General features: G+C 33.5%; 2 pseudogenes; both read left to right on the top strand.

The window, feature by feature from the left end:
* The first annotated feature begins 29,913 nt into the window (after nt 1-29,913).
* LOC150012312 (cell division cycle 7-related protein kinase-like) lies at nt 29,914-31,876 on the top strand (annotated as a pseudogene).
* Nucleotides 31,877-45,264: 13,388 nt separating this feature from the next.
* On the top strand, nt 45,265-47,310 carry LOC150012311 (hyaluronan mediated motility receptor pseudogene; annotated as a pseudogene).
* Nucleotides 47,311-72,089: the final 24,779 nt, after the last annotated feature.

Genomic DNA, 72,089 nt, shown 5'->3' with positions numbered 1-72,089 from the left:
AGTTACAAGACTTCTTTTTTTTCAAAGACAAGTGGAAGCAAAGAGGCTATTGCCCTGTATTACTCTCAATCCTTGCTCATTCTGAGTTAGCTCTCTGTTCTCTATGTCCTAATAGAACTATAACAAATTGTGTTGATACACTAATCACTTTGTGGCATAATTGTTGGCTTCCTTCTGCAATCAGATTAGGCGAAAACTGAAAGTAATATGAAGTCTGTTATTTCTTTATCCCTAGTGCCTAGTACAAGATCTGAAATGTATTAATTGTTTTTCAACTATCTGTCAAATGAGTCAGGTTTCAACAGTATACTACCCGGAGAGAGACAAAGTAATCAAGTAAACATCCAAAACCAAAATGAATATTACTCTGGAGGAAAATCTGAGGTAAAATGGAAATGTACGATGCTTGGCCTACAGGTAAATTATGCTTTAAAGATAAATGATAGTTGTGAATTAGGTATTCTGAAATGTTGAAAGTAGTTTATTAATGTTTCTAGGTAAATTTAGTGATGCCTAGTGGGAAGCTAGTAGGGTAGAACTCCAGAAATTTATGAAGATCTTGTCTGGAGTGTTTCTGAACTAGGAATAATGCTGAGCTTATTGGTGAATGTCAGATGATGCCAGCCTAGGATAGGAAAGCTGTCAACAAGGGAAATAAGACAAGCTGGCATCTCACATCACAATTCTTTATAGTCAACTGATTTATTTCTCACACTTCTGTTTACTACAGTTCTGCACTTTGTTGTCAGAGATTTGCTAAACAATGGAAGTCAGTCTTTGCCCTAAAGTAAATCCAGACATTTAAAAGCGATTTATATTGAAGGCAAAGATTAACATAACAACTTGATTAGGATATATTTATTGAAGAAAAATTGAGACACCTAAGTTACACTAATTGTCTACTAAACTTATCTGTGACTAAAATCCTTGATTCCAATAGAATATTCTGAAATTGATAGAACATGATGATTAATGGGCTAAGCAGATAATATGGGGAGCAAAACGGTTTCAAGAAAAAGAAAAGTGAAAATTGAGCCTAAATTTTCAGGCTTCAAATTTGAGAGGATAACAGTCATGATCTGTATAATTATTGAGGCAAAATCAAAGGCAGATGAATGAAAGTATTTTTACTTCCTAACTGAAGTGCAAAAGTTATATTCTAAAACTCCTAAGATGATTTGTTTGTTGTTTGTAGAATAATAAAGCTCTTTCTCACCTTCATATTTGGTGGTTATAGAATAGAAAACTGAGAACTTGTAGGAATTATTGAACTGTGAAGTAAAAAATTCACATTCTCATTTATGCCAGGTTAGATTCCTTATTCTCATGCCTCTCTTTTTTGCTAATGCCTAGTCTTGTTTTTGAACCTCTGTCCAGAGTAAGATGGAAAATATTAGTCATTTTCATTATAAGCAAGTTGAAAAATAAAGATTGATTTGCTTAAGATCTATTAAATTAATTAAGCATGAGGTTTGGGAGAATTTCATGTGTCTTAAAACATGATGCTAATGTTAAGCATATTAGGAATGTTGAAAGTTGCTAAAATTATTGCAATTTGGAACTAAATATAAGAATCATATGAAAAATAACTGTGTCAAAAGTTGTAATATCCTTCTGTTCATATTTTCCTTGGAATAAATCCAAAAGGATAAAGAATACTGATAAAACTGTGGCTTTGAAGGTTTTACTAATGATAAATCATAAATCACAATACAGAATTAAATGCACTATATTTACTTAAAAATAAACTCACTATACTTACAGATGTTTTTTTACACAAGGATATCTGACTTTAATGCTATGTAAATTTTAATAATATATCTCATAACTTCCATTAAGTTAAATCTATTTTTAGAGAAAAAATAATGTAAATTATATTAATATTGCATCATATTGGTGAATATGAAATATAAGCTTCTTTAAGAATTATGTGGATGGAATGTTATCAGCTTTTGTTAAGTCATATTTTCTTTAATTAATAGAAAGGTCTAATGAAGACCTATTCATGCAAGGTTCTTATGCATACCAATAATAATATTTTCATCAGGAAAATGTAATGTCATGTTTTAATGCAAGATTTAGACAAAAATATCCATATAATTTAAAAATTGAAAGTCATTTTGAAACTAGTATATAAAGTTGTTAAAAATAATAATAAACTTTCATTTTGGATTCTTATTAGCTACTTGAATATATCTAGTTTTGGGAGATAATCAATGTACTACTTAAGAGCATTAAGTACATAGTTGAAATTTGAAATTTTAGGATTAAATTGAATCCAGAGGTTTCCTCTCCAAAATGTCACTATCTTTAGAGTTTGAGAGAGTATAACTATGTCAGAGTAAAAATTGTACTGAACAAAATTAAGAAGGTAAGACAGACTTTGTCTTTGGCAATTGCAGTAGGGGATGCAGTCTGAATGCTTGCAGGGCCTTTGGTCCCATCCAAGACATTTACAGAGACATTTAATCCTTAGCAGCAGTGCCTGAATTTTCATCCCATTCAAAATGTCCATGCAGATATTTGGTTCATAATTACTGGTAATATAAATCCTACTCTTTTTAAAAACATTTACATCTCAAAAGGGAAGAGAAATGACTTAGAATGATAAATTTTCTAAACTTAATTCTCTAAGAAAAGAGAGGTTCTCTATAGTTAGACCAACTGGATTCTGTAAGGGGGAGAAAAGAGTTCAGGGGCCCAGAGGCAGAAAGCAGAGGGAGAGGTTAAGGTCATCTTGGTCCATTATAAGATATGTAGGAAAAGTCTAGAACGATGGCCTTCAACACTGAGTTAATTTCATTTTTTTTGCTTAGTATCACCTGAAAATATATACTATTAACAATGTGATTCCTTTTGTACCCATTTTTTCTTGTATTCCAAATAAATGTTATTAAAAAATTTGCTAGTGAATTAGAAAAGTTATAAATGCTTATTAATTCTTCATTCCATGGAGAACATAGGTTGAAGTTCTTATCATTACTTTTTTCCAAAAATGGACATGTTCTAATTTATTCTCCTTTCATCCTACAGGCTACATAAGATTATTGCACAATTGTGAGGTTTACTGTATGTATTTAAAACTGGCATTTTGTATGTATTATATAAGTGTTAAGCAAATCATCTTGCTTTGTTCTCCTTATACATGCTGCAGTTCTTGCCCCCTCCTTTCTTTGTTAGTAGTAGTATTTTTTCTATACCTGTGAAGATTTTTGTAGAGTTCACATTACTATTTAGTCCTCCAAGTAAATACTCAAAATTTAACTCTTAATTCTCTTTTTATATCTTTGCCTTCCTACTTGATTGGATTATGAAAGCCAATTGGTAAATGTCTGTTGAAAAGAAGAAAATAAAACTAACTGAAATAAAGGGAAAATGGTGAGTGTGTGTGTGTGTGTGTGTGTGTATTTATGCTTTGAACATTTTTTAGGAGTACTTTGCCAGATTCTTGAAATTAATATATTAAATATACCAATATGACACTTCAAACACAGCATATGTCTTTGAATTTTTTATGCCTTTCACTTAATATACAGTTAATAACAGTTCATTTAGCGGGTGGGATAAGGTAAAGGGAGGACACCCCAAGGGGGGAAGGAGTGAAGAGTGAGAGGAAGGGAGATAGATCGGGGGAGGGGGGGAAGCAAGGGATAAAAAGAAAAGGAGAAGAAAGTCCAACGACGTGATGAGGGAAGTAAAATTTAAGGAAGAAGAAAGGAAAGAAAATAAATAAAAATCAGGAGGTTTCCATTTAAATATCACCTTCCTCTGTGATAAAAACTTAGTGCATCCTGCCAACACTTCTGCCCCCAAAGCCTGCTGCCTGCTATCACCTTCTTGGACCAGTCAGCACTTCAGCTTCCTTATAACTATTGGATAGTGCACAATGTAGCCTAACATAGAGAGATAAAGCACCCATTTGTTATCTATCATTTTCTTACTTACCTAACAGTTTTTATTTTTTTGAATTTAGAGTATCCAATTTTCTTATATCTATTTTTAAAGCCATGGTTGTATGACTGATCCTTGTTCAAAAATGCCTCTGTAAATTGTAAAGTTTTTTGATAATCAACGTACAGTTGGACTAGAACTGTTTTGTGCATATGTCTCATCAGGCAAGAACAATCAAAACAAAAATAAACAAATGGGAGTAAATAAAACTAAAAAAGCTTTTACACAGCCAAGAAAACCATCAATAAGAAGAAAAAGCAATGTACTGAATAGGAGAAGATATTTGCAAATAATGTATATGATAAGGGATTAATATCCAAAATATATAAAGAACTCATAAAACTCATGTCAAAAATGATCTGATTTAAAAATGATAGAAGACATAGATAGATTTTTTTCAAGACATACGGATAGTTAATAGACACATAAAGAATGTTCAACATCACTAATCCTCAGGGAAATGAAATCAAAACCACAATGAGATATCCCCCTCACACACCTGTCAGCATGGCTATCATCAAAAAGACAACAACTAACAGGTTGCTGAAGGTGTGGAGAAAGGGGAACCCTAGTGCACTGTTGGTGAGAATGTACATTGGTGCAGCCACTATAAAAAAAATTACGGAGGGTCTTTAAAAAAATAAAATAATACTACTATATTATCCAGAAATTTCATTTTTGGATATTTATCTGAAGAAATTCAAAACAATAATTTGAAAAGGTAAATATACCTCATGTTCATTGAACCATTATTTACAATAGCTTTGTAAAATGGAAGCAACCTAAACTTTTATCAATAAAATTCATAAAGAAGATATGATGTATGGGTGTGTATGTGGAAAAAAATCAAATATTGCCATTTGCAACAACATGGGTAGACCTAGAGGGTATTATGCTAAGTAAAATAAAACAAACACAAAAAGACAAATACCATATGATTTCACAAACACGCGGAATCTGAAAAACAAATGAACAAACAAAACAAAACAGAAACACTCTTAGATACAGAGAACAATATTATGGTTGACAGTGGAAGAGGGGTAGGTGATGGGTGAAAAAGATTAAACCAATTAAGAGATACTAACTCCCAGTGCTAAAATAAGCTAATGAGAATGCCATGTACAGTATAGGAAATATAGTAATATTGTAGTAACTTTGTACATGACAGATGGTTACTAGACATGTTGACCACATCACAAGCTGTATAAATGTAGAATTACTATGCTATACACCTAACACTAATATAATATTGTATGTCAAGTATACTTCAATAAGAATATAATAAAAATTAAGCATGATCCCTTGAATAATAACTCTATTAGCATTATGAGCATTTAATTTTTTAGTTAAAAATGGAAATATTGTTGTTAGATTATTAAAATACATGGAGATACTAAGGGAATATTTAATGTCATCTGTACTGTAACACATATTAAAAGATAAATTATTTATTACTTCTCAAATTTCATATTTGAATATTGCATTTTAAGAAAGCAATTTTTTATGGACCAATTTTTGATATGATAAAATCACTTTGAAAAAAATTAACTGGCATGAGTTATAATCCTCAATAATCAAACTGAGAGAAATGATTTTTCAGTGCCTACATGATATTAAATTTTGGCTATATTTTAACCACATTTAATTTCTACAACTCATTATTTCATTAATGAATTATTTCTGTTTAATTGCAATTTCACCATGGATTATACAAACTGTTGATTTTTAAACTTATCTCCCTGAGAATTAACATTTATTGATTTCATAAAAATTGCTGAATTCAAATTTTTACTTTTGATTTTTATACACTTCTAGAATAGAGTTAGTACTCTATGATATATGCAAAGATCAACATTTTTGTGTCTGTTCAATTATATAACTTTTTTCAATCATTTTGCATTATATGTAATTCATAACATATAAGTAAGTTTATCTTAATTCTGTTTTATTTATTTTTGTTTTTGTAAAGTATATTTTATTGATTTATGTTGTTACAGAAGTTCCAATATTTTTCCCTTTGCTCTCCTCTTCCCAGTACCCCCCTTCCCTCCAGCAGACCCACCCCCCTTAGTTCATGTCCATGGATTGTGCATATAAGTTCTTTGGCTTCACCCTTTCTTATATTATTCTTAACTTCCCCCTGTCTACTTCGTACCAACTGACTATGCTTCTTAATCCCTGCACCATTTCCCCATTTCTCCCCTTCCCTGCTCCCAACTGATAACCCTCCAAATGATCCCCATACCTATGATTCTGTTCCTATTCTGGTTTGCTTAGTTGGATTTTGTTTTTATTTTTTAGATTTAGTTGTTGATAGTCATGAGTCTGTTGTCATTTTAATGTTCATGGTTTTGCTCTTCTTTTTCTTAAGTAAGTCCCTTTGACATTTCATATAATAATGGCTTGGTGATGGTGAACTCTTTTAGCTTTACCTTGTCTGGGAAGCACTTCATCTGCCTTTTCATTCTAAATGATAGCTTTGCTGGATAGAGTAATCTTGGTTGTAGGTTGCTTTTCATCACATTGAATACTGCTTGCCAGTCCCTTCTCACCTGCAAAGTATCTTTTGAGAAATCAGCTGATCGTCTGATAGGCACCCCTTTGTAGGCAACTCTCCACTTACCTCCTGCTGCTTTTAGGATTCTCTCTTTACCTTTCACCTTTGACATTTTAATCATGATGTGTCTTGGTGTGGTCCCCTCTGGGTCCAGGTCACCGGGACACTCCGTGCTTCACGGACTTGTATGTCTATTTCCTTTGCAAAATTTGGGAAGCTTTCCTCCATTATTTTTTTACATAAATTTTTAATTTCTTTCTCTTCCTCTTCTCCCTCTGGCACCCCCATGATTCGGATGTTGGCACATTTAAAGTTGTCCCAGAGGTTTCCAAACCTCTCCTCACATTTTTTTTCAATTCTTGTTTCCTCATTTTGTACAGGTTGACTGTTTTATTCTTCCTTATGTTCCAAATCATTGATTTGAACCCAGGTTTCCTTCCCTTCACCATTGGTTTTGTGTGGATTTTCATTTGTTTCGTTTAGCATAGCCTTCACTTCTTCTCTTATGCGTTTGCTATACTCTAGCATTTCTGTCAAGCCTATGAGCATCTTTATCACCAGTGTTTTGAATTATGCATCTGTTAGGTTGGCTTTCTCCTCGTCTGGTAGGTTGGCTATCTCCTCGTCACTCAGTTCTCCCAATGGAACCTTGATTTGTTCCATCTTTTGGGCCATACCTCTCTGTCTCTTCATTTTGACAGGCTCCTGTTTGTTTACCTCTGTGTCTTGGGTAGAACTGTAGCTCCTGTTATGTTGTAAGGGGCGGAGCCTTAGGGATTCATCAGTACAGAACAATCTGTTTCACCACATTGTGGCACTGGGAGGGAATAATGCCACTTTCCCAGCACTAAACCCTTTTCCAAGCACTTCTTCCACTTCCAGAATGGACGGGTGCCCCTCTAGCTGTTACCCTGGCCGTCGTTCCCAGAGTGAGTGGGCCTGTGGGTATTCTAGGACCATGGGGGCCCTTTAAACAAGTGGACTGTGCTGAGAGACTGACAGTTTCTGCCCCAACCCCAACCCCCATTGGTTTGCACAGTCAGAGGCAATGAGGTTTGATTTTTCCCCGGTGCTGGGACAGAGAGCTGTTCAGCCTGGTGAGGAGCTGGGAATGCTCCCCAGGTGTCCCTCCTGACTTTTTAAAACATGTGACTATGCTTTCTGCCAACCTGCCACCGCTGCTACTGCTGCCACCACCACACCATGTCCTCTCCTCCCCAGCTCTGCCCCTCCTACCTGTCTGGATGAGTATTTCTATTTTATATCTTTGTTTGCTGGATTTCCATGCAGTTTGATTTTCTGGAACTTCTGGTTGTTTCTAGTTTTGATGTAGTTTTATTCCTTTTTAGTTGTAAAGGGAGACACCGCGTATTTGTCTATGCCTCCATTTGGGCCAGAAGTCTCAGCTTAGTTTTCTCTGAGTGAGGAAGAAACACCTAATTTTCTTTTCTTAAACCCCAAAAGACATGAGTATTGTTTTATATCATTATTTTCCATTTAAATAGATTCACAAATTACTCCCTCTTGTGGTTCTTTTATTATTTTTTAAATCTTAGCAATTCTAGCAAAATTTTATTTTTAAATAACTATGCCCTTGTCATCAAAATTTTTTGAAGTGAAAGTGTATTGGTGGAAAACTCTGTTTTTGATTGTTTGAACATTTTCTATTTTGATCTATTTTTTAAAATATATTTTTGTTGAGGTGTGCTATCATGTCTTGATTTTTTTAATTAAATTTATTTTCTTTGTCTTTATGATTCTAAGGTCTTTGTTGTCTAAAGGTTAGTTATAGTGCATTAAGAAATTGATGTATATGTATTCCTTTTGTGGCGAATAATATTCTTGGAAAAAATTAAAATATGGAGGCAATTCCTCTATTTAACATGGCAGTTGCCTGAGGACATTTTATTAATTTCTACAGAGAGCTATAGAAACAAAAATCAGGGCTTGGAGCTACTAGAGCAACTAGAATTTGATCAGAGTAAAAGAGGGAACATAATCTGTCCAAGAAATACTCTAGAATTCTGTTTTAGAAGTGTTTGAGGATCTTCAACTGAGGCAGGCTTCATGTGTTCATAGTGACTCTCTGCTAGACCTACACGAGAGTAGCTACTGTGCAGCTCAGATATGAATGGAAGTACCAGCTATCATACTGGTACCGATATCACTGGAGTTCCAGAATAGCCTTGGAAATTCATTTGAGACTCCATACTCTTGTTGGAATGAGAATGTCACTTTTTAATCAGCATACAACCCTTGAATGAAGGAGACGACAGAAATAAACTCACCCCAACTAAAGCATAAAATAAAGCCTAACATCATGCATATATTTCTGGCTTAGACTGTGGTGGTGGTTTTATGGATGTATATTTATCTCCAAACTCATCATGTTTAAATATGTACAGCACTTTGTGTGTCAGTATACTGTCAGGATAGTCTCTCAGGAATTTTACAAGCTATCAGAACAAAACTCAGTGCCACTGAAAGAAAGAAAATATAATCTTTCCTCTCAGAGCAACATTGACAATATACAACATTAAAAAAAAAAAAAAAAAGCCCTAGCTATTTAAGAAAACAGGAACATGTGTTGCATAATTAGCAAGAAAATGAGTCAGTAAAAACATATTGCTAAATGAGAGGTTTTGAATTTGCAAAAATTATTGTAATATAGCTATTAAAATGTTTAAGGAGTTAAAATATGGACATATTAGGGAACAGTTAGTAAAAAGGCAAAGAAATGGAAGTTATAAAAATAAAATGAAAATACAATCATACCTCTGTACGTCTAGGCTTCAGAACTCATCAAACCTGGTCCTCATCACATTTTGATGAGAAAACAAAACATTTCAACACTTGGCACTTGCTCATCACTCATCGGAAAAAATTAACAAGGTACCACTGTACTAGAAAGAAGTGCAATATGTAAAGAAAATTTATTAGAAGGGCTAAAAAGGCATTTTAGACACAGAAAAAAGAATTAGGGAAATTAATTACAGATAAATAGAAATTATGTAAATTAAAGATTCAGAAAAACAATTTAAATATTAAAAGTAGAGTTGATGATATGTGGGAAAATGTCAAGTAACATAACTGAATAATGGTGGTTCCACTTCTGGAGAGAAATAATAAGACAGAAAATATTTTTTTTAAATGGCTCAAAGTTCACTGAGTTTTGTGAAATACATCAACTTATATATCTAGAAATTCACTAATACATAAGCAAAGATGAAAAACTCTTTAAGAAATTGTTAATATATTGAATCCAGGAATAAATAAAAACTGTAATTCATCATGATTGATTACATCTTATCCATGGAATGCATGTTTGGTTTAAGATTTAAAGAGCCATTAACCTAAAGTACAACATTAATAAAGGAGAAATTTATGACTGCTTCATTCAATAATCTTTAACATATAGTCATGTTAATAATTCACAATAAAATTAGAATAGATTAAAATTTCATAACTGATGAAGTATATTTCTGAAAATTCAACAGTTTTCATACTACTTACTGACAAAATATTGATGTATTCCTCTAAGATTTGAAACATTGTACTGAAGATCAGGACAGTGTGATTAGGCAGAAAATGAGGGGGAAATTTAGTATAATGACTGAAAGAGAAGGAGTAAGTAAACATTCTTTATTCACAAATAACATGATTGGGTATGTAAAAAATCCTAAGAACTATTTGAAAAATATAATAAATATTAAATCATTAAAACTCACAGGATACATAATAATATAAAAAATTGTGTGATAGCAAAAGCAATTGAAAAATTAAATTGAAACATAATACAATTTTAATAGCATTAATATCATAAAATCATATGAATAAACTTACTGAAAAACATGCAATATCTTTGAAGTGAAAACCAAAAAATTTCTAAGAGAAATTAAAAATCAATGGCAAGATAAATCATGTTTGTGTCTTGGAAGGTTCAATATTATTAAAGTGTTTAAGTTATTCAACATTTTCAAAGCAACCTTTATAAAAAGCATGAGCCAATTTGTTACAAATTGACTAAACAATTTTAAAATTACTTCAGAATTGGAAAGGACCTAGAATATTCATAAAAATAGTAAGATCAAACATAAATTTGAAGAACATTGCTGTCTAATTTCAAGACTCATTTTATAGTTTCATTAATCAATAGAGTGAGTTATTGACATAAGAATGGACAAATAGAACATTAGAACAGAGTAGAACTTTTACAGAGTAGATTAGAGTAGATACACACATATAGACAACTAATAATAAAGATGTCAAGATAGGTCAACGGGAAACATAATATATACAAAAATTATTTTGAGATGAATTATAGGTAAATGTAAAGGTTTTATCATCATAAAGTTTCTGGGATAAAACATATAAAAAGTTATATTCTTGAAAACACAAATTACAATCTGGGAGAAAATATTTGTTATTCATCTCTTTGACAAAGGAATTGTACCTAAAAAGCATAAAGAAACATAAATCTTGGGGAGAAAATGGGTAAAGTGTACATGAATGTCTAATAAAAACATGAAAGGTGTTCAACTTTGTCAGTCACCAGTGAATTACACATTAAAACTACAATGAATTATAACTTTCTGTCTACCAGAAAGTCTACATTTAAGTGAAAAAAGTTAAAATTATGGACATAAACTCTAAAAATACATTGATAGTGCATAAAATTTTCAGCCATTTTGGAAAAGTATCTGGTAGTTTGCTTATTTTTTAATAAAGTAAACCATATACCTACACCACATTAATTAGCTTTTTACCAAGGAGAAATGAAAAATGTCCATAAAATAGGATTTTTAGAGAATGTTATGATTAATAACCAAAGTCTGGAAACTAACAAATGTCTATTAAGAAGAAAATTGATAAATTGTAATATATTCATAAAATTTAATACTGCAATGCATTCAGTGATGAATTACAGACACATCAATGTAGATGGTTCTCAATAATATAGTGAGCATAGGAAGCCAGACATAATAGTGTACATATGAGGTTAAGCAAAAGGCCAGATTTATCTGTGAGATAAAAATAAACATAGACTATCTATGCAGAGTAGAGTTTGATAGAAAGGGGCCATAAGTAAATTCCCTAATGATTGAACTTTTCTATATCTTCACTTGGAGATTAGTTGCATGGTTCATACCAATGATTTCCAACCTTTTTATATCATGGCTCACATAAACCAATAACTAAAATTCTGCAGCACACACACACAAAAATACATTTTTTTGCTAATCTAATAAAAATAGGTATGATTTTGATTGATTCACAAAAAATAATAATAACAGTAGTTGCCTATCCTTTTTGTTCCAAAACGACTTTAAAAAATTAGGTGCCTATACTTATATATAAGAATTTCTCATACCTTATTATGCAACATGCCCTATAAGGTGCAACTCTATTACATGACCTATATATTTATGGTTCAAGACAGGGCATTCATACGTGATGGCTGTTGTTGGCTATTGTCATTTTTTTTTATTTGACAATCTAAGGGAACATAGGTCAGTGCTCTTGACTAAATAGTCAGATATTGCATATTTTAAAAAAATTTTGGAGCACATCAACTGAAAACCAATCACTGGTGTATACAACATCTGTTCAGAAGGTATCCAGCTGTGTAATATGAAAGATAGAGACATTTATTGAAGAAGATACAAGATACAAGAAACATTATACATAGGGCAATGATGCCTCAGTCTCTCTCAGAGTAGGCATTATGGGAACCTCACACAGTTCTCCCAGCATCATTAGCAACTGATGGCAGAAGCTGTAAAATGAATTTTGGAACTCCATGTTTTATACCAAGATCCTGTGTCAAAATCTCAGACACAGTAGATTTTGGAATCCTCAGATCAGTTTCTAGTTCTCATACTGTCAGTTGCCAATCTTTGTCAACTGCAACCCATACATGATCAGCATTCTCAGGTGTTCTGTTTGTTGCAGGGTTTCCAGAATGTGGATCACTTTCAACAGATTCTTGACCATATTTGAAGCATTTGTGCCACACTTCTTTTGTGCTGCACTCATTGCATCATCCCTGAATCATCCAAATAGTTTCCATGGAGGAATGTTCGAGCTTATAACAAAATTTGATGGAGATTAATTGCACTACTCAGTCATTTTGAATGCAATGGTTCACTTAATAGAATCTACCACTCCCACTGACTAGTACAGTGAAGTTGTCATTGTTCACATATCTGTGTTCCAGTCCATTCTCCTTGGCTGCCAGGTTATATTGATGTCACACAAACTATTCTCATCATTTTAGCAATGGCTGGACTATTTCTGAACAGATCTCATTCATGTGTCAAAACTCATCTTAATTGACACTTGAGAGCTATGCTTTTTAATGTATGTTAATTTAACATCAATTTACAAACATTTTTAAAAATATTAAATGGTAAACTTTAGCAGGTGGTTTTCTGTTTGAGTGCCACTTTCTAATATTGCAATAATCTTCAAAAGTAATGTTACATTTATTTAGAGATTGATATTTACATATCTCAGACATTATGAAGTATTTTGCCTCTATTATATTATCACTTATGACAACTGTCTTATCAATTACTAATTATGCAGACTATAATTCAAACTTGATAAAAGAATATATATATTTTTAATATTTTATTTATTTTTTAGAGAGGGGAAGGGAAAGAGAAAGAGAAAAAGACAAACATCAATGTTTGTTTGCCTCTCATGCACCCCCAACTGGGGACCTGGCCCACAACCCAGGCATGTACCCTGAGTAGGAATTGAACTGGCATGCTTTTGGTTCACAGACCAGTGCTCAATCCATTGAACCACACCAGCCAGGGAAGAAGAGATTTTTAAGAATATTTTGCTTTTACCAATATATCTCTAATGTCTACAATAGACACAGGTGATATAATAAATACATTATATAGATGCCAAGTGACAGGATGGATGATGAAATTAAATATGACTTGGAAAATTTAAGAAACTTTACAAAATTATGTAACATTCTTGGTGAACTCAGAACGCACTGCTTGTTGAGAAAAAAATCCTACTTTCCTCTCCTAAATAATTTTAAAAACTTATTGTCTCTATCATCAATTCAGCAATCTCCTGGCTCCTTTCTTTTCCTCTCTGCTTCAGCTCCTTGGTGACTCAGTCATAAGCCTTGATGTTCCAACTGCTACTCATTCATCTTCTATTGTTAAGGTCTTACAAGTGTTCTCACTCTCCTGTTAATGTGTTTCCTGTTGGCATATCAAAAGTAATAGCCACATGAAGAAAGATCTGGAGACACAGCAGCAGCAGTCTATCAGGATATTTGAACCCTGAATAAATTTTAGAACACATCAATTTGGAATAATTGTTAAGATATAAGCATCATAAAACTAAGGCTATTAAATTGTTAAATAGTGTTTTATTTCACACAGATGGAATTTGTTCTTGGGAAGTTCCAGTGAAGGAAAATGAGCAGATTCTGGCACAGAACTGAACCTTTGCTGTATGTCTTTGCCTGTTTTTGAGCCATATGTGATACCTAAGCTTTTAAAAGTCCAATATTCTTTGTGGGATACTCTGTGGTACATCTTTGGTGCCTTAGAAACAGGAAATTTAACTTGAGATTGAAGATGTGCTGGTATGTTGAGCAGGGGAACAAATGGGTGGAATTAAAGCTAATACTCAGAGAAATGCTCTCAAATCTTCAGTGTGTCATAAAATTAGTCCATTCTGAACCAAGAGTCCTAATCAAAGTATAAATTCTATCCACAAGACAGTCACAACTGATAAAAGTTTATAAACTCCTACTCAAACTGACTCAAACTGTACCAGTAAAATAAGAAGAATTTATGGAATAGGAATAAATGTCTGTCATGAACAATGAAAACATGAGAAAGGTACATCACACAAATCCATCAAAATACTCTTCCCAATAAACTTATCTAAAAAGATTTAATACTTTATAACTGTTGAGAGAGTTATTTTTAAAAAAGAAAAAAACAAATTAGAAAGTCAAATAATATGCTCATGGTAAACAGAAACTAAGATTAGAATAATATTTATTTGATGTTTTGAAATAGAGTTGATATTACAAAAATGTTGTGACTCAAAGACCTTTAGACCTTACTGATAAATGGAAACATATTTTTGAAAGATTTTTGATGTATCATATATTTATAAATTCACTTAGACTGTATAATCCAGTATAATTTACTGGATTTTTTTCTAATGTATTACAGTGACAATATATTTGAGACTTTATGTTTAAAGATATTTTATTAAACCTAAATGCATCAGCCAGTGTTTTGAATATCTCTCAAAATGAAGTTTCTCATAAAATTCTGATCCTATTACGTCGTGGACCTCTGACCAGCAGAGTCCACGGCGTTGTGGATGAGGGGAATAAATGCACAGTGACTGCAAGAATTCTGTGGAGAAGAGGGGACAGAACTGGCCACTTTCTAGAAGAGAAAGTGCAGTTTGCCCCTGCCTGAACAGGTTTTTATTAATTCTTTAGGGGATTACATCCAAGAAAATTATAAATTATCATGCCAATCATTGCCTTATATGATTACTTTTACATATTAGAGAAAAGAATGTTACACATGCATGGATGATAAGGAAAACTTGTCTAGCCACATCCTGTTCTTAGAAATTGGTCCAGAATAGGTCCTGAGAAACTGCTTCAAGGTTACACGCTGAACATCTGTTGTTCTCAGCCCAGGATGAGGAGGTCTTTTAGCAGAAAGCAAGCTTTTTAACTATTATATAAATTCAGGCCTGGTTCCCCATGGGAAAACCGGTGTGTGTAGTGGGTCCTGCATGCCACCATGCTTCCAGTGGTTTTCCACCTGGGGCGAGCTACATTTGCCGCCACAAGAACCCTGGCTTCCCATACTATTATATAAAACACATGAGCTTCACAATTTCCATTTGCTGAGTTGTTTGTTCTAGTAATATTCTAATTTACCGATTTTTGGCCTTTTCTGTTTGTCAATCAACAAAGAAGATATATCTCTCAAATGATATATTATTTTAGTGTTTACAAGATTTCACTCTTATCTTTATACATCACAATTGATATTGCAAGGTATCCTGCCTAGGCTTAACAGTAATCCTATTAAAAAATCCATTTTTTTTCAGTTAAAACATTATAGTATTCCCATTTAAAAATATTATTATCTATCTATCTGCCTATCTATCTACCATCTATGCATTTGTCATCTCTACTTTTTAAAAAAAGGATAACCAAGTGCTCCATCTAAAATATATTTCATAATTATATAGGTCTTGTGAATATATACAACTTACCTATACTTGGTAAAGAAAACTACTTTTACCCTTTCCAAAGTTAAGAACTGTAAATAAATTATACATACTGTACGACTTTTCCTATGTAATATACACATATGTGTGTAGAAAATAAAAATACATGTTGCTATTTAATGTGTATGTGTATTTGTGTCTGATACATGGAAAGGATGTATTTTAGAGTCATTTGACTGATATCCTATAAAACTTTTAGTTAACAATAAAATATTATTTTCTTAATATTGGTGAAAAACAGAAATCACAACTTTAAAATATTGAAAAAACTCACTTAAACATAAGTCTTCTCCTGGCCTGGTTGGTGCATTGTCCTGTACGTCAGAGGGTTGTAGTCAGGGCACATACCTATGTTGTGAGTTAGATCCCTGGTTAGGGTATGTATGGGAGACAACAGGTGTCTCTCCCTCCCCTTTTCTCTCTCTGTTCCTTTCTCTATCTCTAAAGTCAATAAACATATCCTTGGGTAAGGATTTAAAAAAAACATAAATCTCAGTATCTTTGGTTTTAGATCATATCAGTAATGGAATTAAGCACACTGATTTTCTCCATAATAGATTTTTATTATTAGTTTGCAATTGTTTGAATGATTACAGCTTTCATAATTGACAATTTCTTTAATTCAAATAAAATTTGTATTTACAAAATTCTTTAAAGCTGTTTTATTGAATGTTTCGATTGGACAGTTTAATCAAATAATTTTACTATTTGCTTTATGCTAAACATATGGACTGAGTGCTAAAGTTAGAACATTGAGTCATTCTTAAAAATCAACTGAAATGTTTAATGAATTCAACTAATTAGAAACAATTACACAGAGAGAACAAATAATTTGTCAGAAAGTTCATCATCTGTTAGACAATTTATTTAAAAAATAATTAATAACTTTTCACAGTATTTTTTATTAAACTGTTTGTGACTTAGTCAATATGTCATCTCCAGATTTCTTCTAATTCATGTGTCAAACTCATGTTCAATAAATATATATGATCAGATTTGCATGACAAAATTATTTATTTAAACACCTGAACTACTTTGGGATTTCTCTTTCCTAAAGCCTTTATATCACAAATGTTATATACTTCCAAATGTTTTCTCAGTATTTTATTTTTATCTTTTGGCAGCCTTATGTTTATGGAATGTTTTAGGTCGTAGTACAGTTAACAATGAAGTCATTTATGTAGTAGAAAATGGGGTGCTTGATGATATATGTAAAAGCAACTTACAGTATCAAACAAGAAGTACAAGAACCTGGCATCAGGCACTGAAAAAACATTCTACACATTATACAGGTACTTAAGGCTCAAGAGACTGAAAATGAACAGGCAATATTGATTTTAGGAGCCATTGCAAAAAGTGTTCTTTATTCACATGAAAAAGAATGTTGCAAGCAACTGCTTCTTCTTTATTCTTTCTATGCTTCTTTTTGATGTTTGTGTGTGCGTAGTTGGCATACACACATGTATATGCTATATTTATATGTGTGTATTTTGGCATATATGTATATATGTGTGTGTGTACACTCACACACAGATATGAGAGGCAGGTAGAGAGCAAAATATTTGTATCTGCCTATTGTAACACATGGTTCAATGTAATGCACAGTTTCAGATATTTGTTTTCTGTTATAATTGTCAATTCTCTCATAATCATCAATTCTCTCATATATGGATAAGTATAATTATCTATATGTGAGTATGGTAGAATAGATGATGTTTTTTCAGAAGATATAACAAGTAACTGAAATATTTTAGTCTTTTTACTTTCAAAAATATCTATTGTCATAATCAAAGATCAGTATTGTGTTAAGAACTTAAAGATATTAACTCATAAAATTAATCAAAAAGTTTTAAAATATTTTAAAATGTCCAAAATCTCCTGCATTAAATATTTTATTTTATTAATATCCTAATGCAATCATTATAATCTAATAAGGAAAAAACTAGCTTATAGGGAAACAAACAGATTGTGAAAGCAACTACAAAACCTATTTTTATTTAAATCTATTTCAATATTTTGGAGAGCTACTTTGACACCCAGCACTTAAGCAATCAAAATCCTGAAGAGAAAGGAACTGTGCTGAGCAGAGGCTACTTCCTGTGCTACTTTTTCCTTACTGAATTGTGCAAAGAATAGAGTACTGAGAAACTGATGAGAGCTTTGGGCAGTCTCTTGAGATTAGCAAAGTGAAAATCAGGATTGATTTCTACCAGGGCAGCAAGAACTTGAGGTGCCAGGAGCACAGAAAGAAAGAGAAATGCAGAAAGGGGAGTCTAATAGCATTTGGCACCTGCCTACGCATTTTCTGATGTTTAAACTTTAGCCAAAATGCTAAGATGCTGAAGGGAGCTTTTGCCAATTGTATGGGCAGGGGAGACAAACATTTAGTTCAGAACCTGTCAAAAAAGATGTACTCTGGTAAGAACTTTAGGCTTCAACTGGGGTAAGAGTGAACACAAATAAATTCTCTTACCAAGGCCGAAAACCAGCTTTGAATCAGTTCTAACCCAGACTGCTTAAATTAATCTTTCACTAATCTACTGCTTGCTAGACATGTAAACAATCCTCTCTGGTTGAAAATAATGACATTCAGAACCTCAAATTATTTTTAAAATATTGCATACACAGGGTTCAGCATTCTATCAAAAAATAGCAGATTTACAGGGAGTGGGACTAAATGGTGAAAATAAAGGGATTAAAACAACCATTAATGGAATTATCATATGTGGATTTTTAAATAACAATAATGTGCACGAGTATATGTGAGATAGAAAATGACAGCATAAAATTAAGATATATAAAATATATCATATGATAATATTTAGAACACAATTTAAGATATAGCTAGAGTAAAAGATAGTAAATAAAAAGAAGACCATTAACAAATAGAATGAGCCACAGAGAGAAGGATACACTGAAAGTACAGTAAACAGCATGCAATATTCATATGTGATGAAAATTATAGTATGTCTTCTACATAGCAGAATGAGAGGAGAGAGAGGGAGACAAAGATAGGAGGTAAGAAAGGTAACTTCAGGTGAGATGAGGCAATCTGAGAGAAGAAAAGAAGCAAAACAAAAGCAGTAAGTTGAAGCCATGGCTGAGAATGTTCTCAAATGGTAGAACAAGAAATCCCAGAATTAAAAAGAGCTATGTACCTCCAGGACAATGTATACAAATGAAACCTCAACTTTCTCAAAGGTAAAGAGAACAAATATCTCAATTTTTAAGATATGCTCTTCTTCAAAGAACCAATAATATCACTTACAGTAGACATTATAGCAAACAGTAGAAACTAGAAAAATATAGTATGTTATTAAAAATCTGAAAAAAATTACTGCCAACATAGAATTCTATACCCACAGAAAATATCCTTCAAAGGAAGTGTGTCCTATTTTCTAGGATAGACGTGAACTCCCTTAAACCACAACAAAATAATACAGACATGTAAAATAGAGAAAAGATGTGCCTTTCTTCTCAATAATCCCTGCTGTAACATGTAAGTGAATATCAATCTTATAAGACGTTCAGGACTTTTTATTTCTTCCATTCTGTTCCTATTTCTGCATTTTTCCTCAAATATAATGAGACCCAAATAGAATTAACCAACTGAGAAACTGCAATTTGGGTATGAAAAGGAAAGGTGCCATCATATGTTCTTCAGAATCAGAATCACAACCAAATGATATCCTATGAGAATCAAATACTTAGTCTTCCGTTTGAAATATATTAAGCACTTAAAGGACCAGGTATTGCATAAATGTAAGTATGAAAAAGAGGAAGCTGAAATTCTTGTGAGAATTACTCTGTGGCACTGTCAGATGAAACGCTTCTGAAAGTGCGCATTCATTGGCTTCCCAAATGCACAATCATTCATTCCATGAATACAAAGAATGGCTTTGGAGACAATACATAAAGACTTAGAAGTGCACTATAAGAGTTTCCCCGCTACCTGGCTACTCTTCTTTTTTGTGTGTGTGGTTTTTGGGTTTCTTTTTTTGCTTTCAGAGAAAAATAGGATTTATTATTTCAAATGTGAGAATTTCATGCTTGTATATGAAAGTGTTTTCAATCGTAATGAGTTTTTAAGAAATAAAAAAAAATTCACTTGACAGGAACTCTTAGAAAAGACTATTTTTCTTAATTTAAAGTTTCTACTTATGTTAGGAAGACTAAGAAAGAAAAAATCCTTAAATTAAAAAAAATAGTGCAAAAAATATCAATGTCTTTTGATTATCTACTTTTCCTAATATTTCTTATTATCACTGTCACAATACTAACTTCCTTTTGTGATATTATATATTATTGTGATATTTTTTCAGGTGGGTGGCTACTATAATACATTATTACTGCAAAGGAAGACTGCAGATTGTAAATAAATATATCGTGCATTTAGGAATTTCAGTTACCTAAATAAAGTACTTATATTAAATTTTTTTGGTATTTTAACAGTGACAAAAATAAAATATAATTTTATAAGGAACTAAAGCAATTTTGCCATACCAATTCTCTCCATGGTAGGTGAGAAATTGAATGATGATGTATGAGGTCTGGTGTTCTCTTTTTTTTTTTTTTTTTTTACCAAAAAAGAAAATGTAAATTTTCTTTTTTGGTTTTTCAATTACATTGTCCTATTTTTTTCCCCATTGCCCCCCCCCACCCAGCCCACCCCCTCTCCCACAATCATATTCCTCCCCACTGTTCATTTCCATGAGTCATTTATACACATTCCTTGACTAAACCCTTCCCTTACCTATCCCCCTTCTCTCCTTCCCTCCTCACCCCTATTGACTGCTATTCTGCTCCTTGTCCTATTTAGTTCGTTTGTTTGTGTTGTTCTTTAGTTTCCTGTATTATGTGATATCATATGGTATTTTTCTTTCTTTCTTTAAAGTGTTATTTTTGAAATAGATAAGACAGTTAAAATCACCCCTAATTTTAGAAAGAGAGTAGCATTAGTCTTAATCAAAAATGGAAAAAGATCAGAATCATTACCAGACTCAAGTTTAAAAAGTATGTGGTCTATAAAATATATTTCTCTATCTTCACTAAAAACCTATTATTTGATCAATTACTCTAACCTAACTAATATATATATGTATATATATATATATATATATATCATTTAAACATATTTAAAAGTTAATTATTTATAAATCTATTCATCTTATTTAAAATTCATAATTTAATAATTGTTTTAATATTAATTAAATAATGTCATTATTAGAAAGTTTTAGTGATTTTTTTTGCTTCCAGTATATTCGAATGCACAGAAAGTCTTGTGCTTGTTGCTCTTTTAACTGGCATTGGGATTTTAAAATTATATTAGTTAATGAATTTCACTTAGGGCCATGACTATATATGAAAATGCACAAGTCATTTGTTTCAAAAGTCCCAAATGCCATGTCTACAATGAAGTGTAGAAAGAATTATTTTTCATTTTAGTGAATTAGAGGTTATACAATTTATTTATTTTGAACTTACAGATTCTCCTGGGGGTATTTCTGTTATGCACGGGTTTATGCATTCTAAGTTTAGTGCCTAAGAATCTGTGGGCCAAAGTGGTGAGCATATCCCTCCTGGTCAGCAATTTCCTCTCATCTTGCATGTATTTTCTTTTCCTTTAATGTCTTTTTTCCTTATTTAATTCATATTATTGATTATGTTATTACAGTTGTTTCACTCTTTCCCTTTCTGTCCCCTCCTACCCAGCGTCCCTCACTCACTTAGGCAATCTCCACACCTTTGCTCAAGTTCATCTGTCATGCATAAAAGTTCTTTAGCTACTCTATTTTCTATACTGTATTTTACATCCCCATGGTTATTTTGTAACTACAAATTTATACTTCTTAAACCCCTCACCTCTTCACCCATTCCCTCAAATCCCCCTCCCATTTGGCAATCTTTAAAATGCCCTATGTATCCATGATTTTGTCTCTGTTCTTCTTGTTTGCTTAGTTTGTTTTTAGTTTCTATTGTTGATAGATATGTATTTATTGCTATTTTATTGTTCATAATTTTGATCCTTTTCTTAAATCAGTTGCTTTAGCATTTCAAGTAATAATGGTTTGGTGATGATGAACTCCTTTAGTTTTTCTTGTCTGGGAAGCTCTTTATCTGCCCTTCAATTATAAATGATAGCTTTGTTGGGTAGAGCAGTCTAGGCTGTAGGTCCCTGCTTTTTATAACTTTAAATATTTCTTGCCAACCCCTGCTAGCCTGCAAAGTTTCTTTTGAGAAATCAACTGACAGCCTAATGGGAACTACCCTGTAGGTAATTGCTTTTGTCTTGCTGTTCTTAAGATTCTTTCTTATCTTTAACCATTGGCATTTTAATTAGGATGTGTCTTGGAGTGGGCCTCTTTGCATCCATCTTGTTTGGAACTCTCTGCATTTCCTGGATTTTCATGTCTCTTTCCTTCACCAGATTAGGGAAGTCTTCTTTCACTATTTTTTCAAATAGAATTCCAATTTCTTGCTCTTTCTATTCTCCCTCTGGCAACCCTATGATGTTAATGTTGGAACACTTGAAGTTGTCCCAGAGGCTGCTTACAGTACCTCATTTTTTTTGGATTATTTTTTTCTTGTTGTTGTTATGATTGGGTGTTTTTTTTTTTCTTCCTTATGTTCTAAATCATTTATCTAATTTTTGGTTTCATCCACTCTACTGTTGTTCCCCTGTAAATTGTTCTTTATTTCAATTAGTGTATCCTTTATTTCTGACTGGATCTTTTTTATGCTGTTGAGGTCCTCACTAAGTTCTTTGAGCATTCTTATAAGCAGTGTTTTGAATTCTGTATCTGGTAGATTGCTTATCTCCATTTTGCTTGATTCTTTTTATGGAGTTTTATGTGTTCCTTCATTTTATCCATGTTTCTTTGTCTCCTCATTTTGCCAGCCTCTCTGTGTTTGTTTCTAAATATTAGGTATAGCTGCTATGACCCAATGTCTTGGTACATATCCTAATGTAGTAAGTGTCCTGTAGGGTTCAGGGACACAGCCGCCCCTATCATCCAATCTGAGTAGTTGAGGTGAGCCTTCCTTGTGGGCTGAGTATACCCTTCTCTTATGGATGAGACTTGGTTGCTATTGGCAGGTCAATGGGAGGGATTTACCCAGGCCAGTCAGCTACAAGGACTGGCTATTACCACTGACCACCAACTTCTACCCTCTGTGGATGATCGGCTGTGCATGGGTATGGTGGTGGTGCTCCAAAGTGCTCTATAGCTGTCCACTGATTATGCAGGCTCTGTGGTTTCCTATGTGGTGCAGACCATGGCCATCCCACACCTGTGTTCTTTCCAGCCCCCCCCCCACCCCCCAATGAGCTACAAGTAAGTCTAAAGATGGCTGCTACTTGTGTGGAACTTCGAGGTTCCCAGGTGAAGCCAAGTTGTGAGCCTTGTCTGACTGCTGCTAGTACTGTGCTGGGGCCACTTAGCAAGAGATTTGGGAGCTGGGGACTCATTAAAGCCAGCTGTTGCTTGTTTGAGAGAATTTAGGAAGTTGTGAAGCATAAGCCAAGACCAGCCATTCATATGGAAAAGCCACTGTTAACAGTTTTTGTGGGCCTGTAAATTTGGTGAGGCAGGGCTCCAGGGCATTTCAGGGCAGAGCCCTGTTAGCCTGGTTGATGGAGACTCAGATATGGCACTCATCTGCTGGCTATGTGATTCTGTGAAAAGAGGGCTCAGAAAAGGACAATGGCCTGTGCCCGCCTTTATGTCTGTGAGAAAGCTTTCCCCCAGGTTTTGCCTTGATGCCAGACACTTTAGTTTCTCCCCATATTCCACTGGTGCCTTTCAAGCAGGTACCCTAGTGCTGGAGCTCAGAGGGAGTGAGTCTGAGTAAGTCCATGTGTGGGTTCTTTAAGGGGAACTGCTTGGGACTCCAGAAGTTTCTTCCACCAATTCAATCCCTGCTGGTTGTTGCAGCCAAAAGTTATATGGATTTATCTTCCTGGCACTGAAACCCTGGGCTCAGGAGCCTAGTATGGGGCCAGGACCTATTGCTCTCGAGATATCTCAAATTTTTATCCAGCACGCATTGATGTAGGACCAGCTCATTCAGCATATACACATCACTTTGTCTCCTATCTGGATGAATGTGGTATCTTTAATTTTGTAGTTGTCAGATTTTCATTCGACTCAATTTCTGATGGTTCTGAGTGCTGGTTGTTCTATAGTTTAGTTGTAATTTTGATGTGGTTATGCAAGGAGGCAAGCCATATTTGCCTCCTTGACTGAAAGTCTATAAATATGTTCTTTATGTTATGCTGCACTGCCCACAGACAAGGAAGATAATGTTTACACTTCTGAGGAAATTTTAAATACTGTTACAAAAACTTTCTTTTGTAATATGCCACCAAACAATCACTATATACTCAACTTCCAGGCTTATTTTTCCCAGTAGAAATTTATCTCTATGCTTGAGTGGGCAACTTAAATTCCATTCTCCTAAAATAACTGCAATTTTCAAACATTTTCATTGTCATTCTGTTTCATTGTTTCATGCTCCTTTTTGAAAAGTATTTCTCCAGCATAACTTGAGCAGAAAAATTGAACAAATAAGAAAAATCCAATCAATTCTTATTCAAAGAACTATCTTGAATTTGGGCAAAAGCTCAGTAGGTTCTTATCTCATCAGGAAATATGTTTCATCTTCCATGACAGTATCCTTGGGATGTCAATGTTTTATGTAATTTGGGAACCATCAGAAAGAAAATTGGCATGTGATATGTCAAAGTAAATTTCTCCTTATTTATTAGTATCTTTGAATTTCTGAGGCTTTTCCATTTTTAAGTTGCATGACATGTTTTTAATGAGGTGCAACTTAGATAAACATCCCCTATTAATATTTTCAAGCCTGGAACCTTGAAAAAATGACATTTTATTTGCAGGAAAACACAATATCTAATTTCAAAGTCATAATACTCTGTCTCATTACAACAATCTTTTTGTTCCCATTATAGGTTTTCTTTAAATAACAATGAAGTAGTTTCTATTTTAAACATCTTGTTATATAACATTCTAGAAAATCTATAGTAATGTTATTCATATCAGTGGTTACCAGGACTAGGAGGTAGTAAAAATAAAAAGACTACAATGGGTAATGAAAACATCTTTTTGGACAATGGTAATATATATATATGTGGTGGAAGTTATACTACTATAACCATTTGTCAAATTCACTGAATTTTATATCTAAAAAGGATAGATTTTACTGAATATTACCTCATTATACCAGAAAAAAAATGTTTTACAAAATACTAAATTCATGTTAATTGAGGGCTCCAGCAAATGAAATTAAAATAAAGCCATATCAGAGAGCACCTTTAGGAAATTTCAACTACATAAATTAGGCTGGCTTACGGATTAAAATATTTCAATATGAAATTAATTGTAGTACAATGAAGTGGGAAGAGTGTAATTTCCACTTTTAAAGATGTTCAAGCAGTGCTTTGTTGAACTCTAAAAGTGTATGATCTAAAGTAATGATGAATAAGATCACTGATATAAGAAAACACAGAAGTATAATTAAAATGTTGACAATGGTTTGAAATGTCTCATTTAATATAAAATAACTCAATACATTAAAATTAATTAAACATATTAAATGGTGAAAATGAAAAAAAGAGACATTGCTTTTATTTGATACACAAGAAATGTAAGAGCAAAGTTAAAAAAAAAAGTTTTCTTAACTAAGATTTCCACCAGAATTTATTTCTTAGTTTTTCATAATTAGCTAACTCTAATGTTCATGATAGAAGTGCTACTAGTCATGATAGAATTTATTGATTATTAGATACAGAAGTGTTCAGATTAGTTGTTAAAATTTGCATTACATAGGTTAATATAGTTTGGATTCAGTAAGCATTCATTATCTGAAAAATTCCATGGAATATTGTACATATTATTTAATATAGTTATTTCTATGATATAGTTTAATGTTTAATGGATTGAGCGTCGGCCTGCGAGCTAAGTGTCGCTGGTTCGATCTTCCAGTCAGGGCACATCAGAGAAGGAAAACTCTGACTCCAAAAAACCTCCGCTGCCTTGCGGCATACCTCTTCAGGGGAAAGGCTAAGGGAGTAAACCCCGACAGAAAATCCGGAGCCGGAGTCCCTAAGGCGGTTTGACGTTGTAGTCAACACCGGCAACTCCTGCGGCGCACCTGAAGCCAAGCTGTATTGACTCCGTCTTTCCCTTGGACCCTTCAGCTGCGAAGAGAGGGGGCGTCTGCTGCATGGGCAACAGCAGACCCTCCATATCACCCTGCCCAGGCTCTGTAGCTTCAGCTCCACTGGAGAGGACACTCCAGCGTCATCGCAAGATGTTGATTCAACACGGGAGGAGACAGATACCGTGTCACTCCCGAGTCGGACTGCACAGCCATTCTCGGCGGTGCAGATAGACTCTTAAGAAGCTACACCATCGTCTCTCGAGACGGACGGCTGCCGACAACGAGTTTAATGTTATAATCAACTGCTTCTGTGTTGAATTTTGTACAACTGTTGCCATTTTCTTACCTCAAAGTAGTACATAAGTTCATGTCTCCTGCAAACCTTATACTGATATCTGTATCAATGCCAGAATTGGGTAGCTACTTCTGGTGAGGGAAGATAAGTGTTCAGTTACTGTTAAAACAGTCCTTACTCTAGAAACAAGTATATCCCTAGAATGTGAGGAGTACAGTGTTGGATAAACAAGCAGGCTGGAAAGAGTTTTGATCTAAGGATCCAGAAAAATACCAGCTACAGTATCATAACAAAGGCCAGAGCAGAATTTGGGAGTTTGGCCAAGACAGTAATCTAGAGTTGGTTGAGCTAGACATTGTGGAGAGACATCCTAGTTAAAACAAACAAAACAAAAGTGCTCAGATCATGACTAGCAATGAAATGATAAGGGAGTCTTAATGTGAATGCAAGTATCTTAATATTAATTTAATGGTTTTAAAGCAACTGTTTTACATGTTTCTGTCTCTGGGCCCCAATCTAGAGACAGGGAGTTATCAGTTTAAATAATCACCACCATGGAAATGAGCAAGTTTTTGTTTGTTTGTTTGTTTGTTTTTTAATTCTTCATTTGAGGACATTTTTTAATTGCTTTTAGAAAGAGAGGAAAGGAGAGAGAGGAACATTGATGCCAGAGAGAAGCATTAATTTGTTGCCTCCTGTAGGCACTCAGACCAGAGATTATATGTGCCTTTACACCTGGGAGCAAACCCCCAATTTAAGAATGTGCCCTGACTGGGAACTGAACCCACAGCCTTTCAGGTATGGGAGGATGCTCCAGCCTACGTGTCACATTGGCCAGAGCTGAGCAGGGAGATTAAGGGAGAGCAGTCTGGGAGGGAAATTTCTGCTAAGGTTTCTTCACTATAGACAAAAACAGTAACAATAGAAATGTAATGAATAAGCAAGAAGTGGTAGGGCAAAAAATGTTATTTTAATTTTCTGAGAATAGTAAAAGCAAGGAGGGAAAAGTCAGCATTCTGCTCTTAATCAAATTCTCAGGGTAACTCTGAATATCCATGCACTCAAAACAAAAAGTGAAGAGATTAAAAATGCTCTCCCTAGCCAATATGCTCTTTGTAAATTGTCTATTTAATATTCTTCCTATCAATATATTTATTGTGTTTACATTTTATTTTCACATTCTTGTTATCTTAAAATATGAAATTCTTATTCAATGATAAGTATAAGCAAACTGCCTTCTACGTTATTATATTTATATATTTATATATTTATATAAATAAATATATTTTTAAATGACTGTCCTAAAAGGCTAGATTTCTTGTTCAATATTAAATAATAAATCTCAATCTAGTTGGATAATCATAATATAATTCGAATCTGTCCTTATAAGCATCAGAATGGAAGGCAAAAATTCAGATGTAATTGATTAGTGGGAAGAGACATAGCTCAAAATGTATTGTTTTAGGCACTGTAGTAATGTTTTTTGTAAATCTTTGTGCATTATTTTAATGATTTTATAAATAACATTTTATTTCAAAGTCATATTTTGCATATGTTATATTAACTATTAAGGTGCTGATGACATAGTAAAGAAATATTTTATTTTTATGAATTCTATATGCATAAAAAGTTTATTCCACACCACTATTTCTTAGATATCAAGGAAATCTAATGTTCATTAGATTGTCTATTCCACTTTGTAGGTATACTTGAATTTTTCTGCATGTTTTTCTTTCTACATATTTTAATGTACACATTGAAATCAGTATCTGTTATCATATTAAAGGTGTTATGTATCAAATTATGGTGGAGAAAGTTAAAAGAAAAGCTTTCATCTTTAGATATATCATTGGTTTCTTGTACACTGTTTTTGAGAACATAAGTTAGTATAGTCATTATAGTAAACAGTAAAGAGTGTCCTCAAAAAATTAAAAATAGAAGTACCCTATAAGTTAACAATATCATTTCTAGATAAATATATGCATATGAAAGAAAATCAATATCTTATAGCAATATCTGCACTCCTATGTTCATGCAGCATTATTCTCAATAGTCAAAACATGGAAACAACCTAAGTGCCTGTAAATGGATGAATGGGTATAGTATGATTACAACACACACACACACACACACAGAGGAATATTATTCACCCACAATAAAGTAAATCCTTTGATTTTTAAAACATAAATAAACCTGGAGAGCACTGTGCTAAATTAAATAAGACAAATATACTGTATGATCTTACCCATATGCAGAATCTAAAACGCTGAACTCAGATGCTGAGAGTAAAGTAGTAATTTTCAAGGGTCAAAGAGAGGGTGGAAATGAGGAAATGTCAGTCAAAAGTATACTTGCAATTCTAAACTAAAAAAGTTCTAGAGACCTAATATGCAGCATATTGTATCCTATACTTAAAATGTGTTGAAAAAGTAGCTCTTAAGTGTTGTTACCACATACACACATGCACAAAGGTAACTGTGAGGTTACCTTAATGGATACATTAATTAGCCTAATTATGATAATCATTTCACAATGTATGTGTATATCATGTCATTTTATTATATAACTTAAATATATACAATTTTTATTTCGCAATTATATCTCAATAAAACTAGGGAAAATATAATGGGGATATTTCAGGAAAGTTCATCTCATTATGATATCTACCACCATACTGAGTATTATAGTTGTTTTTTCTAGTTAGGATGTCCAGTTGTGTCTTCTATCTCCCACCAGCTTCTCTGTTAATGAGAATTCATCAATACCTGCATATCCTTGCTAGAATGTATACTTGGCATAAGAATGTCTTGAAAGAGCTCTAGGTTAATTTTGTTGAATAGAAAACTGGTATTCTTATGCAAATGTAACCAACCACACTACATAAGATTGAGAAGAGATGATGGAATAATAACTGGGTCATACATACTACATGCTGCTTCTCTATTTGGGAAATTACATAAATTAGAATAAGGCTTCTACCACATAGGAAGTTCCCGATAGATTCCTTAGTTTTATGCAATAATTAACAGTTACTTAATGTAAACATTATCTCTCCTTACCACTTCAGAACACACTGAATAACTGAATAAGAAACACAAAACAGTAAATACATACATATATATACACATACATATGTATGTATATATGTATGTGTATATATTTATATTTACTTTAAAAGGATGTTATTTAGGATATAATGTATAATTTAACAAATATTTTATGCCATTGTTAAAATTCACAACACAGTAGAAAATGCCCTTATTTATTAAAAAAATAAAAAGAGCCTTCAAAGAGGTTTAAAGAAAAACACGTAGACAGATTCAGTAGGTGGGGCGCTCTTGGAAGCGGCTACGCAGGCCTCTGTGGAGCCACAGAAGTCGTATTCCCTTAAACCGTCAAACCGCTCTCCCCACTGGGGCCTCCCCTCAACGCCGGGGCGCCAGAAGCCCGAGTCCGGGGCAAGGGCAGTACCGGGCACGCTGCCTCAGCGTGTCTACACCCCGGAGGTTCACTCCCCGACTAGAAATTCCCCTTCGGCCCCCTGCCGATATCTCTGGAAGCTGCTTTGCTCCCTTGTGGACATGACCCCTTAGCTGGCATTTTGCATCCCAGTAGTTTTGTGATGGAGTCGTCTTTGGGAATTCAGGAGGATGAACCTAATGGCTTTTTCTCGCATGTGTGACTGGTTGCAGGTGGATGGCCCATTAAAAAAACATGAGCAGACTTTTAAACTAGCAGGTGTTAAAAAAGATATTAAGCAGCTTTATGAAGCTGTACCACAGCTTGGTAATGTGTTTAAAATTAAGGACAAAATTGGAGAAGGCACTTTCAGCTGTTTATTTGGCCACAGCACTGTTACAAGTAGGGCCTGAAGAGAAAATTGCCCTAAAACACTTAATTCCAACAAGTCATCCTATAAGAATTGCAGCTGAACTTCAGTGCCTAACAGTGGCTGGGGGACAAGACAATGTCATGGGAGTCACATACTGCTTTAGGAAAAATGATCATGTGGTTATTGCTATGCCATATCTGGAGCATGAGTCCTTTTTTGGACATCCTGAATTATCTTTCCTTTCAAGAAGTACAGGAATATATGTTTAATCTGTTTAAAGCCTCAAAACACATCCATCAGTTTGGTATTGTTCACCGTGATATTAAGCCCAGCAATTTTTTATATAATAGGCACCTGAAAAAGTATGCCTTGGTAGACTTTGGTTTGGCTCAAGGAACTCATGATACGAAAATAGAGCTTCTCAAATTTGTCCAGTCTGAAGCTCAGCAGGGAAGTTATTCACAGAATAAATCACATTTAATTACTGGAAACAAGATTTCATTAAGTGGCTCAGCAGCACCTAAGGAGCTGGATCAGCAGCCCACCACAAAAACTTCTGTTAAAAGGCCCTATGCAAATACACAAATTCAGATTAAACAAGGAAAAGATGTAAAGGATGGATCTGTAGGCCTTTCTGTCCAGCGCTCTGTTTTTGGAGAAAGAAATTTCAATATACACAGCTCCATTTCACATGAGAGACCTGCAGTGAAACTTATGAAGCAGTCAAAGACTGTGGATGTGTATCTAGAGAGTTAGCAACAAAAAAGAAAGCTGTTTCTACAAAAGTTATGAATAGTGGTGTGATGAAGAGAAGTACCAGTTTTTGCTCAGCCAGCCAGACCTGTGATTGTTATGCAACCGCAACCGATAAAGTTTTCAGTATTTGCCTTTCAAGGCGGCAACAGGTTGCCCCAAGGGCAGGTACACAAGGATTCAGAGTTCCAGAAGTTTTGACAAAGTGCCCCAATCAAACTACAGCAATTGACATGTGGTCTGCAGGTGTCATATTTCTTTCTTTGCTTATTGGGTGATATCCATTTTATAAAGCAGGTGATGATTTAACTGCTTTGACTCAAATTATGACAATTTGTGGATCCACAGAAACTATCCAGGCCGCTAAAACTTTTGGCAACTCAATATTGTGTAGCAAAGAAGTCCCAGCCCGCCCTGGCTGCTGTGGCTCAGTGGATTGAGCGTCAGCCTGCGAGCCAAGTGTCGCTGGTTCAATTCCCAGTCAGGGCACATGACTAGGTTACACATCAGGTCCCCAGTTGGGGACGCGAGTGAGAGGCAGCCACACAGTGATGTTTCTGTCCCTCTCTTTCTCCTTTACCCTCTCTCTACAAATAAATAAACAAACAAACAAATAAATAATTAAAAAAAAAAAAAGAAGTCCCAGCCCAAGACTTGAGGAGACTCTGTGAAAAGCTCAGAGGTATAGACACTAACATTCCCAAATTAACAAGTGATATACAAGGATCTGCTCATGACCCATCAATTTCAGAGAAGACTGACTATAAAGCGTCTCACCACAAACAAACACCATAAGCACAGTACTCAGGAAATTCATTGTATAAAGGGCACAGAAATGGATGTGGGGGTTATTTTTATGTGAACCAATTTAGAAGTCTGGGACAAAGTACCTGATGAAGCTTATGACCTGCTTAATAAACTTCTGGATCTTAACCCAGCTTCAAGAATAACAGCAGAAGAAGCTTTGTTGCATCCTTTTTTAAAAGATTTGAGTTTGTAATTATTATTCTTCATTTAATGTTTGCTGTTGTGTATTGTGAGATGGGGTGAAAAAGTTATTTGTATAGCCATAAGTTCTTGATTAGAGAGCAGGGCAGGATGAATAATTTATTTTAAAGTTTTAGTATTTGTTCTCTTGGCAGATTATAAAATATGAATTAAGATTACTTGTGGTGCTTGGAATAGTTCTTTGGACTAAAAACATGATCTTTGAGTTAGATCTACGCAAGGAGAATCAGCACTTTAGTTTCCCTAGTTACTTGTCATTGCCATATGCAGTTTTAGCTGGGTACCTAGGGGTTCAAGGTGCAAGTCTGAAAATTAATGAATGTATTAGGGATTAAATGAGTCAAAAGACTTGCTTTATTGGTTTCTTTGAGCAATGAGCTGTGTGTACCTTTGGAGAACTCAACCTGGTACTGGTGCTCTAACCATTCTGTAGGTTAAGATAATTTCCTGTTCTAGAGGCATATATCAGTACCTTTTATCAACACTAAAATAATGAAAAAGTATTTAGAGGGGCTACTGCTTAAAATTGAATTGAATTTATCCATTTTAAAAATATTTTGGAAAGCATTTATTTTGTGAATTGACATTTTTAAAGTGGTTTCTCTCTTGGTTTTTTTGCCTTTTCTACCCCCACATTACACGTTCTTCTTGGAAATTATATGATGCTTTCCACAAAGTTTCTGGGTGCTCTGTTAAATATTGTATATGCTTACAGTTGGGAACTTAAAATAATGCATATACTGGTTGATAAAGGGAAGCCATAGGACCAAGGTGAAGATCGATAGTCCACATTTTTTTCTTTTTCTCTCAGTGTGTATGTTTTTTGTTTTTTAATGCACCATTTTAGGTATAATTAGGTAGCTTCTAAAAGGGAGAGTGAACACATAGAATTGAGAATATTACTGGAGACTTCTCCTCTGCTTGGAGTCATCCAGATCTCTGTTTTATCTAAGTTGATCCTGTTCAGAGAAGGTTGATTACTGGAGTTTTGACTGGGGTGAAAAGAGAGATAATGAAGTAAGCAAAGTAAAAAAAGACCAAAGATAGAGGTTTATGTATTACTACATTCCAAAATAATATATATCAATGATGGCTTATCTAACTTTCTATGAGAGATAAGTCTGGGGATGTGGATTTATCCAGAAGTTTCTATTATTAGCAGTCATAGAATATAGAACTAGCTTAGGGACGTATAACATTCATTTTATTTGAATGTTGAAGTCAGTATGTCTACCTACTCTATTTGATAAGTATGGTATATATATACATATATACCGTTACCATTGATCGGTTCTGTGTTATGCTGTAATCCTTTTTTAAAAAACTTGAATGTTTTTTAACTTGTATGGTTAATAAAGCTATCCCTTTATATAAAAAAAAAAAGAAAAATGAAAACACCTATAATACTATTAATGAATAGATATACTTTTAATTCTTATTTTTCATACTCTTTCAATAATTGACATGTGCATATTTTACTTTATGGTATATATTTATAAAGCTGGAATGACAGAAAGGTTTCTGAATATATAGAGAAATAAGATGAGGAATTCACAAGAATAGTATGCAAATCAGAAAAAAACAATTACTAATTATATTTTGGCAGGTATGAAAAGTTATGTACAGGTACTGTATGGCCTATGAATACTACAGAAAAGAGTAGTTTGGGAATGCTTCCAAGCCTAAACTATGTTTGAAGTAATTCTAATGTGAGTATTAGCAAGCCAAGTAGACAAGGTTGCAGAACAATGAAGTAGTTATATAAAGGATGTTTCATAAAGAATGAACATATGGTCCTGTATGCATATATACAAGAGCCCACAGTGTTTAGCCTACATGGAAAATACATAAGTTTGAGACTATGGTGAGAGATCAGCTTTGAAAACAAAATGAATGAGGTCATGGATAACAATTTAGGTCACATTAAAGTAGTAGTTCTCCAAGTATGGTCCCAAGATCAACATCGCCTGGAAATGTGTTAGAAAAACTAGTGGGTAAGGCCCACTCAAAAATACTGAATCAGAAACTCTGAGGTAGGGTCCTGGGAAGATTTTTTTTTTTAAATAATCCCTTCAGATGATCATGACACACATTAAAGTTTGAGAACCATTGCACTAAAATATTTGGTATTCATCATCATCTGTTGGCAGATTCATTGAGAAGAGATATGAATGAAGCAAGAAGATGAACCAGTAATATTTTGGTAGTTTAGGTGACACATGATGAGGTTTTCAATATACTAAATATGGTGATATAGAGTATGATGCAGACTTAAGAGAGAATTGGGGTATAAAATTGAGATATGAACAAGAGGATACAGAAGCATAAGGAAAAGGGATAAATTTTTATTGATTTTGATGTTTCTAGCTCTGTGAATTAAATAAAGCAATCATATTATTCATAAAATTATTTAATATACTGCCAGGTCGTCGTCGTCATCGGCGTCGGCAGCCGTCCGTCTTGAGAGACGATGGTGTAGCTTCTTAAGAGTCTATCTGCACCGCCGAGAATGGCTGTGCAGTCCGACTCGGGAGTGACACGGTATCTGTCTCCTCCCGTGTTGAATCGACATCTTGCGATGACGCTGGAGTGTCCTCTCCAGTGGAGCTGAAGCTACAGAGCCTGGGCAGGGTGATATGGAGGGTCTGCTGTTGCCCATGCAGCAGACGCCCCCTCTCTTCGCAGCTGAAGGGTCCAAGGGAAAGACGGAGTCAATACAGCTTGGCTTCAGGTGCGCCGCAGGAGTTGCCGGTGTTGACTACAACGTCAAACCGCCTTAGGGACTCCGGCTCCGGATTTTCTGTCGGGGTTTACTCCCTTAGCCTTTCCCCTGAAGAGGTATGCCGCAAGGCAGCGGAGGTTTTTTGGAGTCAGAGTTTTCCTTCTCTGATGTGCCCTGACTGGAAGATCGAACCAGCGACACTTAGCTCGCAGGCCGACGCTCAATCCACTGAGCCAAACCAGCCAGGGGCACTGCCAGGTACTATTTGTATATATTATCTTTTAATATTTTAATCATTTATGAGGGCTTTATTTAAAAACATAATTATACTCTATCTGAACTTTGTACATTCTTTATTTGGTTTAAACCAAATGTACCTACAATAATTTAAATGACAACTGAGTTTCTTGTTTATAAAAAGGGACTTACACTATATACAGTGAATTATACTTACCAGCTGATATATATTGGAACCATTTTTTGAAAATCAAATTTATTATTAATATGTAAGTAATTTTAATTATCATATAGTTAAATGTTAATATTCTTTTAAAATTAGTTTAATAACATGAATTCCAAGCTCATTACAAAAAATAAGAATGAGTACCAGACAATGAATCTTCCTTCTTTATTTTTATCCCTAAAATAGCAAATTCATTATTACTCTTCAACCCCTTAAAATCAATGGTAGCATTTTTTTTTATCCTAGGATGGAGTTGTAAAAAGCTTGTTTTAATAACTTTCATCAGGAATATTTAAGTTATAGGAATTATTAACATTTTTATAATAAGTAAAACCACAGACTTGAGCTATAAAAAGAGAAGAAAGAAATGAGAGCAGAATCTTAAGGAAAGTTTGGTTTTAATAATGAGAGGAAGAAACAACTCAAAGATGATACATATATATCCCATGACATCTTCTCTCTAAGTACTGTAATTATGTCATATGTATTATTTCATTTAACCTTCCAATGGACTATGAAATAGGAGACAATATTTATATTTTAAACTTTACAGATGGCAATTTAAGACTTAAATAACTTATTTGGTTCACAGAACTAGTAAGATAGAATAATACCAGAATTAACATCCAGAAGTGTCTGTTTCTGGATTCACAACTATTCTTTACTACCTTGTACAAAAGAAGATGGAAAAAAAGTGACTGCTCAAGTACATAAAGACTAAGGTAAATATAGTAATAATGAAAGCAAAGAATATAGAAATATCCACAGTGAAAATGAACTAAGTTAGTGGTTTATTTGTGTGTGTGTGTGTGTGTGTGTGTGTGTGAGAGAGAGTTGTGTTTTGGTGAGAATAGCAAACTTTGATTTTTATTGTAAAAAAATTGACAATGGCCTTTGGGTCACCTATCCAATATTATACTATTGGCTATTTTCCTTTTTGTATAAAAATGTGACAGTATTGCTCAACCTAGAGACCTATTAAAGCATTGTTTATTGTAAACAAAAATTATATCACAGTACAACCAAAAAAAAAAAAACACCAAGAAAGGAGGAAGAAATGGAAAGAACAGTATTATGGGTCATAACACATAGTCTAAAAATAAATATAGACAAGTCATAAATATTAGGAAAAGGGCACAAAAAAGGTATATTAATGACAATTTTCCTTTTATATTTTCATTTGCTAGGTCTGACTATATTTTAGAAATATTTATCCTAGCATATATAAGTTCTGTCCAAGAGATATCAGCCATATAATATGAAAAATACAGACATTTGTTGAAGAAGATACAAGATAAAAGAAACGTACACAGGACAATGATGCCTCAGTCCCCTTCAAAGTGGGCTCCTTGGGACCTCACACAGTTCTCCCAATCGCCATCAGCTGCCCTGTTGCATTTTCCTGAACCTCATTGATGGTCTGAAATCTTTTCCCGCTCAAAGGTGATTTTAGTTTTGGGAAAAGACAAATGTGGGCTGTAGGAGGGCTGAGTCACCTGGGTGATTTGATGTTTTATCAAAAAACTGTACACAAGACATGATGCATAAGCAGGTGCATTGTTGTGATAAAGCCACCAACCACCAGTTGCCCATAGCTATACAGCCTTCTGAATCACCCCAAAATTTCCAAAGATATATGTTCAAGCTTAATGCAAAATTTGATGCAGATTTTTTGATCTACTGGCTTAGTCATTTTGAATGTGACAGCCACACAGTACACATGCTCACTCAATGGCGTCTACTGCTCCCACTGACTAGTACAGTGAAGTCATCATTGTTCACACATGCACATTCCAGTCCACTCTCCTTGACTGCCTGGTTATATTGATGTTGCTCAAACTATTCTCATTATGTTAACAATGGCTGGACTTTTTCTGGACATACCTAGTTTATTTTCCCCACATTTATATAAAATATCACTAAATATGTATATATTAATATTTTTCTTTCAAATGACTAATAAAATATTCTACTGTTTAGAAGAAATACTGAAAGGTCAAACAAAACATCGAATTACTACTTTGAGCATAAATGTATTTTTTGGAAATGCAAATAAATATAATATAATTGTGTAAAATATTGCAGCTCACTGTGACCAATTTCTGCTCATACTTTGCATGTTCTTTGAAAAAAAACAATAACATTTTGAATAAAAATAAGTATCTATTTGGAATATCCAAAAATAATTGTTCTGTTGTGGGCATTACTGCTGGAGGTATCTATGATAATAATTACAAAACTCACATTAACATTTCTAAAACTATATCCTCCTAATGTAAATTAATGGGTCAGTCATATTGTTTTAGTGATATTCAGAATATATAAATGTTCAAGTATAATAAATTTAGTTGTCCAATATAAAAATTGCTAATACAGAGTTAAACTAAATGTTCATAGTAATAAAATTCACTATTAGGTGAGGGCTTAACAGAAAGCTCTTCTAAGAAATATATGAATTCCTGTTTACGTTATTTATTCCCTTATACTAAGCAATTTAAAACCATGATCACAATTTATTCCAACCTGAACTAGAAATCCCCAGCAAAACAGTAATGATTGCCTTAATGTATATTTTGTAGCTAACATTTTTTCTCTATGACAGTTTCATGTTCAAAATTGTATGTGCATGACCCTCTATGCATATAATTTTATGATTACATTTTAAAATATAATGACTACGTAATTTTATAACTGAAAAAGTCATCAATGGACTTAATAACTTTAATAAACTTAATCATTGATATTAATTATTAAAAAGATATGTAAAACAAATTGAATCAGAACACCTGGGTTTGGGACTGTCAGCATCATTATAGATGATCTCACTTTTTATTTGCTTTATCACCACTAATCTAAGAAAAAATCAATTAAGTTTCCTCTGAGTTGAAAATCTAACATGTGTCCTTAGCAGAATTAAAGAATGTACAGATAATTAAGTAAACTCCATTAATCAAAACAGTAAGTGAATGACAGATCATATGTTGCATATGTTAGCTCTAATTGAGTGTTTTCTGGAAGGTATGGATATACTATATGTAATTATTATTATATGCTCTGGCTGGTTTAGCTCAGTGGATTGAGCGTCGGCCTGCGAGCTAAGTGTCGCTGGTTCGATCTTCCAGTCAGGGTACATCAGAGAAGGAAAACTCTGACTCCAAAAAACCTCCGCTGCCTTGCGGCATACCTCTTCAGGGGAAAGGCTAAGGGAGTAAACCCCGACAGAAAATCCGGAGCCGGAGTCCCTAAGGCGGTTTGACGTTGTAGTCAACACCGGCAACTCCTGCGGCGCACCTGAACCCAAGCTGTATCGACTCCGTCTTTCCCTTGGACCCTTCAGCTGCGAAGAGAGGGGGTGTCTGCTGCATGGGCAACAGCAGACCCTCCATATTACCCTGCCCAGGCTCTGTAGCTTCAGCATCATCGCAAGATGTCGATTCAACACGGGAGGAGACAGATACCATGTCACTCCCGAGTCGGACTGCACAGCCATTCTCGGCGGTGCAGATAGACTCTGAAGAAGCTACACCATCGTCTCTTGAGACGGACGGCTGCCGACGAATCCCCTTCTCTCTGGCAACCACAACGCTGTGTTATGTGTCTATGAGTTTTTGATTCTTTTTCTTTTTTGTCGCTTTTGGCTTTATATCCCACATATGAGTAAGATCATATGGTTCTTGATCTTTCTCTGTCTGACTTACTTCACTTGACATGATATTCTCAAGATCCATCCATATTGTCACAGATGGAAGTATTTTGTGTGTGTGTGTGTGTGTGTGCGTGTGTGTGTGTGTGTGTGTATGGCTGAGTAGTATTCTATTGTATATAGGTACTACATCTTTATCTAATCGTCTGTTGAAGGACACTCCATTTTTTCTATGTCTTGGCCAACACAAATAATGTTACAATGAACCTCAGATTCTTGATCTGTTAAATTGGGGATTATAAATTGCTGTTATGCTTGCTTTAATGAGCTATGAAGATAGTTGATTGACTTAATGTTTGTGAAAGGACATTGTACACAGGCTGTTATGCAAATTTTCAGTTATACTTTACTTGTTTACATTTAACTCCCATGAGAGTAAACTTGAAAACAATGCTTCATACATTTTGGAAAGTCTCAGAGTATCCAGAATATGCCTCCTATTCAGAATCTTTTCTCCCAGGAACCAATACCAAGTATTTAAGCTCCAATATTGGTAAACATTCTGCTTAAATGATTTAGTAGCTCTGCCTGCTTGGACAAATGGCTTAATATTTTTTGATTTTACCTATTCACCTAAAAATAATATCAGGCTATTCATCAGGTTTTTTTGAAACCATATATTTTAATTAAAAATGCACACTTGTGAGAGAAGCAATGAGTTAGAGCATATGAGTGCTTTACTTATTTGACACAATCAGTTGCTTAAATTTACCCAAAGGGAGGAGTGTTCTAGTTACTGTTTTTAAGGAAAGCAGGTTAAAATACATAGGCTGATAAAGGAAATTTATAACTCTAGGGCCCCTCATACCACCACCAAATAATTATTTGTATTTAAATTTGTTATCTAGGATTTTTTCCCAAATAATAATCACTTGCCTTTAAACGGTATGTAACTACATGCTTCTCAGCCTCACACCCTAGTGGTACATAATTCCCATAGGCAGCAAACCTCAGCAATAAAGTCATCTTTGCATCTTCATCAAGTTTTTAAATGAGACATTGAAACAATGTTTACAGATCAGTGACACATAGTAAATGCCTAATAGATGTTATATATAATGACAAAATATTAATTGAGTTAATTTATTAACATACTAATGGCATCAAAGCATTGGCTTTTCAAGGAAATCTACACTTTAGGACAGAATCTCAAATAGAAGATTTTCTCAAATTGTCTAGATTTAAATGGCATGATTTGGAGGTTAAAAGGACATTTTAGTGACCTTGTAGACACTGAATTTGTAGCCTAGCTCTTCTTATGAGGATTCTAGTAGCATGACCAATCACCCTGGTTTTCTCAGCACAGTTGTTTTCAGCACTGAAAGTCCTAATTTCAGAAAACCCTTAAACCTAGGCAACTGTGACAGCTGGTTACCAATGTTCAAAGAACTCTAGTCACACATGAAATCTCTAGCCAAGCAACTAATAATACAATGATACCCTCTCTTCTGCTTTCTGTAACACATCAGTCGATAAAAAGTCCCTCATCTCTTTTTCACTTCTAAACCATATGTTGTTGGTCAACAGAACTATATTTACATGGAACATCTCTGACCTGGTAAACAATTACTGAAGTTTTTGCTGTCTGTATCTCCCTTGCTAAGTTAAGGTATGAGAAAGGGTTGCAAATTTTGGAAATAATTATATATGCAACTCCTTTCATTTCCCTTTTTAATGTATTTTCATTCTGAGAACTTTTTTTTTTTAATTTGCCTTTCTCCATATCCTTTTTGCTTCTTAGCTTTGGTGGGGTTTTTTTTGTTGTTTTTTTTTTTTTTTTTTCTTTGTGTGTGTGTGTGTGTGTGTGTGTATGATGTATTCTATCCCTCCTCCCCTCCAAATGTATGCATAGTCTAGAAAAGTTGATCTACATTGCTTATGCATATTTTATCTCTACTTTTCTGTATGTTCCATGTCTCTCTCTCTCTTTCTCTGTCTTGTTAACTATTCATGAGCATCTGCTTTGTGCTTAGCTCTTTATTAGGTGTAGATATAGAGATCAGATAAGAAAGTAACCTTACCATTGAGGATAATGATAGGTTAAAAAAAAAAAAAAGAATAAATTGTTAGGGTAGAGTCAGCTTAGGCAGGAAGATGAATAAGAAAGAATTTGTGTGGAGTAAAGCATGAGCTTGAGTTAAAAAATGAATAACTGTTCTTCAAGTGGAAGAGGTTTAGGGCGTGTAAATTGTCATCCCTAGTCAGAGAGAACCACAGAGGAGTTATACAACATTTTAACGTGTTCAGGACTGATGGAGAATCAGATAAGGGGAAAGTTAAGACCAACCAGAAATGAGGCTACAAACTAGGCAGGGGTGAGACTATAAAGACCCAAGACATAGGAAGCATTACTCTTTTCTGTGTCTTCATCTTTACTGTGCTTATCTGCTTATCTAGTTGTGGACTTCAAGTGTAACGGTATGAATGGAAATAACAGAAGAAAGTGATGCATTCTCTTTTTATCACCATTAAAAATTAATAAGGATGACACCCAGTAAAACAACTAATGAAAATTGGTGGTGGTTGTATTTATCCTTTGACTAACACATGAACTTTCCAAAGCCTCCATCATAAAATTTATTTAAAAAAATAAACCAAATAAGCAACAACAACAACAAAATGTGCTGTTAAAGACCCCGTGCTGAGAAGTTTCTGGTGCTGCTTGGATTCTACAAGATTGCACCCAACATGGAGCTATAGCATAGAAAACAAAGCCAGAGTGATATAGAACCTGAGCAGGGCACAAAGCAAAGGCTTACAGAAGGAGATATTGCACCAAATACTGCATTTCATGTTGTCTGTGCTCACCATTCCACATATGGTTTCATCCCTCTCATATTCCAAGCTGTAGAAATGGCAGAAAACATATAATCACAATACAACTTTAAATATCAGGCAATTAATATTGTTATCTAATATCCAGACATTATTAATGCCTTCAATTGTCTCAAGAATGTCCTTAACTCGCTCCCCCGAAAAAAATATCCAGAATCATGTCTTGTATTCAATTGTCACATGCATCGATCTGGCACACTTCCTAAATCTGTTTACCTTTTTTTATTTTATTTTATTTTTTTTTTGGTAGGGGGGCATTCTTGACAACTTGACATTTTTGGAGAGTTTGGAGTTATTTTGTTAAATATCCCTTAATTAGGGTTTGCATGACGTTACCTCACAAACTTCTTTTTCTTTCTTTCGTTTTTTTTTTTTTTTCTTTTGGTCTTTTGACAGAAATAATTCATAAGAATGGTGTGCATTATATAAGAAACTACAGCTATGACTTTGTTTCATTACTGGTGATAATTGCTCAAGAGAGAATTCAATACCAGCAAACTAATTTAACATTATAAATGTATGACTGGGAAGTTTAAATATTACAGTTAATAAGGCTAAATTTAAATTAAAGTTTGTTTTTCTGCATAAACACAATGAAAAGATCAGACAATTTATAGGGGTTTGTAATTAAAGAAAAATGCATTTACATCTATAAAGTGTCACTAAAATAACGTTAAATATTTCTTGAATAAATTCAAAATTCATTGTTACAAATGATATTTAATAAAGTATCCACTGAGTTATATTATTTAAATATATTTAGAAGTTCATTATGAACAGCAATCCTAGTTTTGCGTGTTTCTCGTGCAATTCTCTATCAAAGCATTTAACATATTTAGAAAAGGTTGTAAGCTCATGGAAGACAAGCAATATATCTTATTCACTCTTTGACTAAGGTCTAGCTCATAGCATTTCCAAATAAATGTTTTAGTAGAATTTAGTTATAGTTTAAAAAGATAATCTTAAATTCTGAATGCTCACTAATTCAGATTAAACTTTCTTCAGTTTTGATTAATAAAATTTCAGTGTTTACTTATTCAGTAAATAACTATTAACCACTAGCTACATCAGTGCTTCTCAACATACTTGTGATAAATACTGTGGACATGATTTATGAACTAAGAACAATGTATGATTTATAATATATATAGATATTATCATCATGGTTATTGTATTATTGTATTGTACTGGTTATTATAACTTATAATTACAATTTTATTATCCCTTAGTGGAAATGTGTTATTCAACACCAAATTTGCCATAGAAAATTTATTACAAGTATGAGTTTTGATATTAGGATAAAAAGTCTTATTACAGTTTGTGGATCTATGTCTTTCTAGACATGTCACTCTAAGTACTTCACATAAACTCATGAACCTTGGTTTCATAAACAGGATTGTTATGAAGATGAATGTAAATGAGATAATGTACCAAAATATAAGGTATATGACTTAATAATGACATATGTTTGCCAAAGATGTGTTTAGTATGTCAAGTTCACTGGCTTTTATTTTGTATTCCTAATATTATAAATGGTTGTCTTTTTTCAGTTATTTTCATATGTTCATATTATTTTTATTTTATTACTTTGAGAATTTTTATTGTATGTTATATAATATACTGCTGCTATAATATAGAAGGATGGAAATAAAGGTTACCTACTTTTCCAAATATTGTTACACTATGTTTATTAGGAATCTAATAGTAGTTTAAGGCTACTTAGTCAAGTTTGATTTCAAGCACAGAGTTGGGTACTTTTCTTCCTTCAAAGTTAAATTCATCCTTGAAAATGCTATATCATGTTTGGAATCAGTAACAGTTTTGAAGTTAAGTTGCATTTTATTACTTTAATAGTTTTCTAAATGGCTTGCAGCCTGTCAAAAGATATACTTATCCTTACTTGAGCACCTAATCCATTATAGTTGACTGTAATTCTGTGTCTATGTGCCCTTGCTTTTCAACCTCCAAAACATTTAGATAATTTTGGCTGCAGTACAAAGGCAATAAAAATAAAGAAGGTGAACACAGAAAAGCAACACACAGGTTCTTTCAGCATATTATTTTTCCTTGACTGCATAATGAACCTTTAAATTTAAGTGCATAATTTAAATACTACTTAATATTTTAATTTACTAACTTTGATATGTTTTTTAAACACTTGGCTCAATAGTTTCAGACTCTGATATTGATGAGATCAGAATCAACTCCAATATGGCCAATAAACTCCTTTCTGTATTGCAGTATTGGATACTTATCAAAATAGATAAAGTAGCTGTCCATTGTATTAGTTAAATAATGGACATGATTTTTTTTATTAAATTTTGTAATTATGGGTTTTTTTGGTAGAAAAATGAGTTTAGAAAATATAATATAAAAATTATTGTAACACAAGACATACGGTCAATAATACTACAATAACTAGGTATGGTGACAGATGGGTACTAGACTTACCAAGGGATCACATTGTAAGTTTTATAAATATATAATCACTATGATATACACCTGCAACTAATATAATATTGTATGTCAACTGTAATTGAAAATAAACTTTAAAAAAAGATTAAATATACTTGATTTGTATTATTTCAATTAGATTTGAATCAAAATCCCACAGGGGATTTTTTTTACAATGGTAATGTAATTCTAAAATACTAAAATGATTCAAATAATGTACCAGATTAGGAAAACAAAATATTTTGAGGAGGAGTAATAAAGAATTTTCCTACCACATACTTCAAGACATTGTTAAGCTCCAAATAAAGTTCACTTGGTGAACTAATGCACAAATAGAAATACTTTTAGAGGAGCAAAGTGTTCAGTTCTTTGGTACATAGAGCTTTTGGTATTCAGTCAAATTGGTATTTACTTACTGTAGAGTAATAGGTTAAGAAAAATATGTGAAAAATATGGACTATTATAAAATTATGCTTAAATCACATGCAATGGTTAAAAAAAGCAGACACCACCGTTTCTCTTTTCAAGACCAATGTCATTAAAATGTCCTAGACAGCCTGCTTAACCTAGCTCCTGTCTCCCTCTCCAGCTGCACGGCTTCCCTGTCTCACCCTCTCCCTCTCTGTAACACTAGCATTCTCAAAATTCCCACGTGTATTCCTGGCATATTAGGACTGCTGTATGTGTTCTTTTTTCTGCCTTTAATATCCTCTCCCCCAAGCCCATACTCGCATTTCTACAAATCTATCAGAACTCAGCTTAAAATCACTTATGTAGCAAAACCATCCCCGAAGCCTTAATAAATGCTCATAAAACACCATTTAATTTTTCATAGAAGTTATCACAGTTTTCGCTTAAAAATATAGTTGTGTGACTATTTGATTAGCCTTTGTCCCTCACATTAGGATTTAAGCTTTCTTATGTTGTTTTGATTGTTGTTGTTTTTTTGTCTTTTTTTTTTTTTTTTTCAGCATTGTATTTTCATTACTTAGCAGAGTGCCTGGCATAAATACTCATTGACTGAATATATGATGAAATAGCAAGATACTTGCATTTTGATTCCTAAACACTTTGTTTTCAATTTTAAAGACATTGGAGAGGAATTGCCCAGGAAGGCCAGTGCCCTTCAGTTTGTGGAGCTGCTCGTCAGCACGGCCTTTCCCAAGGAGCCCTGAAGCGATTCACTGACGCTTCTGGTGTGCGCCATCTCCGGGTGCTTATGATGTGAAAAGTTCAGAAGTATTGAAAGGGCCAGTATCCTTTCAGAAATTACTAAGATTAAAAAAAAAAAAAAAGAATCTCAACAAAATCTTACTGTCGACAAAGATACTAACTACCTTGATGGTTTCAGCAAGAAAAGTCAACTTCGGGATTTAATAGGAAATCTCAACACAATGTTAAAGACTTGAGATGTTGAAAAAAGAGCTTTGTGTCCTTGTGTAGAAACGTGATGCTCAGGACAAGCGACTCCCACTCCAGGATCTGGAAGCTGAGCTGGAGAAGATGGTAGGTAGCAAAGCTAAATGCTGGTGTGTCAAGGAAAAGACGTCTCTGCAAAAGCAGCCTACTGAATGACCCAGGACTAGTGGGCCACTAAAATCTCAGTATTCTGAAGATGGTAACCACAAGACTCTGAGAAGTCTAAGCCTTGAGTTGATGAAACTTAGAAACAAAAGGGAAACTGAGATGAGGAGTGTGATGGCGAAACACTAAGGCATGGAGGCGAAACTGCAGGTCGCCCAGAGGAGTCTCAGGGTCTCACGGAAAAGCACACCTGAAGGGAAACTGCTTCATACAGAAGAGATTAATGACAAATCTTAAAACAGAAAAGCTCTTAGAATACATTGAAGAAATAAGTGGTGCCTCAGATCAAGTGGAAAAATACAAGTTGGACATTGCCCGGTTAGAAGAAAATTTGAAAGAATCATGATGTTCTAAACCTTAAGCAGTCTCGTAAGGAAAATGTTATGCTGTCTATACAGCTAAAAAGCCTAAGTGCTAAATGTCAGCTGCTTGAAAAAGAAAAAGAATACCTCATCAGAAAGAGCAGAGAATAATGTGAAACTAAATTCTGAAATGCAAAACTTAAAAGAGAAGTTTTTTTCTTGAAAAACAAGGACATGAAAAGCCACAACAAAAAAAGTTGGGAATTGATTCACTTTGGCAACAAGAGAAGGGATTACCTTTCAGCCTTTAGCAGAAGCTATGTTCTTTTCAAGAGGAAATGATGAAAAAGAGGGATCTCTTTGAGGAAGCTCTGGATGAGCAAGATAAATAACAGCCAAATGAGGGAAAAGGATTAGCACCTGGTCAAACAACTGGAAGAAGAAATAAAAGCTAGTGTTTATGAACTGAATCTTCTAGGAGAAAAGCTGAAGGTGAAAGAAACAGAGCTTGAGAAAAGTTAGCTGCTCACACTCAGGTTACCCTGCTTTTGCAGAAAAGGTATAATAGTGCAAAACCTTGCAGATTTATTGCTTAGTTTGAAAGCTATAAAGTATTAACAGCTAGTGTGATAGAAGTTCTTAAGCTGAAGACCTTATCACTTAAGGAAAAAGTGGCCAAGGCTGAGAAAAGTGCAGAGGATATTCAGCTCAGATTTGGCAAGTGAGAGCTCAAATCAAGAACATCCAAGAATACGCAAGGCTCTTCAGACCAGATCAGCACTTAAAGAACCAGAAATTAAAGAAATCACTGTTTGTTTTCTCCAAAAATTAACTGATTTGGAGAACCAACTCAAGCAAAAAAGGTGAAGACCTTAAGAAGGAGCTGTTAGAGGAAGAAGCAAGAAAAGCTGAAGAGATACACTGGCAGAACTAAGGAAATGAACACATGACATCTCCTTTATGAAGAACTGAATAATAAAACAGCCTTTTCAGCCACAACTGGATGAATTTGAAGCAGAGGAACAGGTTTTGTTGAACGAACATGGTGCCGGTCAGGAACAGCTAAATAAGCTAAGAGATATTTACTAAATTATTAGGTCATCAGAATCTAAAGCAAAACAAAAATAAAATTAAGAGAGGAAAATAGTCAACTCAGATTGGAGGTGTCAAATCTGTGCTCTCAGCTAGCTAGAAGAAAACAAAGCAAGAGAAAACTTCAGGACAAGTGGACTAAAGTTTTGGATATCAAATACTTTGATCCTTCAAAGGCTTTTCTTCATGAAAGTAAATTTTTGTTCTCAAAACCCCATTAAAAGAAGGCAATTCAAACTGCTGTTGGGATCCTATGGAGTTTCAGAAATAATGCAAGTAAACATCTGAAACCCCAATTGAAGATTATTTTATTCCTATTCTTTTCATTGTTTTTGCTGTTACGATTATATTAATAATGAACACTTTTATATCTGTTTAATATTACTTGCTATTTTTATACATCTGAAAGCATGTTCAATATTTTACCAATACATTTTCTGGCATTTTATCTGCTATTGTCAGTGCCTCCTCCCTGATGCCCATTTTCACCACTTCACTCTAAGCCTTCTGCTGGGCTTTCCCGTTGTACAGCTCATCCCATCCATCAACATTGCTTTAAAAATCACCGATATTATTATTCCATTTTCTGAACCTTAGATGGCTTCAAGATTCTAATTCCCAAGATGTGTGTGTGTGTGTGTGTGTATGTGTAGATTTAATTGCGTTATTTTTATTTCCTTTTTTCCATTGCCATTTAGCTCCCTTATACTTCTCTCCCCTCGCAACCACCACGCTGTTGTCCATGTCCATGAGTCTGTTTACCTTTCTGCTCAATCCCTCCACCCTCTACATTTCATCCCCTAAATAGCTCTCATCCGGCTCACTATCTAGGAGCCTGTCTCTATTTTGCTTGTTTAGTTTGTTCATTAGATCCCACATATGAGTGAAATCATGTGGTACTTGTCTTTCTCTGACTGGCTTATTTCATTTAGGATAATGTTCTCCAGGTTCATCCATGCTATCGCAAAAGATAAGCTTTCCTCTTTCGTATGGCCCAGTAGTATCCCACTGTGTAAATGTCCCATAGTTACTTCATCTACTCATCTGTTGATGGACACTTGGACTGCTTCTGTATCTTGGCAGTTGTAAATAATGCTGCAGTGAATGTATTCTGAAACTTGAGGTGATTTCAAGATCCTAATCCCCAGGTTTTTTGGTTTGATCCTGGAAGGCTTTTCTAATCTGAACCTCTTAAGCTAGGACAAAAACCTTGACTTATTCTTACCTCGTTCTTGCCTCAACTTTAATTTCATTTATCCAGTTTAAGTAAGAAGTGAAGGCATGTTTAATTCAACAGTATTCTCTTTATCTCTTTAAGTAACTGAGCTGATCAATAATTTGCAGATACCTAGACTCTATCCCAGTCCTGTAAAACTAAAATCTGTGTTTTGGCCTGAAAAATATGCACTTTATACTCTACAGTTAATTGTTGACACATCAAAAATCTAAAAATCACTACTCATAGCTACTCATAGGTTACTCTTAGAGAATTTTTCTTATACTGCTTGGCATTGATCTGACTTTTAAGTATTTGATTAGTATTTCTGTAATGTGAAATAAAAATCAAACATTAAGTCATTAACCAAATTATTTATTCTCTGTGCCTTTCTTTCTCTCCTCCTTACCTTCTCTCTAGAATTGATATGGTAGTATACTATTTTGATACTGGTAATTCTCCATCTAAAATTTCTGATTTACATAGGTAGTATATTATAAGCCCCCCTTTAAAATAATATCTCTCCTTTGATGAACCAACAGAGATGATAAACAGAATCACTTTTTGTAAGTATTTTATTGGATCTTTAAAAAATAAAAAATAAATGATTAAAGATATTGGATATTATCCTACAGGATAAATTCCAAATCTTTTGGCCTGACAGACATAGTCTCTTAAAACACAGTCAGCCTTTAAAACTTATTTCATACTTTACTCTCTATAAACCCTCTGCTTCTGCCAAATTGATTTACTCTTTATCTCCCGAAGGCATCCCACTTTCTTTTATTTCAGCAAGTCTATAAACAACCTTTCTCACTTCTTTGCTTATTTAGTTTCTAACTGTACTTCAAACCCTACTCAGGTCCCATCAGCTCTAGAAAACTTTACCCAAGGAGCATATTAATTGTCTTCTATTATATTCATAATTGAGAAGTTGCCACTTACAGTCATTCACACTTTCATATCTTTATGTGTGTATATGTCTTCTACAATTAGATTTTAGAGCAACATATAAGCAACAGTCATGTTTTATGAAAAATAATATGACTAATTGGAATTTGCAAAAATATTTATGGATAGATTGAAATTAAAGAGTTAAGAATTGATATTAAGAAATTATGAAATATAATCACAGTACTGATATGAGTTCAGTGGTTTTCTGTGATATCTTAGTCTACCTAATAAAAAAAATACTTCATATTCTCAAGTTACAATTTCAGAAAGTGTTAATTTTTCTGCTTGTAAGCCACTCAGCATTCTTTAATTAGACAGTAATCTGATTAAAACTGTGATCTTCTAGGATTGAAATCCAGTTATGGCATGGATTCATTTAATAATCTAATAAATACATTTGTTATGTTTCAAGCAAATTGATGAGGATGTGGACATTTGTGAGGGGGACAGGTTCTGGGTCTCTAAGACTTGTTAGTCTTAAAGATAATAAATTAATTTTTATAATGCCTTGGGGAAAAGCTATATGCAGAAGTTATGATAAAAGTTGACAATTATTACATTGAAGTGAAGTTATATAAAAAAGATTTTAACTGTGGTCTAGAGATGGAAAATATTGTGAAGGAAGATTGGCAGTAATTAATAACTAATTGTAAAGATTTTTCTCACAGAGAACTCCACATCATATCTGAATCAAATGTGGGAGAGTTGCTTATTGAAATGGACATGAACCACGAGAGGTGGAATTGCTGGTGGAAGGGGATTACTGGGCAGAGGGGAGCAAAGGGGAAAAAATTGGAACTATTGTAACAACATGATCAATAAAATATACTTAAAAAGAAAGAAAGAAATGTAGATTTCTAGGGTCTATCTCAGTATTACTGAGCCAGAGTTTCTATGAGCAGATAGCAAACATAAAATCATTTAAGACAGCTACAAAATTTTTAACATGAGGAGTAAAAACATAGTACTTGAAGATAAGAAGTTTGGTTTCCACATTTGTGGAAGTCTATGTAAAATATCTCACAAATTATTGGAGCTGTAGGACAATTATTTTTAGTGGGAAAAAGCTATTTAAACAAATAATTCATTTAGATTCTATGCAATTTTAATATGTTTTTACAAATAATTACTTTTCCAGTTTATAACATTTATCTAGCACATACATGACTCTTCATAAATATTCATTGATCCAGTATCATTTTAAAGAGATTTTATTATCCTCAATTATGTTTTTATAGATAATTATAATAAACTTTAAGTATGTAATATTCTTTAATGATATAGTCACACATTGCATTTATTGTTTTCCTAAAATTTTCTAGTTTTAATTTTTTAATAATTTATGTATTTGTTTACAGTTCTCTTAAATGGGCAAAAAAGACTGCAGACCATCAGCATCCACTTCTCTAGATTGTTGATTCTTTTAAAAGGAAATATTTGTACTTAGATATAAATTTATATTATGTTTCCATTCTATATTTTTTGTTAACATTTACTTTTTAAATATTTTTTAAAATTACATTTCAATATTTTATTCCTAGCTTAGAGCAGCCAAATTCCAACATTAAATTGTTTTATTTTTCTAACAAATATTGTTTCAAAAGTTAATTAGTGGGCATCCTTCGCAGGTAAAAATTACCAGAATTGTAATTTTATACTGTTACGACTTTTATATTTTTAGAGTTTTAATAAGACTTGGAAGATGGAGCAATGATGTGTGAGACATGCACACTAAATTAATACATTAATGCATTTTTATAAGGGATTCAACATGTGCCCTGGAAATATAGTGAAATATCATTATGATCCCAGGTTTTGATCAGTTGTAGTTTACCAGAAGGAGATGTATATGTAAATTCAATGATCTAATATCTACCTTAAGTATCATTGTCAATGAAATTGGTATATTTTAAACTTTCATTTGAGCAATATGATGCATTCATTATCGTTTTCAATCACTTTAACTGCTGGCCCTCCAAGAAAACAGGGAAATTACATACCTTTTTATTTTTCATGTGATTGAGTTTATATTCAATATTTAAATTCCAAAGTCAGTCATTTTCTTACATGCTGTTTGAAGTGAGTTAGTTGTTGCAGATTTTGCTTAAAACAGATTATAATCATCTCAAAGTTACGACAGTATCTTATAATTTTCTAGTTAACATTCTGTATCAATGAATTACTGAAGTCATATAAGTAAATTTATCATTTCCCCAAGATTCGTAAATGTATTTTTGTCTACCTTCATAACATGAATGTGCATATTAAAGAGTAGGATAAATAAGAAGGCAATATGACATTTATTTAATTTGCATTACATAATATATTCTTTATGCATCACCTTGAATCTCATTGTGAATTTATTTTTTCACTTGAAGTAATCCTTTAAAATTACCATATTTTTAATTCTATACGGATATAATTGATTGTAAATTTGATTATAATTTTAAATTCAGGATTAAGCAATGATCATTATGCATATTATAATTACATAATAGAAAGCTGTAAGTTAAAAAAAGGAAAACTTAATCATCTAGTTAGATTATGAATACTGTTTCAGTTTAAACATTTATAATTATATGTGAGAAAAATCTTGCAGTACTTGTGAAATTGATTTTCATATTTTTCTAGTTCCAAAATGTTCAAAACCATGAGAATATGTGCATTTTCTATATGATCTGTATTTATGTATTATGATGTAACTCCATTGGGTAAGATGTAGGTTACCCAGGAGATAGTTTTACAGTATACGAAGCCTAAAGTACAGCAATCACACACAGCAGGAGGGGAATGAGATTAAAGAGAAGGGAGCATGACAAAACTGCCTATTAACTTTATAACAAATTAAGCTATTTTTATCTGGAGAATTAGCTTGCTCTTGTAAAAAATAAAGATAAAAATTTGAGTCAGACTGACCAGGGCTGTATTTGCTTTCTAACATATTTTAGTTTTGAGACTCTGGGAGAGCTGCTCAATTCCTCTGCCCCCCCAACCCCCCAATAGCTGTCATCCTGCTCTCTATCTATGAGTCTGTCTCTATTTTGCTTATATATGAGTGAAATCATGTAGTATTTATCTTTCTCTGACTGGCTTATTTCACTTAGCATAATGTTCTCCAGGTCCATCCATACTGTTGCAAAGGGTACAATTTTCTTCTTTTTTATGACTGAGTAGTATTCCAATGTCCCATAGTTGTTTTATCCAATCATCTACTGATGGATACTTGGGCTGCTTTCATATCTTGGTTACTGTAAATAATGCTGCAGTGAACACAGGGGTGCTTATGTTCTTTTGAATTAGTGTTTTGGGTTCCTTTGGATATATTCCCAGAAGTGGGATCACTGGGTCAAAAGGCAGATCCAATTTTAATTGTTCGAGGTATCTCCATACTGCTTTCCACCATGGCTGTACCAATCTGTGTCCCCACCAACAGTGTAAAAAGCTCCCCCTTTTACCACATCCTCACCAGCACTTGTTGTTTGTTGATTTATTGATGATAGCCATTCTGACAGGTGTAAGGTGATATCTCATTGTGGTTTTAATTTGCATTTCTCTAATGATTAGTGCCATAGAGGGTCTTTTCATATGTCTATTGGCCATCTTTGGAGAAGTGTCTATTCAGGTCCTTTGCCCATTTTTTAATTGGGTTGTTTTTTGGTGTTGTATTTTGTAAGTTCTTTATAAATTAGTTATACAAATTCACCTATTCAAAGCCATTATCTACATAACAATGGTTTCCAGTTATATATAGTTAATCTTTACATCACATTATCATTTTCAAGAAGATAAAGTCAATAATTTTATATGATGTGAATATTTTTATTTGTTTGTGGATCTAAAATAAACATGTACCAAAGATTCTATTTAATTAATTAATGACATGATGTTAAAATTTTCCCAAAGAGCATATGCAAAAATATGTGTGTGTTTAATATATGTATTTATATATATATATATATATGCAATTTAATAAAGGAATATCAGGATAAGATTTCTGAGCTAGAGCCAAAATTAGTTGATGTCTTATATGATAATAAGTATAACCTTTTTATTATTTCTCCACACAAAAATTATATTCACATATACTAACAATAGCAACTAATCTACAATTTAACCTCTGTCCCTGCAGAGTTAGAAAATATCCTAGTTAATACAAAGCAAGGGCAATGCCACATTGAAAGAATACAAGATAATCTTTTTTGTCTGCTTCCAACTCTGGGATAAGTTTACGGCAGTTTTTCATCAGTATATGTGTATATATATATATATATATATATATATATACACATATATATCTGTATATGTGTATATATATGTACACACATATAGAGAGACTATATATAATTGTTTTTACCAAGTTGTCATTACCAGTTGGCTGTCTAGTAGTGTCATCAGAGTTAACTTATGTGAAACACACACATTAACTCAACCCATTCCTTTCTGGTTTTTTATATCAGTACATAAATCTATTGTCTCTCCATATATTCAAGTCTTGAATCTGGGCATTACCAGTCCTTTGATGAGTCCTTTTCCCATATACCCACATACTGCCACCATTATATCTTGTGTAAAGACTAATTTATTTTACACTATTTTTATTACTACTTCTAGTCCACAGTACCATCATCCCTCACCTATATCACCACTGTGACTGCCTCACTGGTCACCATTGCATCTGGCCTTAACTTCTTACCATTCATTTTCTACACATACCAGTAGCCCATCCAATGGCTATCAATTACACTTTGATACAAAATCATTACTTCTACCTGCAGGCACTATAATCTGGCTCTGGACTAACTTGCCTAGTTTATCTTACACCATTTTCTGCTAAGTACTCATTGTCTTCCAGCCACATGGATCTTTCTGTTTTCTTTAATTCTCCAGGTTCTTTTCCATCTTGACCATATTTTATCACTCTTCCCATAATGTTCATCTTAGGATCATCTTCTTTTATTTGAATCTTTGCTTAAATATTACCCCTTAGTAGAGGCACTTCTTGACCACTCAATTTTATTTAGCACTCTTCCATTGCTTTCTATCATGTCATCCTACTTTTTATTCAGAACACAACATTTGTAACATTTTTTTTTTACTAGCTGGTCTTGTTTCCACTGAAATATAATATCCACAAGAACAGTTGTGTTACTGTCTGATTCAGAAGTTCCCTCATTGTCCAGAAAAGGCAGAGACACATGGCAAGTACTCAACACATGCCATTTGTAGAAAGAATGAATGAGTGATACTGATGAAGGCTAAATGAATTAAGCTCTCAATAAAGGTGAATTTCTAGCAGAAAATGGTGGGGTCCACTGAACACTGACTTCACTTATTTTTATTATTTCTGGCTATGGCTAAAACTGTAATTAAATCTAAGTATATTGTCAGAAAAAATGGGTTACATTTTCAGTTATCATTTGTGAGAATGATATTTGGAATTTACTCAAGAAATACTCAACATCAAATAGGTACTCTTTCATAGTACTCTATATGATGTATTTTTATATAAATATGAATCCCTATATAACTTACATTTTTCTTTTAAATATGCTTTAATTGATAATGTTTTTCTACATTACTAAAATGTTTTTGTCTAAAACATCAGAATCTCTTCTTTACTATAAAGTTTATGTTTATAAGGAGAACAGAGTACCGTATGTACAGTGTTTTGACTCTTTAGCAACCTCTTTGACTTATAACTGAATATGTGAGATAAAATGTAAACTGAGTCCTCAGAGGATTTATTGTTAAAACAGACATTCAATTATGTGGTTTTTAGGGTTATATCTCCATTATTTACCTCATGAACAATCTATTAAATGTTTTACTTTGTTATATTTACCTAGTGTGTGTCGATATATCAATTTGAGGGTAGATATTTTCCTTCAGCAGTCTGAACAACAGCGAATTCAAAAGAATCCTTCCAGGAGCAGAAGAACTAGAGGTCATATGCTTGAGGATTTACAGCTGCTTGTATTTTTTGTATTTTTTGTTCTTTCCTTTTAATGTGGGAGAGTCTGTGACCTTATGGCATTTTCCACTGCATTTCAGGGCATGCAGGGACAAGAAGTATTAGTTTTACAATCAATGGTAAAAATTAGAAACTGTGGAATGGAAAACATAACACTTTGCGCTTTCAGGATCAGGGTACAAATTCCTTAGTGGGATTGAAAAGTCATCTGAGAAGGGCTTAACACATTAACAAAGCAATAAAAGATCCAGGGGAAACTATAAAAGGAAAAAAGAATGTGAGAGAGGGGCTAATTTGAAAGTCAGTTCTACATTATGATCTTATTTTTGTTTATGAAGAAAAAGACTGAGATTTTATATATGTGTTAATGAAAATGAATATGTTAACATAGACATTCAGTTGCTGAAACTACATATTCATATATCTCTTAGCACTAGAACAGTGCCTGGTATTTAACAGTCACTCTGTGAATCCCTAAATACTACTTACTAAATGCATGTTGTGTGAATAAGAGATGAATTTCTCTTTGAACATGAGAACTACCATGTGAAAAGAGGAATCCTTCTAAAGACTGGAAAACTTTGTAAGTTTACGTGCCTGTATAGGGAAAATGCTTAAGAGAAAACTTTATAGAATTGAAAAAAGTCTCATCTGACATGGCAGGAGGTCAAGAGGCTGAAGGTAAAGTGGCAGTTCAAGCAGGCAGTCTCGGGTGGTCTCGAGCAGTGGATCAGTATTCTGGCAGGATTGCTGAACTTGACATTTGCAAACTGGGGTGTGTGTGAGCCTAAGAAGACAGGCTGAATCATATTAGGTCCCAGAACTGGGGAGTCTGGTCCCAGGGTCTATAATTTTAAAAGCAGAAACAGGGGAAAACAAAGTTATAGAATAGCCTCAGTGGTGGGAAAAGAGAGGCTTCATTTAAGGAACTAGGAGAAGGTGTAAACCAAGGCAAAATCTACAAATATCAGTCATGCCTAACACAGATTGAATGAATTATGAAAATTAGTCAGTTAATCAGAAAAACAATTTAAAACATGATATTTTTTAAAGTTGTAATTATTCAACAAGATTTTATTTAATAAAACACATAAATATATACATTCACCAGTCTTTTCATATGGTGCTGAGATATCAGGTTCAGGTTGCTCAAACTCTGAACATTCTGAAGAAGGGTTTATCTTCAGTACAGACCTTAGACTGGCTCTTAGGAGATAACCTGGAGCCCTTAAAAGATTCTACTTGATAAGAGTATTTTTACATGCCTGAGGCCATGGGCCACTCTGTATATAAAGTGAATGCTTGTTCCTGTATATCTGATATCTTGGGTCATGCTGCCCCAGTTTGACCACATAAATTTAAACTAGCGATGTGATATGGTGAATACCTGTTTTTGCTCTGAGGAATGCTGGAGTGTGAGTGGTAGAGTTCAGATCTTTAAGCAACACATGCCTGTATTACTGACCTCCAATAAAAATTCTGGATGCCAATGCTCTGGTGACCTTCCCTGACTGGTAGCATTTTGCATGTGTTATCACACATTATTGATGGGAGAATTAGTGTGTTCCCACTAAGAAGAGGCAGACACCTGGAGGTACTACCTGATCTCTCCTGGAATTCTTCTGATGTACCTTTCCCTTTGCTAATTTTAATGTGTATTTGTCAGTAACAAACCATAAGTATGAGTATAACAGCTTTGATGAGTCCCATGAGCCCTTGTAGAGAATTACTGAGTCTGAGGGTTGTCTTGGACACCTCTGATAAGTTTCTATATAAGTTATACACATAATGCATTACAACATTTGGGGACAGTTTTTAATAAGAAGTTCATATCTCTTGGAATCTGATTGAAGGTTCTTTCCAAATTTTATGATTTTTGAATTAAAAGAAAAGTTCAGCTTGCAAAAACAGCTATGAGAATAACAAAATTGAATCTTGTTGGGTATACAAGAGAACTAGAAGGAGGTGACATGCAGGGATGCTTCTTCTTGAGTAATTATTAGCACTTAATGGAGCATATATTATCCGCAGGTCTCGCTCTATGTGTTTTTTGTTTTTAACTCACTTCACCTGTAATCATGTCACTTAGAAGATATTTATATGAATACAGTGAAATGAATATCTATTAGTAAGCTAGGGCAATTCAAGAAAAAAAGCTTGAGTTTTCAACTTAGTTTATCATCTAAATATTTTTTGCTGAATGTTCTATTTAATTTATGGGAGGTTTAAACCTTTATTAACCACAATAGCTCTTCATAATGTCATTTTTGGAAATAAAATTTGACACTGATATTCTAAATAACTACAAGTTATGTATTGAGGAAATGTAATATAATTCGAGACTGTATTCAACAATTATGGTCTAAGATATACTATAAGGAGTTTCTAATATAAATGGTTCCTTTCTAGTTTTTCTTCCCAGCACAAGTTTTTGAGATAGAAATTGTGATTTTGTGCTTTATACTGTTATAGATCAGAATGCTAAATGTGACTAGACATTGTATGACATGTTCAGGGAAGAGCATACTGTCTTACTTTGAGATAATTGTAATCTGTTTTAAGTAAAACCTTTGACAGCTAACTCACTTCAAAAAGCATATAAGGAAATTACAGACTTTGGAATTTAAATATTGAATGTAAACTCAATCACATAAATAAAAATGAAGTGTATATTTTTTCTCTCTTTTGATTGATCTTAAAAGGACACATCTATGTTCATCTCTTTTAGTATTGTGATTTTAAAATGAGGATTTGAGAAAATATAAAATTTTCAGAAGAAAATACAATTAAATCTATGAATATTAATTATTTTAACATTAAATATTAAGATGCTATTATTATTATTTTGAAATGTTAAACACACTTAAACATTGTTATTAATGTAAAAGCTTTAAAAGACTTCTCACAGTGTATCTAGCATCACAAATCCATTTTTATATTTTCAATATACATCAAATCTTACATTTGGTACTAGGGATGAGAACTTAAAATTTCAATGTATTGTAGACCCTCCCACTGATATGTCATATCACAGCTGAACTTCTATTTTCCTTTCTATAATTGCTCATAAAATGAAAGGGGGGGCTCAGCATGCTTTAGGAGAGATATAAAAATCAAACATTAGTTTTATTCAGATGAGATGATTTGTATGCATGCTGATCAGGCTACAAGCTTATCTCGTTACAAGCTCAAGGCTGTGAGCATTTCATCATTTCTCAGATGCCATTAAGTTTAATAATATGACTGTCTGCGTTGTGTATTAAAAATGTGTGACTGTTCTGCAATTCTGTATAATGATGAAGTGTTTGTGAATATTTATTACTTCTCTCAACTTTATACTAAATAGCAAAGTTAATTGTCTATACTGCTCTAATTGTATTGTTTAGAGAATACTCTCTCCTCTTCTTTTGTTGCAGAGAAAGATCTTAGTAATATGCAGATTTTCTGAAGTGCAATAATTGACATGTTAAAACTTACATAGGCATATAATTGCATCCCACATTGAGACACAGTGGTCATTTTTAGTCTCTGGCAGGGTCAATTAGCTCCATGCCCTTCTCTCTGGGATGTAAGTGGTCAGTCCTACTGATTTTAAACAGTTACAGAGACACTGATTAGCATAAAAAACGTGTTTGAAGAAACATTGGTAAATGCATAATTATTCACGATAAAAAAATTCTTTGCAGTAAGTCTTTTGAAAATTAACCCTTTAATTAATTGCCATTGACTTTTTCTCTTCAAAATTGGTAGTTCTATATGAAATGCTTTAAAATGAATTTTGTTGACATAGTTATATTCTTTTGTTTTTGTTCTTCAAATATTTCTCTCTTTTGTCTTGCTCTCACTGGATCCCAGTAAGTGATCTGTTTGAAAATAAAGCTATGAAATCCAGATGCTTGAGATTTAATCACAGTTTTGCCTCTCAAATATTGTCTTAGAGAAACAATTTTATTTTTCTGTTTCTCTACATTGTCCAAATAGGGCTTTCCTCCCTATATATTACAATCCACAGAGCTTTCTCCATAAGTCACTAATTTCAGTATAATCATAGCTTCTTTGTATTCATGATTTAGCCCTTCCATATAAAAATTTTCACTCAGTATGATCTGCACCTTTTCCCCCTCTCTAGTGATTCACCACGGCTTAGTAATTTCTCTAACTTTGAAGGAGGAGAGCCAAATTTTCTTCTGTAAACATCTTTGATGCCCCACTCAAATGAGGTTCACACTTGATCTAAGTATTTGCTATTGAGAAAGAAAAACTATCCTAAATAATAATTATATTACATAAAAAAAAATTTTTATTGATACTTTTCTTTGCTATCTTGCTGCTTCTCTTTACCCTCACCTCACCTAGTCTCAGACACTTCAATACTTAGATCCACTTTTCTCTGGGTCCAAAGCATATATGCACTTCAAGTTAAAAAAAAAAAAGTAACAATTACACACACATACAAACAGTTAATGGTTTCCAACATGCCAAATATTTTGCTAGGCATTATAAAGACAATGTTTTTAGATGAACCAACAGTTTAGTTGGCCTGCCAAGTGATGTGTAGTAGGGGAGACTTTATAACTTTATAAAGTAGATCAAGTTTAAAATAAGGAAAATATTTCTAGGTCTATAAATAACAAGAATAAAGGCAAATAAATATAAAAGTGTATTATAATCTAGAGAAAAATTAGTATGTACAAAGGAAATATCAAGCAAAGTAGATGTCAAAATTAAAGGCTCTGAATCTCAATGATAATAGCCTTTAAATCATACTGATAACCATTAAGAAAGTATTAAATTTTTAACCAATTTATAAAATAGTGTGAGAAATTTATGGAAAGAGAAGCTTTCAAGAAATAAGAAATACTCAGAAATTTCCAGTGCTGAATTGCCTGGGTTAAAAATTCAGGAGGGGCCCTTAGGTTGGATAACTTGCAAGTTCTTTTGAGATATTTAAATGGAATAAGACAATGTGAAGTAGTAGTCAGAAAATGATATGCTACTTAGAATACTTTAAAAATAGTTTTAATAAATAAATACACATATATGTAGATAACTTCTAATTATCAATCCAGAATTGTGAATGCAAGGTATAGAAATCAAGAAAACTAATGTAAAAAATAAGTATCTTATTTTCTTAAAAAACAGTAAAAACAACAATAAAAAAAAAGGCAAAAAAAAATCTATTCACTTGGCTAACTGAGCAAATTAGTATGTACTGAAGTGAAAAATAGGACAGAAAAATAGGTTCCTCCAAGCCAACATGGGTGTTCATTTTACCTGTGGTTGTCTGCACAAAATAACCTATCAGTCACGAGAAGTTAAAAGGTAGACCTAAAATAATGGATGGATTGTATTATCACTGGTAGGTAAGAGAATTCTTAGACTACAACCTCATGTATTCAGATCATAGGAAATAAATTAGGGAAATGTTTATTCAAATATACCTAAATTGTAAAAATTTGGGAATATGCTTCAGCTATGTTTCTAACAAAAAAGAATGTATACATTGCTCATATCCTAAAAAGTTGTCATACATTTTTATTAGTAATTATAATTAAATTCTTAATGTGTTAAAATATTTTTTATATAAATACTTTTTCATGCCCCATCTGGTAGTACAAACTTATTATCAAGGCTATCGTGGCTGGCAATGCTCTTCTGGGGCCTTGTATTGGACAGGGCTCCTCTGTTATGGTGAACGTTACCTAGTGGAGCTACATTTTTCCCTTGAGCATCTCCTTCTTTTCCTCCCATCTTAGTGCAGTCATCATGAGACTACTCATTTAATATACTTTTGAAATACTTATTATATATTTGTATAACAGTGTTTTAAAAATCATCAAATAAAATATGTACATATGTATGTAAAGTAGATAAATTACTACCAAATTAGCATAAATCCTACCTCACTAATTTTTTGTGATTATTAGACTATCCTCCAAATACAGACATATTTAATATCCTGATATAATATAACCCATTATGAAACACAATTTTCATAACAAACACCTCTGAACCACTGATAATCTCAGTAATGTGAATGTTTTCACAACAATAAATATATTTAGGTCCAGCTTTGGCTTAATTCAGAAGGGTCTGAGAATCTGCTATCTCATAATGCCTAATTGTTGGTAATTATGTTATTTAGTTTTGTGCACAATCCAATTTATTTTTTCTTTGCACCGGAGCCCATGCCAGCTGTACTCTGGCCACAACTGTCAAAAGACTATCAACAAATTAAACACTGATTGTCATCAGAGCTGCATAATAATGGTCTTCTACCAATTTGTATGAAGTAACTAGACTCTTAAGCTGAAAAAAAAAAACAAGTCTGTGTTGAATGCTGGATCTCTCATGTCACTTCTATGATAATTATCCACTACTGGCTAGTCAGGCCAGAGATTTATTCAGAAGCTAGAGGTGAGTGGCCATATAAACTATAGAGATCTATTTATTAATATGTTTAAAATAGTTAAGATACCATTTAGATGTGTATGGCCTGACATAAAATTTAGCAAAATTTTTGCTCTTAAATAGCTTTATGTCTCTGCAGTTGCTTATGATTTATTTTAGTGCAGCAAAATTGAGTCTTTAAAATTATTCTTCCTTTATTTTGTTTTCCTGCAAAACAACCACTTTGGTTTGAGCTTAAACAGTATAAAATGTAGAGCATGCATTGGAAGTTTTTACTGTCTTATTGATTAAATATTCTTTCTCATAAAAGGGCCTCTTAAAATTGAAAATAATTTAAAAATCCTAAGGAATGATTTTACAATATAATTTATTTTTAATATTCTTGCTACAGAAACAAATAACTTTGAACATAGGAATTAAAACATAAAATATGTTTTAAAACTTTCTTATCATGATAATTACTCTACTTTAGCCTGTAGCATATCATTAAGATATGTTGCTGAAAATATGGTCCACATTATAGTGGTGATGTATAATACTGAGATCCCTGATAAAATGAATCCTTAGAGTGAAGGTATTCAGGGTCATAATTCATGGGAACAATAGCTTTTAGCGCTCTACAGTATATCACAAGAGTGACAACTTAGTGATGAAATGTAATGCATAATCCCCTCGGTCACACACACTGATTTTTTGTAGCCTGAAGAATATTTTGTCTCTGTTTTAAGAATAGTGCCATTATTCTTGGCATCATGGAATAAGTAGATATAAGACTGCACTTAAGGGTATAACCAGAAGTGTAGTTTCAATTAGAGGAAGCTATCAGCATTTTCACTGCCTATAGCTTTCCTGGTAATAGAAATATTTCACTTGCTGAAGTAGAAGAGCATTCATTAACATGACCTACAGTGACTCTATATTAAATCTGAAATTAGAAATATGAATTCTAAGGCATAACATAAACCAGGATATCCAGTATTATGTAAAAATCTAAAATAAATGGATGATCTCCTCTATATTTGCCCCATGGCTCCACTGGATGTCCAGTGCACTTTAGTGGCTCCTTCTTCAACAAACCCCATATTTGGACTTTATTATACCAATTATTCTTTTCAATGGAATTTACTGAACACATATTATTTAATCACTGGAATTAATTGAACACATATAACGTACCAGGCACTATCCTAGGGGCTGAGATCACAAAAACAAGTCAATGTTTTCCACTCTAAAAAAGGGAAACCATGGGAGCTGGCCATATAATTTACTTACTATCACATCCTTAGTCTATGATCTTTTTGTTTTCTCTACCCTCCTTACCTTGGTTTCTGCTGCCTTAATGTGCTAGACTCAACAATGCCTACAATTTGATATACTAGCATGTTTAGTAATTAAATGTTGTGATAAAGACACTTTATGTTTCTTTTCTTCTTACCTTTAGTTTCTTCTACCCAGGTTATCGGATATCTGTTTTTGGTTCTTTTCTCTAGCAGATTAACAGTGATATATTAAAATAAAATAAAAACCTCACAACAGCAAAGAATTTAAATGCCCACAACTTCTACTTCTAAGGTGAGAAAGGTTAAATTTTTCCCAAAGAAAAAACACTTTTAAGAAGAAAATATTCCTTTATTTCTAATTCATTGTTTTTCTGTTCTCCCATAGCAAGTGTTCTATACCTCTATTAGAGAACTCACTATGCTGTTATAGTCTGTTGTCTATGAATTTTCTTCTTTTTCTGCACGGCATCATCCAGGTTGAAAAGTCAAGCATAATTCCAGGTAGTAATATATTAAATAAAAATTGATCCTGTCCAGGAAAAATTTTATCCTTAAGGATGTCATGGAAGCAGAGTGTTTTTTATGGATGATATTTATCCAATAACAGATGTTTCATTAACTATAGGAACTTACAAGTCACTCTGTTATTCAGCTTCAATATAAATTTTGGGACTCTCAGGTAGAAATAGGCCCCCTTCAAGCAAAGGATCTGTTAAGTACCTATATTGGTCAGCTCGGGCTGCCATACAACATACCATGAGGTGGGTAGCTTAAACTACAAAGATGTTTTTTCTCACAATTGTAGAAGCTGGAAAGTCCACGATCAACGGGACAGTTTGATTTCTACTGAGAGAGCTTTTTTCCTGGGTCATAGATGGTCAACTTCTTTCTTGTGTCCTCACAAGGTCTTTCTTCTGTGGGTGAGTGAGAGAGAAAGAGAGAGAAGACACTGCCTGGTGACTCTTTTTATAAGAACTCTAATCCTAATGAATTTCACTCTGATCTTGATTGGCTAATAGTTCCTATCTCCTTAATTACCTTCTGATTGGCCCTATCTCCAAATATACTCACACTGAGGGTTAAGGGTTCGGCATAATGATTTGGTTGTGAGAGGGCACATTTTAGTCCACAGCAATATCTTTGGTTATAATATCTTTGGTTAATAACCTCTCACATTTACAAAAATATAGAATGTGCTACAATGTCTCTCTCCATCTCTACAAACACAGTTGCAACCATCAATAATTTTCTATATACATTACCTGAAAAAGGTTAGATTTTGCAAAGGCAACTTCAGCTAGGAGAAAAGAGAAGGCAGAATGTGTATATACAGAGGCAGTTCCTAGAAGTCGGTTGTTGAGATTATAGATACTAAGTTTTAATATGAAATATCTTATTTGCTTACAGGGAAGTCTGACACGCAAATTGGTAAACCAATATTTGCATCTTTTCTACCTTTGGTTACATGAAAATAAATATGTGTAAGTAGGTCTCTTGGCAAAGTAGAGGAAAGAACTGAAAAGCTCTTTGGAATCTAAACAGAAAGCTCCATCTTCAATTTCAGCACATCTGGATATGGGTTTGGTTTGCTCCAGTATCTATCTACATGGCTTCTGGGAAGTGCTCAATGTTTACATCATTTGTCTTATAAAAATATACAGTAAATTTATTATCTAACCCTAAATTGCGACTCTCAGTTTTCAGAGAGAGAATCTGCCTGACTTTAGTTGGATATTTTTATATCAGATTATTTTTTATTATATACTTTATAAAAAGCCCAAGCAAAAACATACCTGTTCCCCAGTTAAGAAAGATGTTCACATCTTTCTTAATCTAGATCTGGCCATTTTCTAAAGTAAGTTAAATTTGGTTTTATATGCTAAGATACTTCTCTCTCCCCCCAAATTTACATCCCATCTACAAAAATGATGCTGCCAAGAGTATAGAAAGATAAATAAGATGTTCTTTCTCTTGTTATAGTACAAACACTTAAGATGACTCTTTAAAGAACTGTGAGAATAAGAAGGGGAACTTTGACCTAATTAAGGAAAGGAATGTTTATTACCTGTAACAAGTAGCTGAATTATTTGTTGTAATTGACACCTAATTTAAAATAACTGGTTTGTAGGGACATGGGCATATAAAACAGGGAGAGTACATGTGCCAGGCAATTGCTCGTATTTATATTTCCTGCCAGATGTCAGCTGGATGTCTGTCACTAGTAGAACTGACTACTTGCGTGGCAGAGTTGGTGAGGATTCCTTAGAATCCCTATTTCTGCATGTGTTTGGAATTTAGCATACAACAGCCACTCTGTGAGAAGTGGATGCTGACTCTCTGGATAAAGGAGGCAAATTCTGTCATCAGCCTTATGTCATGGTGAAGTAGAAAGGCTAGTTCTAATTTCACCCTCCTTGGCCCGTGAATTTAGAGATTTTTCAAGATTATGGAAGTTATTTTCATCAAGAATAAATTTACCAGATATATCTTGCATTTGTATTGGGTTATCTGCATGACTTGAATTATATGCTTTTAGTTATGATGTATTCACTATCTCTGAAACATAAATGGCTTTTTTCCTGTATGACTAAAAAACTGAACTTGAACATTAGGTAAAACTTGTAATTGGCTAACAGTATTTTATATTTCAGTTTTGAGAAGTAGAGGTCATTACAAAAAAAAAAGAAAAAAGAAGATTATAAAACCCTTTCTCTGCAGCTAATGGAAAATGTTCACTTTAAAGCTGTGCCTTAAAATGTTAAGAAAATTGTCATTTTTATCTCATAATGGTCATGATCCTTATTGTTTTATGTCCAGACACATGAAAGGATTTATGTGGTAAAAGGGTTATAATCATAGTTTAATATAAAGTACTCCTCCACTCAAGTTTTCCAATGTTTAATTTATATTTTATCCTCATCTAAATTATTTTGAAAAACATGCTTTTGAGCAGCTATTTATATTTAAACTTAATATAAATAAATTTAATTTTATTGATATTTAACCGAGAAAGCTTAAATCTGTTGTCTTCTTTCAAGAATTGTATCTTTTTAAAATTAACCACCAAATCTTAGTGGCTTATGGAAAGAAGCACTTACAGCTCAATCTCTGAATCAGATTTTTACCTGATCTATACTGGCCCCAGGGTGGCCTCACGTGACAGCCTTATTCATGAGGAACCAGCAAGCTGGATACAGCGTATTCTTCTCATGGTGATAATGGAAAACAAGATGTCATACCTAAAAAAACAAGCATTTTCCAAATTTCTGCTTTTATCTTACCTTTGACAGTTTATTGGTCAAGGCTAACACCAGAAAAATATGTCCCCCTCATAGATCTTGGGGCAATTGGGAGTGTAGGGAGGACATGCTACTCATATAACAGTTCTGAAATAAAAATGAATATAATGTGTGCATATATAATGTGTGTTTGTGTGAAGGGGGTGGGATTCTCATTCCTATTCAACATATATAATGAGCATTGACTATTAGTCAAATAGTTGTAGTTATGCAAAATAAACTTTTGAATTACCAAACAAGAAAATGTAATTGACCTAATTTGTACTTAAAGATTATTAGTAAGCCTATTAAAACACATGCACGCACACACACACACACACACACACACACACGCATACAACATTTCTTAATCATTTTATGTGATAAATGTTGTATTTAGAAAACACAATGTACTATTGTGGCAGTTAAGAAGGGGGCCTAATAAATTCTAGGAAGTCGAGAAAGACTTCCTTGAGGTAGTGACATTTAACATATGATTCAAGTTGCAAAATTAATCAGAAAAATTAGTAGAAAAGAAGAGTTCCAGGAAAAAATTTATTATGTGTAAAAGTCTACGGCAGAAAAGAAAAACCAAAGGCCAGTGTGGAGAGAGCAAGCAAAGAAAGTGTTATAAAATATTAATTGATGGCGAGGTCAGAGCTAAAAGAAATCCTTTGACAATGCAAAAATTTTGGAATTTATTCTAGGATCAGTGAGAAACCATTAAAGGATTTTAGGCAGTTTTTTGGTGACTTAATCAGCTTTGCATTTGTAAAAGGTCATAATAGCTGCTGGATGAAGAATGGGTTAAACCACACTATCAAGTCTTGGAGAAAATGTAGAGCAGTTGAATTGCCCATGTATAAATATAAATTTGTTACAAATGCTTTGAAAAATGTTTTGACATTGTCTATCTAGTAAGACTAAAGAGTGTTCTTAAAAACATGCTATTTTTACTGTTTGAAGAAAATCTTGTATGCGTACTTTATAAGAAATATATAGAAATGTTTATTGAAACAACTTTTATAAGTATTAATTATAATGGAATGGATTCCAAAAATATACCAAAATCAAGATGAATAAATTTTATATTATATTTATATACAATGAAATATTATACAGCAGTAGAAATTTTAAAAATAACAGTTTTACATAATATACATGAATGAAAGAAATGTAATTTTGAGTGAAAAATGCAAGTCATAGAGGAATGCCTACTGTGTCATTTTATACTCAAACAGTTCAAACACAGGAAAAATAAACAATATGTTTTAGAAAAACACATAAATGATGAAGCTTTCAAGACAGTAAGGAAATAAATATTAAAACTAAAAATGAGGACAATGCTCATATCCATGTAAAGGCAAAATGAAATAGGATCAGGAAAAGCATATAAGGATTTTTTAAAATTCTGCTAATTATATACCATGTACTTCCAATAGATTAGGCCCTGGCTGGTTTAGCTCAGTGGATTGAGCGTCGGCCTGCGAGCTAAGTGTCGCTGGTTCGATCTTCCAGTCAGGGCACATCAGAGAAGGAAAACTCTGACTCCAAAAAACCTCCGCTGCCTTGCGGCATACCTCTTCAGGGGAAAGGCTAAGGGAGTAAACCCCGACAGAAAATCCGGAGCCGGAGTCCCTAAGGCGGTTTGACGTTGTAGTCAACACCGGCAACTCCTGCGGCGCACCTGAAGCCAAGCTGTATTGACTCCGTCTTTCCCTTGGACCCTTCAGCTGCGAAGAGAGGGGGGGTCTGCTGCATGGGCAACAGCAGACCCTCCATATCACCCTGCCCAGGCTCTGTAGCTTCAGCTTCACTGGAGAGGACACTCCAGCGTCATCGCAAGATGTCGATTCAACACGGGAGGAGACAGATACCGTGTCACTCCCGAGTCGGACTGCACAGCCATTCTCGGCAGTGCAGATAGACTCTTAAGAAGCTACACCATCGTCTCTCGAGACGGACGGCTGCCGACGACGACGACGACTTCCAATAGATTCCAATACAAACACACTACAAAATCCCTTTCTTTTACAACTATTATTTATATGGAAAAATAGCAGATAATATGTACTTAGAAAGTACAGACTGGTTGGGTTGCTCTTTAATTGTATCTGAGAGAGCTTAGAGCAGAGAGATTGTAGATGCTTAAGCATTACAGTGGTCTGTCAGCCATCAAACTCAAGTCGCTTCTTGTACTTCTAGCCTCCTTACTTGTAAATGAAAGCATTTACTGCCTTCTAAACTTTTGGAAGCATTTAGGATCAAATTACTTTATGTAATAGAGCATTGGAAGAACTTTTCTTAGTAGTAAATGTACAATAGTCTGGATGGACAAATTATTTTCCTCATATGCTGTTTTATCCTCTAAAAATAGGGTTACTCTATAAGAGTCAGAGATAGAATTAACCAATGCTTATTACACTGACTTATTTCACATATTAAAATGCAGGTTAGTCAGTAACTACCTATATTACCTTCTCCTTTTATAAATTAATTCAAAATCCTTTTATGTAAGAGCCAAAAAGAACTGGAATTCTCAATGAAAAATGAATTTGGGTTTTAATAAATCTTCTTTAATAAACACTCATGTAAGTATATAAAATTTTTTTCTAATAGAATATGTATAGCCAATTAGGAAAAAACAAAAACAAAATAAAATATCTTATTCTGTGAAGAATTTGGTGATATGCAATTTAGCTCCTAAATCTAGATTTTATTCTAAACTAAAAATATTTTATTCCTAATTTTATTAGCTATAAAATACCTAAAACAAAACAAAAAGTTTGAATGCTGTTTGAATTGCCATTTGCTTATATTCAAGAAGAGAAAGCAAAATATACTAGAAAAAATAACCTGTTATGTTACATATAATACTGTATAACTCACATAACTGTGATCATTTTTTAAAATTATTGTCTTTCACTTAGATTCAAATATTCTGTTTCTTAATATTCTTGATGAAATCCAAGAATGTCATTCCAAAAAAGTAATATTTTTTGGTTAACTAGTAACTTTTATTTTATCTGTTGGTTTAAATAATTCTTTGCCAAAAATATTATAATATAAACTTTGTTATTACTTACATTAGCTTCAAAATTTTAGCTAACATAAATTTAAAGTTTTAATTTCTTGTTAAATTCCTAAAGGATTTATATGGAAATAATTAATCCTTTTTGGTATTTTTTTTGTAATTAACACAAAATAAATTCAATGACTCCCCTGCTCCCCCAAAAAGTTGTTTTATATTTTTTAATAAAAAAACCTGACAGTAAAGCTTATTTTTTTCTACTTTTCTCCTTTCTTATCTTCACAAATGAAACTGGTCATAGTTTTAGACCGCATGACATTTTGTCATATAGTTATAGTTCATCCTTTCATAAAAGAAAATTAGAAAACCTCTGAGTGTTATAGATATTAATGGTTGTAAGAAAAGTATAATAAAAGGCTCTCTTTACAGAACACTGCTAAGCTTTTATGTCAAGAATGACTAATGCATTCAAAGGAGAAGAGCGCTGATCTCTAAGGCTAAGATGATGGGCAATGCAAAGGGAGAAAGTGGTGGAGAGAAAGCTGTTTGTCATATGTAAAGATTTAATATCAGGCTTGCCTACAATGAGATATTTCAACTGAATTTAGAAAAAGACACTTTATTACATGTGAGGTTATCATTCATGGCATCTTAAATCACCAAGGACACATCTGCTGGACACATTTGGATAACTGAATTTCTTAAAGCATATTAAGAACCCCAAACTCCAGAAAGCAATAAATAGGATCTTCAGTAATAGCATAAAATTACACTTTTATTATTTCTACTCACTTACCAGATCATATATATATATTTCTCAAATTGCAGAGAGCAAAAAGAATCATCAATAGGGCCTCTACATTTGTTGTTCTTTGACTAGAAGCAATGGAAACAAGCTCTGGATTAATTAAAAATGAATTTATTAGAAGATAGGGAGTAGCTTCCAGAATTCCAGGAAACACTGAAGATCAGGGAAACCAGAATACAAAGAAGATTCTGGAATCATGGTAAGAGAAACTAATGGACAGTCTCATTAGGGTAATACCATTAGTAATAATCAGCTCTCGGCATTTTTTTAATCTTAAATGTTTTTCAGTTCAGAATTCTAGTTCTGGAGAGAAATGGTCTTGTTACCCTAAGAGGGCAGTGTGTATGACCTTATTTGTAAAGTCACATACAAAGGCTGACAAGTAGTTGTCCAAGGGAATATTGAGATGGTATTACTTTAAAAAGAGGGGGAAGGATGAATGCTGGTTCAATAAATATAAAGTTATGAACTATACCTGGACTCTGAACATCCTTCAGATCTACTTTTTGTGTGTATTCGATAATTATGAAAGCATGGTGCTCTAACCTACATGCCTCACAAGTGAGACTGATTAGAATTTGGCTCTTACAGGATGGTTGTACTATCTGTGATCTAGCAACACCTTAACATCATATAAAAATATACTAATTTACCAAGAGAGAGTATATGCTTTTCAGATTGAGGTAGTGTATTAATGCACTAATCCCAAACACATCATTGCTGAATTAAGAAGACTGTGGAATCTGGACACAAATTAATTACCTACCAAATGCTTGATGGATCTTTGTTGTGACTTTCTTGGTTTAGGAGTAAAGTCTGTGGAAAGATTATGTAAAAAAGTCACTTTGTTGTTTGAGACTAAAATTGTTGTCTTGGCTTCTTTAGATTATTCAAGAATTTGTAACATGATTGCAGAATCAATTTTGGCTTTAAATAAATAAATTTGTAAGATAAAGAAGAAATTTGATTCTGCAAACAATATTGCTTAAAATGGCAAGAGTAGAGTCCATAAAATAACCATTCTGTAAGCCTATTGCATGTATTAATGAATCTGTTAAATGTATCCTGATATGTTAAAATTATTGAGCCTTTTTCTGAACTAGAGTATAAAAATCCAGCTCATTTGCATTCAGTAGGGAACATTTTTGAGGATAAATTTACTCTTTAGATGCTTCCTAAGGAATCAGGCTAAAGTTTAGACTTTGCCTGAAATCTCACACTTACTTTGATTTCCTCCCTACTCTCTCATCAGTTTCTCTATGAGCACTTAAAAAAAAATCACAAGAACATAAATCATTTTCTCAAGGTCTGCTTCTGAAAACATGACCTAAGGCACCATTCTTTCCTATTTTTCCTCATACATTCTGGTTCCTCTTCATTGCTCTCTATTGCCAAATTTTCCTTTTCCATATAAATGCTTGAGTTCCTCAGCACTCAATCTCAGATACTTTTTTTCATTTATTGTATACTATACCTCCTCCCTAGGCCATTTCATCTATTCCAATGGCTAATGCTATTATCAGTTTCCCCCCAGCCCAGTCACCTACACTCTCCTCTATGCTTCAGACAATATTATATCTAATACTCTCCTTTAATATCCCCTCTTGGATTTCTCACAGGCAATTCAAACTCAAAATACCTAGAATGAAATCTTAATCTATCTCAATTTCCATTTCATATATCAGGTGATCACATTGTGGAAGGAAGTAGATCACAGACTTGTTAGAATAAGCCTCTGTTTTAAAACAATACTGATGAGAAGGCTCCCAAGGAACATTCGATCTTGGGGGATCAGGGTGGAAAGCTTTATTGGGCTAATTTCAAGATTAGATGAATATTTTACATGGATTAGCAGGCATTGTACCACCTAGTTTGTATCAATAGGAGTAGAGAGGAAGAGACAGATGCTAATGTTAAGTGCAAGAGGATGTGGGTGGAAAGAGCTAAAAGATCAAGTATATGAACACACTACAATGGAAAATTCTCAGTCCTTCACAGTCACTCACAACATCGTCCTCCTGGGTCCTATGACAACTCTCCATTTGGTTTGCCTCACTCTGGAACAATTCAGTAAATTTCTATGAACTATTCTAATAAACTT

The sequence above is a fragment of the Furipterus horrens genome, unplaced genomic scaffold, assembly GCF_987537825.1.
Source record: "Furipterus horrens unplaced genomic scaffold, mFurHor1.1.pri manual_scaffold_4, whole genome shotgun sequence".
NCBI lineage: Eukaryota > Metazoa > Chordata > Mammalia > Chiroptera > Furipteridae > Furipterus > Furipterus horrens.
This window is presented reverse-complemented; position numbering and strand designations above follow the sequence as displayed.